The sequence below is a fragment of the Papaver somniferum genome, chromosome 10 (assembly GCF_003573695.1).
Source record: "Papaver somniferum cultivar HN1 chromosome 10, ASM357369v1, whole genome shotgun sequence".
Taxonomy (NCBI): domain Eukaryota; kingdom Viridiplantae; phylum Streptophyta; class Magnoliopsida; order Ranunculales; family Papaveraceae; genus Papaver; species Papaver somniferum.
In genome coordinates, this window is record NC_039367.1 from 88,377,024 (window position 1) to 88,449,112 (window position 72,089).

General features: G+C 36.3%; 2 protein-coding genes and 1 pseudogene across 4 annotated transcripts; 2 read left to right on the forward strand and 1 right to left on the reverse strand.

Moving 5' to 3' along the window:
- Positions 1-23,402: 23,402 nt before the first annotated feature.
- On the reverse strand, positions 23,403-28,151 carry LOC113319701 (rust resistance kinase Lr10-like). Of its 3 annotated transcripts, none has more exons than XR_003345759.1 (3): positions 27,235-28,151; positions 24,585-27,149; positions 23,403-24,088 (listed from the first exon to the last, which is right to left on the reverse strand). XR_003345759.1 is itself a non-coding variant. In XM_026567944.1 (2 exons), exons 1-2 carry the CDS (start codon positions 28,001-28,003, stop codon positions 26,011-26,013), a joined length of 1,908 nt encoding a protein of 635 aa, XP_026423729.1. In that variant the 5' UTR covers positions 28,004-28,151; the 3' UTR covers positions 23,403-26,010. The 3 variants fall into 3 exon arrangements, 1 of the variants encoding a protein (XP_026423729.1); XR_003345758.1 differs by having other exon boundaries at positions 24,313-27,149; XM_026567944.1 differs by having other exon boundaries at positions 23,403-27,149.
- Positions 28,152-29,478: 1,327 nt separating this feature from the next.
- On the forward strand, positions 29,479-33,452 carry LOC113319513 (annotated as a pseudogene).
- Positions 33,453-57,839: 24,387 nt separating this feature from the next.
- On the forward strand, positions 57,840-58,613 carry LOC113315889 (putative cullin-like protein 2). Its single transcript, XM_026564133.1, has one exon. The coding sequence runs from the start codon at positions 57,840-57,842 to the stop codon at positions 58,611-58,613; it is 774 nt and encodes a 257-aa protein (XP_026419918.1).
- The last annotated feature ends 13,476 nt before the right edge of the window (positions 58,614-72,089 follow it).

Sequence of the window (72,089 nt, forward strand, 5' to 3'; positions counted from 1 at the left end):
CACTCGGACTTGTTGAAATTGATTCTAGGCTTAAATATAAAAATACTAAAAATAAGAAATTATATACAAAATATGTCACGGGATGAAGAATTCACTGGGACTCATGATTTCACTTCTTTCATATTCAAGTAGTTCAAAAATTAATCCTAGATATTTATCGCTCAAACAAAAGAAATATCAACTCTAATATTTTGCCAAGGATAGATTTCGTAAAACATCAATTGTAAATTACAAGCATAGTGTATCTAAATCACCTAAGACTAAGCATACACTATCTAACAAGATGACAATTGATTAATAGAAATCATAAATCATTTAAAATCGGTGCAAAAAGTAAATAAAAGAATTAATCAAATTACCACACTGATGAAATCAAGCTTCCTCCGTCATCCCAATGTTGGGTTTAGCTCATTAGGTTGGAAACACGCTCGAAATATAATTTCATTGCTAAAGGTGTTTACAAATAATGAAAATGGGAGAAAATTATTAACGCAATGATTTTATTTTCTCTCCCCAACTCTCCCCCTCAAATGTGTTCTCTATCTCTCTATTTATACACACAAATACACATTACTCAAATATATTCTTCCATAACTCCAAAATCTTCTTCTTTTTAATTAAAAATATCTTCAGGAATTTTTCCTTCTCTTTATTCTCCATATTTCTTTACTAAACTCATATCTTCTTTAATTCGCAGAATAAAATCCAAGATAAAATCTTCCAAGGATATCTCTCTTGTTTAATACAAGATAACTTCCTTTTTCTTCAAATTCTTCCTGTTTATAAGGCAAGAAGATATCCTTATCTTAAAAATAATAAATCCTCTACCGGTGGAACCAAATTTCCCGCAAATATTCTTTTTGAATGTTGAAGATGAAGGGTGCCTCTTATCCTTCTGTTGGGGTGCCGATAGTAATTTGGGTGCTGAGAACAAATTTGGGATGCACATAACCGCGGGTTTCCCTTAGCTAAATCTGAGGTTCGCTTAGCAAATGTCCTCCGGGGGTGCCTTTAGCAGTTTTTCGAGCCGATTCATCCAAAAACGTTTATTTTTCATAAATACCTACAAACACACAAAACACCAAAATAAGTACAAAATCGAGTACCAACATAGAGAAAATTGAGGACAATTAGACACAAAAATGTGTCTATCAATTGATCTCTCGAATCAAAAGTACTCCCGTGCAGTACATTGTTTAGGGTTTAGACTCGTTTCTCACCTACACACACGAAATTACCGAAATTAGCAGAAACAGTTTTCACCCACAAACACGGGTATGTGTACCCTAAAGACAAATATAATTTCCAGAACATAATTCGGTTTACGTACCGGGTATGGATACCACAGCGGTTACAAAACCAATAGTTTTTCTCGGTATGCATACTAGGTACGCGTACCATACCAGGTTCATGAGTTCACAGAATTTTTGTGGTATGAATACCGGGTATACGTACCAATAACTTACTGTCGAACTATAGCTACGCTGGTACATGTACTGGATATATGTACTACGGCTCCGGACCTATAACAGTTTTTCCAGTTTGTGAAACTGGTATGCATATTGTCTTGTATCCAGATTTACCGTAGTTCTAAATTTTTCTCTAGGTCAATTCGAAACATTCCCAAATAACATCAATGACACACATCACTGTTTCAGGCTATTTTTGAATGATAATCTAGAATCATAATTTAGATTACGAACAATAAATTGTTCTTAACTGAAATTCATCAAGTATGAACAAATGTTCATTAAGCTTAGTAGTCATATATATTTCGAGGAATAATTACAAGATAAATGTAGTTGCAGGAAATCCTACACTACACCCCTCATATGATTTCATTATTACTCAACTCATTTTTAGATTCACATTCTTAATTTTATTGATCAATCTTTGAATGTTCTTACAAGAAAAGATAAAGGAATCAAGAATGACCTCTGCTCTAGACTTTCTCTCTCCTATTTACTTGTTTCTTACTCAAAAAAGATCTCTCTCCTTCATTTACAACTGAACGACTATTTATAGGGAAGTACATAGTGGATGACAGCTAATTTGTCCTTTATTTTCGAATATGTCTTGCGACATTCTCGCAACCTTACAAATGTTAATATCGCAAACTCTCTAATTTTCGCAGGACCATCACATCTTTCTCATGATTTTAGCTGACGTCGTTTATTATATCATTTCTGAAATTGTTCTGCAACGCTGTTGTGTTGTGTTGTTTATAATTTCGCTAAGATATCACTGTTGCGAGATTCTGATCCTACAATAAACTTGACTCGAAACTTTTGATATGCTTATGATAGTCTAATTAGTTATGCGACAACGTCTCATAGATAAAAAAATGAATATAACTTGAGAAATAGGTGGTTAAGTATTCACTTACCTTTTGTTGAAGAAGTTCTCCAAAATCTTCGGTTGATCTTCATCTTCAAACGGTAGAACGCAAATGATGAATGTCGTGATGTTCGTTTCTCAACTACACTTCTATCCTACTGCGAGACTTAACTATGAAATCAAGATACAGTTTGACAACAAGCTTGAGATAGCAACACTTGTAAGTTCGACCATGAAATGCTCTAACAATCTACCCCTTTGTCAATTTTAGTGAAGAACTATCAACATGTATGGATAAAAAATAAAGCTTCAAAAACTCCTTGAATTCATCATGTGCTTGATTTTCTTGGTTTCTTTATCTCCTTGAATTCTTCGTTAGTTGAAGCTGCAATGATTCTGTACGTGTTCAACTCAGCATCGTTGTTGATGAAGATCTGTATCCGTAGCAATAACAACTTTGAAAACAAATATTCTCAATCGTTGTTATACAATAACATAATATTATTATATTCTCCAAAGTTCAATTGTATCACAATTTTGAAGTAATACTACAGTAATAGTTTCTCCCCCTTAATCAATACTTACATCTTTTACAGAATAGGTGAAACCTATAGATACTGATTCACTCCCCCGTACATAATGATTCATAAACCATATGTATGTAGTGCAACTACTAATTAATTATCCCCCCTTTTTGCCAATAACAATTGGCTACGGTAATAAAATCATGGGATAATAATGATTTCAACCAAAACATACTTCCGGATTTAAAGAGAATTACATATCAACTTTATTTAGATGATATCACATAGTATGAAATACTTAGCGCTAATCTAGGAGATTTAAGATACGAGCATCCCCTGTAAATTCCGCAGCCACACACCCCACAAAGATATGGCAATTAAGCACCGGTTCATTTAAGAACTCTCCTCCATTTGATGTCATTCCCAAGATAACAACATGAGTGACCTTACTTTTGTAAAAAGAATGATTTTGTCGGACATTAACAAATCACTTGGATTTGTATCCTGAACATCGACTTAAATGAATCTCAACACCAGTTATGAACAAACGAATAATTTTAATCGGTATGACTCGACATAAGAAAATATTATGGAGTGTATAATGCAGCAATAACACAGATGTGCGATCACGAGTACATCGATACTACGAGAAAATTCTCAAAGAGTTTGTTCTATTTTTAGTTTACAAAAAACATAATAGATTTAACTTCTGAGCATATATGAGATATCGGTTCAATTTTAAAAACCTTAAGGAAACATATATCTCATAAGACTTTGTAATATATTAAACCAATAATGATTACGTACTGCAAGTTCATCTTCCAAAAACTCTAGAATTTAAATAATAAATCTAAAAACATGCAAGATGAAAAACGTCGTAAATAACTTGTGTAATCACAATATTTGCTATACCAAACCCTAGTTATCCTTCTTAAAAGCAATAATAAGTTATCACAAGAAGTTTCCTAGAAAATAAATTAAATTATAGCTCATATATTTCTTCATACCTTTCCAAAACTCCATCATAGAACGTATTACTGATGTCTTTATTCCTCTTGACTGTTGATAGCCCATGAGTTAGGACACCAACCTTTCGATTTATGATGCGAGCAAGTTGTCGAGCTTTTGTGCATTCAGAAATCAGCTTCTTCCGGTTCCTTATAAGGAATTCTTGCGTTTCAAGGATTTTGGTTTGACATCAATATGATGATTTATTTGCAATTGTAGATATGCACTCTCAACCTTTGAGTCATTCCGTGAATGACCAATCAGATCCTTGATGGACTCTGCAATCCAGGATTTTTGTTTTTATCTCTCAGCCATCCTTTTCAATAGAGAACCTTGAAATGCACTTCTATCTTCTTGAACATCTCATCATCAAGATCAATGGTTTCATGAGGTCTTATTGTGCTCTCTATTTTTAAAAAAGAATATGACTCAAATATTTGTTTGGTCGAAGTTTTCTTAAACAAATAGGAATCCTTTACTCTTTTATAAATAACTTTCTCTCTATCCCTACCAGAGTACGTGAACTGGTACGTAAAAATTAGTTCATGGACGGGGTTCGTGTACTAAGAAATTATAATTAGTATTTATCACAATAAATTTAGTTAAATAGTAGTTGATCTATTCAAGTGTCAATAATGTATTCTTAGCTCGATAAATAATGATTTCCGGACGGATACATCTTTAGAGCACACAAATTAATAAATTAACACTTACTTCCCATGGAAAATAACAAAATATTAATAATACATAAGGAGCCAATCTCAACTAATATATCATATGTTACTTTTGTAGAAAGATATTAAACTTAACTACATAATGTTCGAATTTCAGCTCCTTAACCTTTATGCTTTACCACTAAACATCATATAAGCTAACTACATGCTGAAATTAGACTTCAAACTAGTATTAGCATACTCAACAACTCACTGAAAACAACACCATATGTAGCAAGAACACTACACATAGTTCATGTCAAAACAAATTATTGTACAAGGAAATAGAACACACAAGACACTTAAAATTTCATGACTTATTATCAACTTTTATTTCCTCACATTACTTCTTGATGGAATGAAAACAGATTTGCTTTTAAGAAAAACTTGTGAGGCTAGAAGAGAGTCCTAGTCATGCTTGCCACATGTTACTCCAACCTTTATATCATGAGTTGGAGGACACCTCATGACTCATTGGACACCTCATATGACATGTCAAGCTAAAGGACATGTCATGCTTAGACTCAACCTTATTTAGCATTAACCTTAAGCTAGTCTTTAATGCATGATTAATACCATAAACATGTCATAATCCGGATTCAAACTAATCCGACTTAACATAGTATAAACAAGATTAGTTTAACCAAATGGAGATTTGTTGCGCAAACACAAAAAGTCTTACATCTCCCACATGTTAAGCAACAAAACCTTTTTAAACCTTTTATCAGAAACTTATTATGCTAGCCGCACTCCCGAGTCAGATAGTACGCTATCATTCGACTATAAAGACTCACCCCTTGTATTCAAAAGGTGCAAGCCATTTCTACAATCAGAAAACTAGACTACCAATTATTCTCAAGCAAAACATTTTATATTTCAAGACAGAAAAAACATTTTATTGGCTAAGCTTTACGCAAAAACCAAACTGAACTTGAAAACATCATTTGGGTTAACCTTATGCCAACTGAATTGCACTTGTAACTTTATTTCCTTAACTTAAAGCCATACAAGCAGCATTACTGTTGACGGTGGTTTTTAGCTTAGGGTTAAAATTGTAAAAACCTTGCATCTGATGTGACGTCACCCTTTAAGGAAACGGAGCCGTGAGTGTTAACCTCTCCACCGACATATTTATTGAGTCGTTCAATATATTCACATGAAATTTATACAGACTGGCGCATGTACCAACCATCCCAGATGTTCTGTAAATTTCGGCGCCTTGCCTATATTCACTTAATATAAGTTTCTTTGAATACTTTCTGTGCTATGTTCCCCGGATGAACCCTTAATGTTTATATGGCATGACAATTTGTGTTCACTCGCAGCAGAGTAGCACGAATTTCTAAATATCAAGGATAAGGTCTTTGCATAAGGTATTCAATCAGAAATAACTCTGTGTCAACACATAAGATTCAATCGATTACCCTGAATAATTTTCAAAAGTTAGGATTTTGCGCCTTGCGTAGTACATCCGACCTTGCTTGTCGTAATTTAAGCCTAGGAAAACTAGGTAATTAATCCTCCACATATTAGTAGGTGCAAAACCTTGCCCAGAATCAGAAAACAAGGAGCCACAAGACAACAAAGGGAGGCGTGTCCATTCTTTAGGCTAGCCGGCACCACTTACCATTGGCCACGCCCCCATCCTAAACTGGACCTACTTCCCTCGACCAATCAGGTCTCCTTAAAACCTCCACGCTCACACCAGTTGTGGCTGGGCCCATACCTGCCGGCCCCAGTTTCCATCGACCAATCAGGTCGCTCTAAAGCCGCCACACTCACGCTGGAAGTGTGGCCATACCATGTTTGGCCGGCCTCCCCTTTTTCGACCAATCAGGTTTCTCTAAACCTGCCACAACTTTAAAAGAGGTGTCAAGATGTCGTCATACCATGTTGGCTTCCCAAAACTGCGCCAACATGCTAACGGCATGCTAAACATGCCAAAAGCATGCCAATCGCACACGCCAAACATGCATGCCAAGTGCGCGTGCCAAACATGCCACTTACCGCGTCAACATGCTAACGGCATGCCAAACACGCCAACACGCCATAAATAGCGCCCTACATGCTAACCTACCTCCTGTTCGGGGACAACGCCATGATAAGCTCAAATTAGGGTTTTTCTAGTCAGAAGCACGACCCTAAACTAAACAAAACCCTAATTTTCGCAACACAAATTATGCCACTTCGGACACACAACATGCCACGAGCTGTGTGGGGCCCAGGAAGCCCTAGGAATGGCGTCATATCATAGCCACCCACGGCAATCCTTACTCATATGTCCGTTTCCACACTACGGCCTTGCCATAGTTCCTTTGGCATATATATGTCACCGTTTACAAAAAAAGTGTCGCCATGCCGCGGCCGCATGCCACACACACCAATTAGGGTTTCGACATGCCAAACCCTAATTTAGGCAAAGTTGTTATGCCAACCAAGCCAAGTAACGTTTTTCAGAGCGTTGGGATTGATGTGGCAACATGGCCAATGTTGTCACGCCACATTTTGGGTCTAACACCGATGTGCCAAAGCAGGTGCCACGGCTATGACACTGGCATGACGCTATGACAATGGTGCCACTTCGCTATACAACAAGATGCGGCCACAATCAATGGCCATCCTTCCTCATGAGATGCAATCTCATCCATCCAAGTTCGCCGCCGAACTGACAGACTTGTGGAAAGTTTCAGACGACTAGCTGCCTAAATCTAGTGGCCATGGCTACGCTAGACGCCACTTGCATTATAGTGCCACTGGCATACACGAGCCATGCCAGCCATGCCAAATTGCCAATGGCGTACACCAAAACACCACCGTGCCATTATCAGGAGCCAACGCAAGGTAGCCATAATCAACGGATACCCTCCTTCATGAGATGCGATCTCAGCCATCGAAGTTCACCACCGAACTGAAAAACCTGTGGCAAGTTTTAGGCGACCAGCCAAAACGATCCTAATAGCATTACATGTTATTTTGCTGCGGTAAGTCCCTTGAATTTGACTTGCCACAGGTAGCAAAGTGCTACATGTTTTCCACGAAAAACTCGAGACATCAAACATGTCACAAACTGGGGGATGCTCATCAGGGTATTGGTCTAGCGGTTTACAGCGTGCGGCGTGCAATGCGCTCGTTATAAGAAAGTGTCATGAAGCAGGACAATTAGTGGTGGTAAAAAGTAACGGTGTAAACGAGTTCACTTCCTTCATCATGGAAGCATAATGACTGACGGTTACACATTACTCTATTCTTCCACCACTCAATCATTTCCACTTCCTACGAGACCAGGGTACGTTTCAATATAACTTGCATAAATAGGCTTCACCTATTTTCACCAAAGAACATAAGTTTTTGGTCGGAAACAACACAATATCTAGAAATCACCTGGTAGCTTTCCATTCTGCTAGCCAGTTCTACTTTCAGATACGAGTCATAAGCAACCACACCTTTAGAATCAACTATTCTGGTCTCAACACTCTCTTCGTTTCCCTCCATAAGACCAACCCTTCTCCTTCACTTTGTGTCCGAAGCAAGCCTGGAACGGCCATTTCTTTGTTTAGTCCAGGATTGTACAGATTGGTCTCTCGAATCAAAAGTACTCCCGTGCAGTGCATTATTTAGGGTTTAGATTTGTTTCTCATTCACACACCCAAATTTATCAAAATCAGCAGAAACGGTTTTCACCCACAAAAAATTGGCGACCACGGTGGGAGGTTAATCTCTCGGTTGCAAATTCTACTCTCAATTCCATCATCATACCACTGAATGCAATGCTTTGAAGCGCATCGTCCAAGAAAAGACGGTTTCAGAAGAATTACGTCTAAGGACTGGAGATTCTCCGCCTTACCGCGGATCGACATAAAGATGTTCCACAGACAATAAAGAATGACGGGGACTTCTCGCGGCAAGGAGGGCGTCACATGAAGACTCGGATTTATTCTCTGAAGATTCAATTTTGGCGAAAGACCCTAAAGTAAGTTTTGTCAGACAATGTTTACACGATCTATTGTTTGGGTTTTCACATTTACAATGGAAGACTATAACCCAATCATCCCAAGATCTCATATCTTTCCTTTTCCCATGCAACATTCACGGTTTCACAATTTTCCCGAATGATTTTTCTACTTAATGTAGTTGCAGGAAATCCTACACTACACCCCTCACAAGATTTCATTAACATTCAGCTCATTTTAGATTAACAATCTTAATTTTATTGATGAATCTTTGAACAATCTTACAAGAAAACATAAAGGAATCAAGAATAACCACTGTTCTAGATTTTGTCTCTCCTATTTACTTGCTTCTCTCTCAGAAAATATCTCTCTCCTCCTTACAGCTGATCGTCTCTTTATATAGAGTTTTACATAGTGGATGACAGCTAATCTAACCTTTATTTTCGGATATGGCAGCGACATTCTCGCAACCTTACAAATGTTAATCTCGCAAACTCTCTAATTTTCGCAGGACCATCACATTTTTCTCATGATTTAGTTGACGTCGTTTATTATTTCATTTCTGAAGTTATTCTGCGATGCTGCTGTGTTGTGTTGTTAATAATTTCGCTGAGGCATTATTGCTGCGAGATTCTGATCCTACATCTTGCCTCTTCTCATATCTTCTCTGCAAAGTAGATAATGATATGAGAAATGCCGCAACTGTTCATCTCTTCATATTCTGCATTTATCACACGTATTCTTTCTTCCATCTATTTCTTGACACGTCTTCTGTAACAGCTGCTTTTCAACCGCTCACGTCTTTTCTCCTTAATGGTGTTTATTTCTTCGAGTAAAAAAAATCTTCTTTATATATTCTTCTTACTCTTCTTTCCATTTTATTTTTACTTTGTCCTCTCTTTTTATTCTCTCATCTCTGCAACTCTATTGTTCTTCCGTAAGTTCTGCTACTGTAATTCTTCCCTCTTCAACCTTCTTACTTTTTATCCATTCCCATACTTTATATTCAGATATGCCTCCAAGTGGTCACAAACATGAGAAAAACTTAAAAGACGTCCAAAAAGATCTTGCTGAGAAAGGTTTTACACTTTCTACCAATCCTGGTGAAAGTGCCAAGTCAATTCTTTCTATCAAACTTTTGTCTGATCAATATTGTGATGATTAATCAATCATAATTTCTCTAGGTCAAATTCTCGCAGGTCTCCCCATTCCTCTTTATGACCCAGATATTCCTCTATTCTATGAAATTCTCTCCCACTCGGGATTTTCGCGAGCTATCTTCCAATTGAGTGGGGATTGCATCCGTCTGATGCTAGAGTTCGCTAACCGTGGTGCTGGTAAAGGATCTCTTTACTCCAAAGAACTTAGGGATCCTAAATTCGCAGACTTGGAGATAATTGCTGAAAAATACACAGTGGCGAGTTTCTTTGAAAATTATGAATTGATCTCCATGAAGAAAGAGAATACTCGCTGGGGTATGACATCAATAATATGATTTATTTGTAATTGTAGATATGCACTATCAACCTTTGAGTCATTCCGTGAATAATCAATCAGATCCTTGATGGACTCTGTAATCCAGGAGTTTTGTTCTTATCTCTCAGCCATCCTTTTCAATAGAGAACCTTGAAATGCACTTTTATCTTCTTGAACATCTCATCATCAAGATAAATGGTTTCATGAGGTCTGATTGTGCTTTCTATTTTTTAAAAAAGAATATGACTCAACTATTTGTTTGGTCAAAGTTTTCTTAAACAAATAGGAATCCTTTACTCTTTTATAAATAACTTTCTCTTTATCCCTACCAGAGTACGTGAACTGGTACGTAAAAATTAGTTTGTGGACCAGGTTCGTGTACTAAGAAATTATAATTAGTATATATCACAATAAATTTACTTAAATAGTAGTTGATCTATTCAAGTGTCAATAATGTATTCTTAGCTCGATAAATAATGATTTCCGGACGGATACATCTTTAGAGCACACAATTTAATAAATTAACACTTGCTTCCCATGGAAAATAACAAAATATTAATAAGACATAAGGATCCAATCTCAACTAATATATCATATGTTACTTTTGTAGGAAGAAATTAAACTTAACTATATAATGTTGGAATTTCGGCTCCTTAACCTTTATGCTTTACCACTAAACATCATATAAGCTAACTACATGCTGAAATTAGACTTCAAACTAGTATTAGCATACTCAACAACTCACTGAAAACAACACCATATGTATCAAGAACACTACACATAGTTCATGTCAAAACAAATTATTGTACAAGGAAATAGAACACACAAGACACTTAAACTTTCATGACTTATTATCAACTTCTATTTCCTCACATTACTTCTTGATGGAATGAAAACAGATTTGCTTTTAAGGAAAACTTGTGAGGCTAGAATAGAGTCCTAGTCATGATTTCCACATGTCACTCCAACCTTTCCATCATGAGTTGGAGGACACCTCATGGCTACATTGGACACCTCATATGATATGTCAATCTAAAGGACATGCCATGCTTAAACTTAACCTTATTTAGCATTAACCTTAAGCTAGTCTTTAATGCATGATTAATACCATAAACATTCCTTAATGCGGATTAAGACTAATCCGACTTAACATAGTATAAACAAGATTAGTTTAACCAAATGGAGATTTGTTGCGGAAAACACAAAAAGTCTAACATATAAGACTGGAGCAATCCTCATCATTCATATCAAAAATTGATATGAGTGGAACCTTTGTAACTCTCAAGTTAGTTTCAAGGACTAATGTTGTACCGTTAGGTAGCAAAGTAAGACACAGTCTCACCAGGTGTATCACCAAGTGATGCACTGAGGTTTTTCATGTGACAATTTCTGCTATTTCTCTCCTTTGTTTTATTCCTTATAGAAGATTATGATGAGATTTCCTATTTGCTAGACCGGTTAATTACACTTGAAATTTTGAGGAATTCCTTGAGGTAAGTCTAGGACCTCTTGAAATCCTTTTTAAGGAATTAGAATCCAATATCCAATTCTTTGAGAAAGAACTTTTTGTCATATCCTCTTTATCAGTAGGAAGTATGATACTAGTAATGTTTTGTGACACTACAAAGTGAGGATATCTTAGCTTTTGCAGGTTCTGAGAGGATTTCTTGACATAAGTCTTCAGATTTTACACAGTGTAAAGATCGATTGAAGATGCAGACAAATTTTTCACTTCTTCAACTGCAAAAGTGAGAATTTTTTTATAGTAATATATTTTCTTCTTCTGAAGTACTTCAATGGAAGATGACCTTCCTTACCGCAGTGGGTACAACTTCGTAAATTAACACAAAACTTAGTTGGTTCATGATCTCTCTCGAAAGTACATACTGGATATTACGCAATAGTTTTGTCCAGTTTCCTTTCCTAAAATGGAATTCTCAATACTAGGTAATATCTCTGAAGGTTCAAGGAAAACATCAGGTTTTGAGGATTCCTTAATCATAAATGTGGAATTATCCTTTTTAAGTGATTCTGTTCCAGAGCTAAAAGAAGATCATAATCTGAAAACGCAGGGGTACCGAAATAAAACGCCACTTTTTTCTTAAGAAATTTGTATGTTCAAACTTAATACAACTCTGAGGGTTAAACTCAATCAAGGAATAATATCTAGAGTTCTCCCTCTCTCTCTCTCTCTTACGATTAGAACGTTTACATAAAAAAATCCGTGAACCTAATCACAAAGAGATAACTTGAACGGTACCAAAGACTAATGTCCAAGAATCAATCTAGTCGTATCCAACAAACTAGGTCATATATCTCTACTATGATTGATCAACGTACAACTTGTGATATTTCAATTATAAAGATAAACAATATAATGCCGAAAAGAAATAACACAGACACCAGAAATTTTGTTAACGAGGAAACCGCAAATGCAGAAAAACCCTGGAACCTATTCCAGATTGAACACCAAACTGTATTTGAAAAAGCGGGAGTCTAACAACACCACCCAATATTTTGCTTAGCAATCTGTATGGACTAACTCCGAAATACTTTGCTAGAGAGTCAACTAGACAGTCAGACTCAATCTAGATAAAAAGTATCTCAAAGAGTTATTATCTCAATCTCTCGATTTGATTTCTACTCAAGCTAAAATCAATAGCGAGTCTTTATCAAAGAGAGATAACTTGGACGGTACCAAAGACCAATGTCCAAGGATCAATCAATTACAATCAACAACCAAAAGTTGTATTAGAGAAGTTGATGATTACGAACACACAACCTGTATTATTTCTATTATATAAAATATAATGCGGAAAAGAAATAACACAGACACCAGAATTTTTGTTAACGAGGAAACCGCAAATGCATAAAATCCCCGGGACCTAGTCCAGATTGAATACACACTGTATTAAGACGCTACATACACTAGCCTACTCCAAGCTAACTTCAGACTGATCTATAGTTGAACCCCTACCAATATCACACTGATACAAGGTACAGTTGTACTCCTATGCCTCTGATCCCAACAGGACACTGCGTACTTGATTCCCTTTGCTGATCTCACCCACAACAAAGAGTTGCTGCAACCCAAAATCACAGACTTCATAATAAACGAATATGTCTCACACAGAAAAGTCTATCAAAAGGATAAATATGTCTCCCACAGATAAACCATAGGTTTTGTTCCGTCTTTAGATATAAAATCAAGGTAACAGGAACCAATTGATAATCCGGACTTATATTCCTGAAGAACCGCCTAGATTAATCAATCACCTCTTTACAATCCTTCCTGACTACACAAGCGGATTTTCGAGGAATCACAAACAGTGAGACAAAGATGTTTGTGACTTGTTTATCTTTCCTGTCGGAGAACTATCACGATCTCAATCCAATCAATCGATTGTACTCGTACGATAGAAGATGCAAGATCATATCTACAATTGCAAATAAATCATCTTATTGATGTAATTACACAAGACACAATTGAAACAAAGATGATTCGATTCGATTAGAATCGGCTCATGAACATTATAGCCACGGTTTTCATAAAATATTCCTTAATAATTAATGTTTCGTGTTCAGAGCACATCTTTAGATCATACCCTCTTAAGCTCACAAACAAGTTCGCGGACTTAAGTTAATCGGTTGAGTTTTCCAAACTCAGCAGAAATTCTCGGGTCGACAACTTCCGCTAGTTCGCGGACTTAGCACACAAACGAGTTTTGGAAATCCCAGCAGAAATTCTCGGTCGAGAACTTCCGTCAGTTCGCAGACTTGGCAAGCCAATTCCACAATCCTACCGATTTATCTTGATCAACAAAGTTCGAAAACTTTGGTTCAAGGAATACATGGTTATACAATCTAAACTCTCATTTCAATCATTGAAACATTCTCAGAGGGCGATATTTAGTCGTTAAGAACAACAAACCTTTCTCGTCAGAGCAATTTCCAAAGTGATTGAAACTTTCATGACTTTCGTCACTAGGTGAAGATAAACCTGATCACAGCTAAACGCTTTACCAACACAAGATTTCGAGTAAAAGATAAGCAATGAATACTCAGCTCGAAATATCAAGTGTATATGATCTAGTCTATATAGCATATGGATTTTGTCTCATAAGAAGTAGGAGAAGAATAAATAGACTTTCGAGTGATAGATAAGTTCAAGTCTTCACATACCTTTTTGTTGATGAAGTTCCACGGTTCCTTGGTGTAGATCTTCGTCGTTGTCGTTGAATCACCATGAAGTCCTTGATCTCAACTACACTTTTCCTATCCTAGTCCGATACTTACAAATATACTAGAAATCAAGACTTTATAGTTTTGATCACTAACATTGACAAACATGCTTGATATAGCAACGCATGCGAGGTTGACCGAGCTATGCTCTAACAGTATTAAGTCGCTACAGACACTATGCTACTACCAATTAACTTCGGACTAGATTGTAATTGAGGCCGAATTAAACCCTCACAACAATTCAATTATAGTCGTGCTCCTTACGCCTCTTGAATCTCAGCAGGACTCCGCGCAATTGATTCTCTTAGCTGACGTCCTTTACAGCCTAAAAGTTTCTTCAACTCAATTGAAGACTTTAAACCAATATTCCTCCCCCATATAAGCCTATATGTGTGATTTCCTTTTTGATCGTAGATCAAAGTGAGACCGGAAATCGATAGCAGTAGACAAACTCTAGCTGACCTCAAAATATGAACTTATGCTTCCCAAAAAGCAACCTAGATTATTATTCACCTCACAAGTATTAAACTTGTGGAATCAACAAGGTCAGAGACGAATAGAACTTTGATGACTGATCTATCTATCTTGATTGATGGAGAAATATCAACAATCGATCAAGATCAGGATACTCGATCTATCAAGATAAATAATAGTTGGACCTGGCTTCACGAATCCCTATGAAGTCTTTGTAGTCGCTAAACCCTAAAAAGTTTTTAGCAAGAGGACAACTATAGTTTGCAACTAGGACACACAAACAGTAGTGTGGGGATTCAAAGATCCTAGTTGTTTGAGGTTCCCCTTTTATAAACTTTTAAAGCATAGGTTGCTTTAGGTTTAAGTTAAGGCGGATTTGGAACCGAGCAATCAATATACAATGTTAGATGAATCTTTGAAATGTGATTGACATATCAAGATATACATTTTTTTTAGGATGAACCATAACCTAACCGAACCGTGTACAAAGACAACGTTCATAAATGGTTAGCCAAAACTAGCCGATTGAACTATAAGCTTAATCATTTTCATAAACACTTCAGACTTTAAGTTTGAATCACAATAATAAGTTATAATGTGATCAATCATGTCTATATATTGTTTTTAGAGATTTATTCAAATGTTAATTATCTCACAGAAATAATTTTATGTGCATCTGGAAATATTTAACAGGGCAAGTACGTGTACTTCAGCCTTGTTCGTCACTATATTTATCAAGGTACATATATTGGGTGTGTGTGTACCCTTGAGACAAGTATAAGTTCTGGAACATACAAAACTTTTTCGGTTTGCGTACCTGGTATGGATACCACACAGAAATTATTTTATGTGCATCTGAAAATATTTGACAAGGCAACTACTTGTACCAGGTATGTGTACTTCAGCCTTGTTTGTGAATATATTTGTCATGGTATGCTTACCGGGTATGAGTACGTACCCTTAAGACAAATATAAGTTCTAGAACATACAAAACTTTTTCGGTTTGCATACCGGGAATGGATACCAAACCGATTATAGAACCAACAGTTCTTTTTCGGTATGCATACTAGGTATGCGTACCATTCGAGGTTCACAATTTCACACACTTTTTGTGGCATGGATACCGAGTATGCGTACCAGTAAGTCACTTCCGAACTATAGCTACTCCGGTACGTGTACTGGGTACATGTACTACGACTTTATACCTATAACAGTTTTCCCTGTTTGTGAAACTGGTATGCATACTATCTTGTATCCAGATTTACAGTAGTTTTATATTTCTCTCTAGATCAATTCGAAACATTCCCAAATAACATCAATGACACATATCACTGTTCTAGGACATTTTTGAATGATAATCTTGAATCATAGTTTAGATTATGAATAATAAATTGTTCTTAACCGAAATTCATAAAGTATGAACAAATGTTCATTAAGCTTAGTCATATATATTTCGAGGACTAATTACAAGATAAACTTGACTCGAAATTCTTGATATGTTTAAGATAGTATAATTAGTTATGCGACAACGTCCCATAGTTAGAAAGATGAATAAAACTTGAAAAATAGGTTCTTCAGTCTTCACATACCTTTATTTTGAAGAAGTTCTCCAAAAGCTTCGGTTGGTCTTAGCCTTCAAACGGTAGAACGCAATTATGACTGACGTGATGTCCGTTTGTCAACTACACTTCAATCTTAATCCGAGACTTAACTAATTGTATACTAGAAATCAAGATATAGTTTTGATAACTAAATTTGACAACAAGCTTGAGATGACAACCCTTGTGAGTACGACCGAGCAAGCTCTAACAGTTATCGAGGAGCAATAGTCAAATAATCTTGATGACCACGTTGATAGGAAAACATTGAGGAACCACATTACTAGAAGGTTCCAAAGAAGTATCGGACAAGAAAAAAAATACTAAGAAAAATGATAACCAATTATTGTCACTTGAGGAGGTCGGTGATGGGATACCAAGGGATAAAAGTGAATTCCTAATTGGATGCGAAATTACATCGCTACCAAAATTTGGCATCACCGGGTATTGGTGAAGTTGTAATTTTGGTAATTTTATATTACACGTATTGACCAATGTATTTTTACTGTACAGGATTAAGAAAATGACGCTATTATAAACATCTCCACAATCTCTATAAAACAATGTCAAGTTGGTAGTTGGACGAGGAATGTTAGGAGGTTCAAGAAATGGTGCTCAACTCTGGATTATACAATGCAGTTAGAGGTGCTCCTCATGAGGTTGATAGATTTTCCATCTTTGAATTCTTGAAGAGGTTTTATTTCGAGGATGACACATTTCATCTCCCCATTGGCGAAATGACAATACTTCCAGACGATGTTGTTCATATTTTGGGTTCACAAAGAACTTGTCGAACTATGTTTTCTGTGTACACGTATTTAATATAGAATCTGCAAACCTTCATAATTTCAATAAACACGGTTCGGCCATCAATTAGAGTTGTTGACTACGAACAAATACCTTGAAAAAAAAACTCTAAGATCTGACATTTATCCTCTCGTACCAAATAGACTTGTAACACCCATAAAAATTCCGTCAGGCTTTAAGCCCGAATCTGACCTACTAAGGTGGGTCTGAAATTGTTTAGAGTCGTGGTGAGTGCCTAAAACCTTTTTTTTTACCAAGTAGTTATTCCTTAATAGCACCAAGGAACATAATTACTAAATACAATAAAGAATTCTAGAAAGGTTTAAGCATGCTCGACATTTGGCGGACAAGAGTAGCTAATTAATGGCGTTTTGGTTCTTTTCCACTTTAAAGCAAATATAAGTAGAGACCAACTTTATTTCCCATTTGTTTCCAACATTCATTTGTTTTTATCATAAGTTCTTCCATTGCTTTTCTAGACTATCTCGGGCAAGACAAAAATATTAGATTTCAAGCAAACTCATTCTCTAGTTTTGTCTAAGAATTTGGATTCCATTAAGGTGGAATTTTCTTCCATTTCCATTTATCCACAAACAATTTCAGTTGTGGTTGATTTGGTTGGGTTTGTTTTAACATTTAAGAAATCTTCACGTATTTTTCCAAGACGTGGTGGTTGATTTATGTCGCTAGCGTAAAGGTAGTTTTTTTTTTTCTTTTTCTTTCCTTGAATCTCTTGTTGTTTATTTATGCTAGTTGGACCTTAATTTTTCTGGTTTATTTGATTTTTGAATTCGTTAAATGGGTATTTCAAATGCTAGTAAATCCTAAAGCTTTGTTCATGAGCTATTTCCAATTGGTCCATGCTTTTTGCTGATTTTGTACACAAGACACACGCATGGTTTGAAACTCCATATTTACTCTTTGTTTAATCTTTGCGTAATGAATTGCATATAAATTCAAATGCTTAAGAATAATTTCTAAAGATTAAAAGGGTTTTAGTTCATTCAAGTTCTGATTTTCAACAAAAATCAAGTCTTCAATTGAGTTTCCAAAATAACTATTAAGTGTTTGTGAATAGAATCTTAAATTCCTGCAAAGGTACTGCTAAAATGTTTTATTGAATCTTTTCGACATATCAGCATAACTCATTTCTTTTTATTATCATTTTTATCTTGAAGAGGGATTTCTCAGCTTTCCAAATAGACCAAAATTATTGAATTTCATCACTCAATGATTTTTGTACGAAGTTATGATCGGAGCCTACCAAAACTATAATTTTTCTGTAACATGTTCCTGCCCTATTTGTTGAGGAAGTTTAGACATATCAATAGACCTCATTTCTTTGTGCTATAATTTTTCTGTTAAAGAGGAATTTCTTATCTTTCCAACAAGACCAAATTTGCTGATATCTAACACAAAATGACTTTTAAACAAATTTTCTATTAAAGACTTACAAAACTGAAATTTTCTGATCATGACGTTGTTGTACTATTTGTTGAGATTTTTCTGCATAACTATCTATCTGCTTATCCATGCTTATCACTTTTATGTTAAAATGCTCTCTCAGCTTTCCAACGAGACAAAACTTTCTTAATTCCGTCGTCTAATGAATTTCCTACCAGTTTTAGATTGAACATCGTCAAAACTGAACTTTACATGAATATTTCTCTTATATTTTATTTTCTATCATGTCATGATATTCCTGTTGTCTTAGATTCTTGTTAGACTTGCAGTCAGTGTCTTGCTCTCTCTTTTGCATACATGGTGGTTGATTACTTCTCATTTCTAGTATTTTTAATTCCTTCTATTGATCATGGATTATATATCTTATTTTTTTGTTAGTGATTCTCACTCTCATATGCTGAGTTCTTATGTGATTGCTGCAAATACTTGTTTAAGCTTTGGTTAGGGATTTATGAGGTTTTCATAACTTCCTTTGTGGATGTTTCCTTCTTGATGACTGATTTGATTCGGAAACTAGTAGGATCTACTGAAGGACCGTCAGGCTCATTGGGATACCCCACCACCTCGGTGGATACCTAGAAGATCGTTGCGGCAACAATGGCTGGTAACCAGAACTACCCTGGCGTTGGCACTGGCCTTGTAAAGAGTAAATTAATTTTATTTGAATTCAATTGAATGATAACTTACAAATATTTATGAACAAATAAATTTATTTATGAATTTCATATGGAAAGTTTGATGCCCTATTGTTGCTTTAAACTATTGGCATGTTATTTGTATGTATCTCTTGGCACTCAATTACCGTTATATCCCCTACTGGGTTGTGGCTCACCCTGTTTTGTTTTGTTTTCCCATAGAGATCAGAATTTGGAGCTAGCTTAATGTAGTAAGCTGATAAGATCTTACGAGGTGGAGCTATGGAAATAATATCAGTATATGTTGTTGTCCTTGTACATATATATCATGGCATATGAAATGGGGTTGTGTCTTGATTCAATTATGTCTTGAAGATTACTCTGTGTTTTATGGATATCTTTTTTGTATATATTTTTGAACTAAATTGCATCCTTATCCTTGTAATTTTCTATTTAGCTAGTTAAGTTTGAGAAAACCTATATTGGACACTAGTCTTGAAAATTCTTGTTTACCAGTAAATATATTTTGACACTTGTATAATCTTTGAAGTTTAAATTAATTTCTGCGTATATTTCTGTATATATAAACATACAACTTAATTAAATTTTGTTGGATGGAAGAATTTAGATTTCAAAAACTGGTGTATCATGTGGTTAAAAGAAAAAGACAATGGAGATATTTATGCTTACATTCTCTGGTTGATCTAGAAATATAGATGTAGAGTCAACTTTGATGGGATTAAACCCAATCCAATTGAACTGTTGAACAACATTAGAAAGGACATTAGTTACTTTATAAATCCTAGCTCTAGTAATCAGATTGATAAAAACTCTAAGCTTAAAACAGTTTGTGAATGCTCTCATCCTGGATGTAAATTTAGTAGTGCTAGGAACTTGGATAACTTCAAATATATCATGTTTGATGCTGCCTTTGATAAGATCTCTAACATTTTTTCTTATGCATTGGTGTTGACCGATCACAATGGTGTTCTTTATGATTTTGCAGGTGGAACAGGGATATGCACTGCTCAGATAAAGCAGAGGCCAGATCATGCAGGGAGGCAACAAGATGGGAAAACGACAATGGATTAGATAATATTATTTACTTAAATGACAATCTCAGCGTGATTAATGGCATGAAGAGAAAAAATTTTGTTGTCTTTTTTTTTTTTGCGTAAAAGAAGCGAAAATACCTCAGTCACTAGATTAATTAAACTGATACTCATAAATTTGAGCGTCATTAGCAGTTCCAAGATTAGTACAGTTCCTAACATATAGTTGATGAAGGATTGCTACTAATCCCTCATTTTCCCATGTGTTTTGTATAGCATGTCTGTTACAAAAAGTATCTATATTGGCTGCCTTGACAATATTGTATCTGGTAATTAACAAAAAAGATGTTACTTTGAAACTAATACAGGTACTTGGTTCAATTTCAAAGTTTTCACTAACATTATATCTATTTTGTCTAGCATTTGCATATCTTCCCATCAGAAGCTGAAGAGTTGGGCTTGAATCACTTAAGAAGATTATGTTATGTCCACTCCATTCGGTTTCCCATTGGAAAGCTGTATCTGCTCTCTTCTCCTCAAGTTGTTCTCTTATGGAGAAATCAACATGAGATCCCCTTGCTTCAATTGTTCTACCTGCATAGTCAATCAAAGTCAGTCCTATACCTGCCGTATTTAAATTGAAACTCATTGATAGTGCAATAAATATTCTCATACTCATACAAGTAATTTCCTTATCAGGTTCTCTTTCTACGATTCTTAGGTTTTCATCCTTCATTGGATTGTAATATAGAGACTGCATTTCACTATAGTCTGGACTGTTTGCATACATCATATTGTTGATGAATCTTACTATTGTTTTGGTTGTATTTCCTCCATTTTGTTGTTTCCAGCTGAAAGGTAGATTCACATCTAGATTTCCATACGTGACAAATGTAAAAGGTAGATTCACATCAAGAAATTTTGTTGTCAATTGGAGATGTAAAGCTTATCTGCTGAAAGCTTTGGACATCATCAATTATTTTGCTTCTTCCTCTTTTTTATATATCAAGAGAGATTGTAATTTCATAGCGGATAGAATAGCTAAACAGTTAAATAGACATGGTAATCAGTTTGTAGACTCTAAGTATTGGGATATAAATAGAATGAAAAACTACTTAAGGAATGTTTGTAATCTGAATGATGTAATGGTTCTTTCTTAGTGTTTTAATATAATTCCTTTTATTAAAAAAAAATGTTTTGAGTTTTTTTCTTTTTGACCTTGTTCCATCATAGTGACTTGATGAGAGCAGTTGGATCGGATCCCGACTCGATGGAAGCCCAAATTTCCAGTCTGCTACAAAAATAGCTTGCGTCTTGTTCTTAATTAATGGACCGAACACAAAAAAAATTCTTCTGCTGTTAGTCATATGCTCCAGCTTCTCTTTGTGTTCTTTGGTGAAAATAACATGATCAAACTTATTTTTATGACTCGTTTGATATTCTTATTTTATTTCGTAAATTTGGTAGTATGAACTTATTGAGGTACTAATAACATTTATAAGAAGTAACTTGACCATAATCTCATTTTACCATTGTTGATTTGAGAGCTCTAAAACTTACAAAATATTTTCAATTAAATAAGAAATGACGAAATTTGGTCTTCAAATCGGATTTGTTATTGTAGTGTAGATAGTTAGTGTAGTGCAAATGGTCAGGATAATGAGAGGTAAAATTGGAAATAAAAAATATACGGTTAAGGGACAAATTCGAGGATCAGGACAACATTCTTTTTTGTCGCATAGTGATTCTACACTATACCATTTTTCTTTTTGTAGTGCAAACCGTTTGTCAAATGTTGGGGTGTGCTACAGCTGCCCATAGCCCTCCTTGCACGGCAAAATATCTTTTTTTTAATATACATTTGAGTCTTGACTACGAGATATCCTAAAAGAGATGGGAGATAAAAACAATGCCGTTCCTATCGAGTAAAATGGGAGTTCAGTCGGACTCGAAGAAAGACTTACTCAAGAGATGAAGTCAAGATACTAGTTGTCTGCAGTCTGCACCGACATTATTGACGATACAAGGGTACTGGTGGGCAGACAGTGGGTCAAGTACAATTGTCCTCAGCTTGCTGTCATCTGGTGCGGACTTTAAAATTTGTACTATCGATCAAGACCCCTGTGCAGCGTCAGTCCAGACCGCGACATTAACGGAATCTGTTACCAGTGTTTACAACACGGATGACAAAAACATTCAGAAAAGGAGATAACCATAGAATTTCAGAAAAGCCAAAAACAATTTTAAAACTGACAAGCGATTTGTCACTGATGCGAAAACTCTGGTGCCAAATTGGGTCAATGCTTTTGGGAAGTGGGTGCATTTTAACTTCTCTTATACTGTAAGCAATTAGGAGTCTGTTTTTCTGTAGTTTGTTTCTCTTGTCTACCATTTGTAGATTTGCGTAAATTCTTCAATCTCTAATAAAATTCTCTCTTCTTATTAAAAAAAAAGAAAAAAGAAAAGAAAAGAAACACACACGAGTGTTCATGCGTATTTCGATTTCTTCTTTAGATTTAGTTATGGTAATTATATACTCTCTCCGTTACTTTTTAATAATGCCAATTTCTTTTTTGAGAAAATTAAGGAAATTAAGAGAACTAATTATTGAAAGTGGTCCTCTAGACACTTGTCAATAAAATAAGTAAAGTGAAATGGTCCCCATGACACTTGTCAACTAAAGAAATAAGTGAAATGGTCCACATAAAACTTGTCATCAAAAGAAGTTAAAAGAAAAGTGGTCCCAAAAAATTAAAGTAACATTTGACTTTCCCAATTAGGAAATTGACCTATTTTTTTGAAATATTTATTTATAAAAACTGGCCTATTAAAAAGTAACTGAGGGAGTAACAAAAAAACAGAATTAATACTGAAGTAACTTTTTAAATAATCAAATGAAAATGTTAGATTAATATCATTCAAATGAGTGTACATGTACACAGAACCAGTTTGACGCTATCTCAACGATCTCTCCTTCTAATATTTGACAAATTGGCTACTCAAATTATCTTAATTTATTTGTTTTACGATTATTAGAATTAAAAGAGACTACAATGTAGCATTTTCGGTGTTTCTAATTAGAAGTAAATTGTTCGGTGTTGATGCTTATTGATAACATAGTGTTAATGATGATGAAAAGAATCATTTGTTTCTCTGTGAAAATACAGACTATCACATTACAAAAGAAATGAAATACATGGGCAACATTTATAGTTGTTCGTACAAGTTAAGAACAGTCACACGTTACTTCACACGTGCAGACAACACACTAGACATGTGACTATTTATCCTGCGCCACTGGCACTCCTAACCTGCACTGCTTCATTGGCTTGTTACACTGCTTCACTAGCTTCAGGCGTTCTTCTGCTTTTATCCCCCCTCAAACTAATGGGTGTAAGTCTTAGTTTGGATCTGAGGTATTGAAACCTTGGACCATGAAGACCCTTTGTAAAAATATTTGCAACTTGATCAAGTGTATGAAAATAGAAAACATCCAAAGCTTTGGTATGCACTAGCTCCCTGATGAAGTGAAAATCTAACTGAACATGCTTCATTTTAGTATGCAGAACATGATTTCTGGCCAAAGAGATGGAAGTAATGTTATCACAGCCTATTTGATCTGGGAATACCAGGAACTGGAAAATGAAGATCATTCAACGCATAGCATATCCATATCATTTCAGTTGCACCGTTGGCAAGAGTTTTAAATTCTGCTTTAGTACTTGATCTGGCAATAGTAGATTCTTTCTTGGATGACCAAGAGATGATATTGGAGCCCAGAAAAATAGAGTAACCACCTGTAGATTTTCTGTCATCAAGAGAACCAGCCCAGTCAGCATCTGAAAATCCCAACAGAAAAGAACTACCACTTGTATACTTCAACTCATAATTCAAAGTGCCTTTAATATATCTCAGTGTTCTCTTAGCAGCCATTAGATGATCAGTTCTAGGATTCTGCATATACTGACAAACTAAATTGACTACAAAAGAGATATCTGGTCTTGTCCATATAAGATATTGTAAAGCACCTACCAAAGATCTATATCCTGTAGGATTGGGAAGAAGATCACCAAAAGCTTGAGTTAATTTTTCAGTAGCATAAATGGGAGTTTGACAGGGTTTGGCACCTTCCATATGATGTTTGTGCAACAGGTAAACTGCATACTTGGTTTGTGATAAGCACAAAAAATCTGTAGTTTTCAAAACTTCAAGTCCCAAGAAGTAGTGTAAGTTATCCAAATATTTAATGGGAAAGCTAGCTTGCAGTTGAGTAATAACATACTTCAGAAAAGTTAAAGAAGAACCTGTAAGTAGGATATCATCAAAATATACCAGAGCCACTGTGATTTTAGAGCCAGTTTTATGAACAAATAATGATGCATCAGATAAAGAGTTTGCAACTTCATTTAGTAGATTGTTATGCAACTCAATACTAGTTATTGGTGGATTCCTATGCTGCACAGAAGTAGCAAAAGGAATATGATCAGATTTGAGTGCTTTGAGAGTAATAACCACCAATTCTCTATCTGAGACAATCTCTCCAGATGCAGCTAACTAATCAGACAGGAGTTTAATTTCATTAATAAGAGCTGTGATTGATTTATCACATTGAGAAATATTGAGAAGTTTTGTGCATAACTGAATAAAGTGAGTTGAAGATTCTCTTGCAAATCTTTCTTCAATACTCTTCCACAGATGATAAGATGAAGTAGATCTTGAGAAATAAGCAATAACAGAATCAGAAGTGGTTGAGTTAATCCACATTCTGATTGTAGAGTCTTCTTCAATCTAGTCAGTATAGTTAGGATTTTCAATTCCATTAGCCTCATTACGTGGTGATGAGTACGGTGGTGGACATGGAAAGGAGCCATCTAAGAACTTCATTAATTTGTACCTTTGAATTACTGGATGCATCAAATTTCTCCAAGTAAATAATTATCTTCTTTAAGCTTCAAAGTAACAAAATTGTTGATTTGATTGAGAGAAACCTTAGAAAACGTAATTGTGTGGGATTTTCCATTGATGATGATGGTACAGATGTGAATTCCCGAATCATAAACTAGATATGAGATTCAAGAAAAGAGAGAAATAACCCAAAAATAAATAAATCAAGAAAGTAAAGAATTGATCACAAATCTTGATGATTGTGAAAGAAAGATAACAGCGGAAGAGATCAAGATCGACAGAATGAGATCTTGAAACTGAAAAACCTGAAGAATCACCAACAAACACCACGAGGAGGAATCAAATCTTCAAACTATGAAGATGAACAACAACAGATACTTGAGAAGTACTGTGAATATACAGGATCGAAAAATAGAAAAGGTTGATGAAGAAACCCTAATCTAACCTGCTTGATACCATGATAACATGGTGTTAATGGTGATGAAAAGAAACATTTGTTTCTCAGAGAACATACAGACTATCACATTACAGAAGAAATGAAATACATGGACAGCATTTATAGTTTTCCGTACAAGTTAAGAACAGCCACACGTTACTTCACATGTGCAGACAACACACTAGACATGTGACTATTTATCCTGCCCCACTGACATTCTTAACCTACAATGCTTCACTGGCTTGCTGCACTGCTTCACTAGCTTCAGATGTTCTTCTGCTTTTACTTATGACTCTGAGCTTGAAATTCATCTGTGCAGCACACTGATTCATACAAACGGACAAACATGCAAAAAATAAACATAAGGCCACGTTACATTATCCTTGCTCTTAATCTTCTAAGATTACGGTTAATTCAGTCTCATTACTATGATTAACACTTGAAGAACTTGAAATCGAGATGAAAGGGTTGGGTGCCATGAGCAAGTTTTCAGTATTCCCTCCTAACAAATGAAGGACTGCATTCATGGAAGGGCGATCAACAGGGTTCCACTGAATACACCAGAGTGCAACCATTGCTAATTTCTTTACTATCTCCAAACCTTCCGCTTCAGCAAGAATTCCTAAATCTTCTCCCAGATTCAAACGATTATAAACCCACTCTGGAAAGTATTCATCTTCACCACTACGTGTTCCAATCAAAATTTGGGTATTCTTCTTTCCTCCTACCATGTCAAGTAACAACATTCCAAAACTATACACGTCAGATTTGTACGATACGATACCAAAGTTTCTCGAGAAAACTTCAGGTGCAATGTAGCCCATTGTTCCTCTAGCGGCAGCCATCGATACACTGACAAAGGTGTCTTTGGTACATAACTTTGCAAGGCCAAAGTCGGATATCTTTGGAGTAAAGTTGTGGTCTAACAATATATTTTGAGGTTTGATATCGAAATGTAAAATACGCTTGTCACAACCTTGATGAAGATATTCCATACCACGAGCTATACCGATAGCGATTTCTTGAAGTTTCGGCCAACCAAGGTCTATCGATGTCTTATCTTTCCCAGCTGAAAATATAAATCTATCCAGGGAACTGTTCAGCATAAACTCGTAAACAAGAGCTCTCATGGATCCTTCAACGCAGTATCCCAAAAGGCGCACAACATTCAAATGATGAATTCTACCTATAGTGCCAACTTCATTGACAAATTCTTCTCCATTATTGCTTCCTTCTGAGTTGTCTAGAATTTTTACTGCTACTCGGATACCATTTGTAAGGTTCCCCTCAAACACGCTGCCATATCCTCCTTGGCCTAATTTGGTCTCAAATTTATTTGTGATTTTCTTTATTTCAGCATGACTATATCGAGTGGGCTTGAGAGCATTGTTTTCCAGGAACTGTTCGATTCTTAGATTTTCTTTTTCTTCCATATCAGCCTTCTTGAATACTTTGATAAATATGATCAGCACAGATAATGCGTAAACAAATATTCCTGATAAGCTCACAGCTATTGCTATCTGCTTTCCTGCAAAAATGATGTCCTAAGTTATTACTTGTTAATCTATTAATCTTACCAAAGTCAGAATTAAAGACCAAAAAGTATTCATTACCTTTGGATTTGTGGTGAGGTGGTGGTCCGGGTGGAATGCTAAAAGGCCCGAAACACCCAACGGAAAGGCTAGAGTTATGATTTTCGTATCTGCATTTCCCTCCATCAATTTCACAACGAGAGCATTTTGGTTCATCCCAGTGCATGAAAAGACTGTTTTCCTCGCTACTATCAAATGAAGGCAATCTAATCGAAACTGCCGAGATCCTACAATTGCCTTCTCGTGAAAACCCTGCAATAGACTCATTTGGATCGAGATAAAAGGTTTTGTATGAACCACTACTTAGACAACTTATGCTTCTAAAATCATATGCAAATGTTCGCCGATCTGGTCCATCTGTGTTATCCTTCGAACAGTTAAAGAAGGTATAGTTCCCCTGTAACTGTGTTTTGAAAGGAGTACCAGAGAGGTCGAAACCACTAAGCATAAGCCTCCGTGGTATGCAGCCGTTTTGATCATAAATTTCCATACTTTGGGACGCATAATTGATGTCCTTTACGAGAAACTTCCCTGAAACTGGTAGCTCGATTTCTGCTTTATTTTTGTTTGTGCAAGATAACTCGAACCCAGGATATCCACATTGATTTGATTGTTGACCCTTTAAGTGAAACGGAAACCGAATTTGTGGATTAGACAACCTTCCACATGAAGAACTTGGACAAGCATTTTTGCTTGCAGTTGCAATACTACTAGTTCTTATGATGTGCTGAAGGATGATGATACTGTGGATAATTGAATATACAAAGGCCTTCTCTCTTGTACGACTCATTTCAAAAACCCACTGGCGACACGGAAAAATAGAAAATTGCTTGGTGCCGATAGAGCTGAGACTAGTATTTTTGGATGGCCGTTGAAGTCACAACTGAAATAACACTGATAGGAGGAAGGGTGAGAACCACCGGAATTTGATGGTTCTTAAATTCTTCATTTTTTTTTTGTAATTTTTTCTCATAATAGCGTTTGCTCTAATAGTCAGTAGATGGGCTCCACTTCTGCTATCATTGGATTCTTTTCGTAGATTTTTGCAGGTTTGCTTGGAAGTTTACTTGTTCAGCCTTGAATCACTCAGAACCGGTTTGGACTCCATAAATGTTAGAAGTAATGTCTCTCACAGTTTCATATGTGCAAGATGTGTAACTTAGAAGATGAAAATGCAAATCATTTACTGGTCCTAGGGCTGTCAATGGAATACTGAATTTCGATAGCCGTTACCGATAATCCGAGTTCCTTTATAAGTAATTTTCCGACATAACGTTGATCGGAAATCTATAGCGGAATTTCATCGATAATTATTGTCTTAACGAAACGGAATCGGCTGAGGCACATACCGGTTGGTTAACTACCGATATCGTTAACGGTACTTATCGATAACTGTTTTTACGATAACGGTAACTATTGTCCAATGATGCAACAGTTTTTAGATTTCTTTGTGTTTTCTTTTTTTGCAAGAACTTGTAACTAATCAAATTTGGAACATTTATATGTGTTTATTTTGTGCTTAGCATGGATTTTGAACCAAAAGCTTATTATTTTGAACTGAATTTGAGTGTGGAAAACAGGTTATGTAGAATTCTATCAGATAACGGTATTTATAGGTAATGTTACCGGCATCCGACAACCTTAACGAAACGGTATCGATTAGGATTTTGAGAGTTCCGTCAAAATTATCGGTAATAAAATCCTGATAAATATTATCAGTAAAAATACCGGCTAAGCCAGTTATCGTTTCGATATGTTCTTGGCAACCCTAACTAGTCTGTTGTGCTTGTGCAGTAGAAGTGTGGTTCCACTTCATCAAGGCCTTTAAAGTTTCTTGGTATATGCAAGAACTTTGCAGCGTGCAAAATGTGCAAGCTCAAGGAAAAGACAACATAAGATTTGGAAATTTCTATCGTATGGGGTGGCGGACTTGGAAGGCTCAAGTGGGTCCGCAGACCCTTCTCGATTTCGTGTCTTAGTCTCTTAGAGTCATAGAGTGGTATTTAGTTGACGCCTCTCAAATTTGAATATTTTTCCTGCTTTGACCAGTCAAGCAATTTTCTGGGTCCGCCACAAACGTGTGCCATAATATGGTCATTGCGGAAAGAAAGAAACGCAGGAACACTTGAGGTCAAAGCTGGACCAGTTGTAAATGCTATCTATATATGGTAAGTCTTGTAAGATTAGGTGATGGTCATCTTCTATTTTTTTTGACTATATATTTTTAAAAAATTTGCAAGAAACAAGAAAAGAAAAAAAAAAACACTTGTATCTGTATCCATGCTGCGGTGCTAGGATGGAAAAGAATGGAAGGATCATAAATACAAGCGCAAGAAGGAAAACGTCTTCACTACCAATACCAATACCATCCCTAAGAATGATGAATAATTTTATCACCCCTTGTCTGCTATACTTGGTTATTCTCTTTCTTATTCCTTCAAGTAATAGTAGTTCTTTTTTTCCTAAAAATGATGAACCCAGTTATTCTTGTGGAGATTTACATGATATCCCATGCCCTTTCTTCTTAGAAGGCCGTCCTCAAAAATGCTGGGATCGTCCATCCAATTATGTACAACTTTCTTGCAAAAATAATAGAACTATTCTGAATATATCTTCTGCGACCTTTTACGTCATCGATATAGATTATGAAAAGCAAATGCTTCGGTTGATTGATACAGGTCTTGAAAAAGGTAATTGTTCTTCGATGCCTCGAACTTCATTAACAGAGACTGATTTTAGTTCTTATAAACCGGAGTCTTCATACGGTAGCTTTTATTTTCGAAATCCGCATGATAGAAGTTCCCTTTCTAATAAGGCGGTAGTATACATGAATTGTTCCACGAATACAAGTTCCTCTGCACGTTACCTGAAAGCTTCACCTTGTCTTCCGGCTTCGTTTGATAAGTCTCCATTTGTTATCGTGGATCCACTGGTTCTAGATTTTAAGGAATCATGTCATGACTTTCTTACGTCTTTCGTGTCTACTGATATAGATAAGTTCGGTTCTTATTTAGATGTTCATAACGAAATGATGAATGGCTTCCTGGTCTATTGGTACTACTCGGGAATGTACGAACCAGGCAAGTTTATCTCTCCTTGATTCGCTCATTTTGTGAGGTTTCATCGATCCGATTTACCCCAGGGTAGGCTGCATAAGAAGAGACTTTGTTTTACGTACTAACTTGAGATGAGAGTTTTCAGAATTTCAACCCCCTTATACGAACAGATTGACATTATTTACATATATACATCATTACATCTATGTTTATGGATTGAATGACTAATGTAAAACTCAACAATTTTACATTTTTTCATTATCTAAAATTCATTAATAGTGAGAAAACTAAACCCAATAAGTCAAGTTTTCATTTCTTTACTGCATGAACTAATTTTTATTTTACTTTTTAATTTTAGAACCCGATAAGTGAATTTTCATTTCTTTACTGCATGCACTAATTAATTATTTATTTATTTTTCTTTTATGCAGACACAAGTGGTATTTTTGGTACAATTAGATCATTCGTGAGGATGATTTATCGATGGTGCGATTTACCCCCAGGTTAGGCTGCATAAGAAGAGACTTCAATTTCCACTACGTAGTAACTTGAGATGAAAGATTTCAAAGTTTCAACAGACGATTGACAACATATCCCACTCCACCTGCAATTTGTATATCAATTTACTGCATGTACTAATTTTTTATTTTCGATTGCAGGTTTTCGGACTACTTTTAGTACAATTGGATCGTTCTTGCTAAGTAAGTTCATGTTTTTTTCCTTCACCCTTTCTTTTGAAAACAACCAGGTTTAGGTCTGCCAATAGAAATATTTTGTAAAAAGTCATATATTTAATCCTTCATGGTACTTTGGGTTGTGAAATATGTAGTTGACACAGATACAGTATACAGTCATACACTGGTTTTAATAGTGTGATTTGTGGGTCGGGATCAACCAACAAAACATTTTAACAAAAACGTTTGACAAATTTTTTTAACCATTAGATCTTAAATATCCGAGGGTTGATATTTTGGATGACATGGCTCATAAATTTCTTCCGTGTTTGGTCTTACAGAAAATTTAAGAACAGAAATTTCCCAGAGAACAAATTTTGGAACCCTAGTCTTTGATTTAATTTAGGCTTGAAAAAATCCTTTACCAAATCAAGGCTTGAAATAAATCTTCCATTTTATCCACTACTCATCTCACTGATTTATATACAATTGCTGATAAAAAAAAAGAAACTTATATAAAATCTCGTAGAAATCTGAGATTCTGATGTATAGCTAAGATTTAAATAATGGCAAGTTTGATTAGTTGATCAATTTCATAGGGAAGATCCAGCTAACTTGAAAATTAATACCCTCGAACAGCTTTTGAAATCTCATTGCTTAAATTTGAGTGGGAAATGTAACTTTGATATGTGTTAAGTTTTCATACGGTTTATAAGCTCCGAATGATGTTAGTTTTATAATATTGCTCACCATTAATTTTAATATGAATATCTAGATATCTAAGCTAGTTATTAGACAAAAAAGATTCATGAAACAATATCCAAAACATAGATAGGCACATATTTGCATATACATCTAATGCAAAAATTTCAATTACTATTCCAATTAAACTTTTCAGTTTCATTCAACTGAAATTTACCGTGATATCTCATCTTTTTCATGTTCTCAGTCAACTGTTAACTTTCAATTAATGTTAAGCCAAATGCATCCTAGAATTAATATGTATGCCACGTCATTAAAAATAATAATCGTCGGATGTGTAAAATCTTATGGTTAGCATGTTTTGTCAAACGTTTTTGTTAAAATGTTTTGTTGGTCTATCCCGACCCGTGATTTATTTACTGAAGTACACCCCTAATAGTTAGGGGAATGATACAATGACGGAGGATTCTCTCCCAAAAAACCCCGATATACTGACGCTGCCCCTGGGCCCACTGAGGAACAATTTCTTTTTATTATATCCTAATTTTATTTAACTGATTCTAATCCCAAGTTGGTTGTATCCTAATTTTTTAAAATAGGCATCTACTTGCTTGTGAGATATATACTTGTGCCGCCACTTGTAGCTGCCATTTTGATTTATGTGCTTAGAAAAAGAAACCGAGCCATGAATGCAAGTATTGAAGACTTTTTGGACATATATCGGGACCAAATGCCTATAAGGTACTCCTACAGCGATATCAAGAGAATGACCAGCAATTACAAAGAAAAAATAGGACAAGGAGGTTTTGGATCAGTATACAAAGGATCTCTTTCTGATGATCGGGATGTTGCAATTAAGATTCTTAGCTCAACAAAAGGAGATGGACAAGAATTTATCAATGAAGTAGCTACTATGGGAAGAATACATCATGTCAATGTGGTACAACTCATTGGATTTGTAGCTGAACGTTCGAAACAAGCTCTTGTGTATGAACTTATGCCTAACGGATCTCTCGAGAAATATTTATTTCTGCGAGAGGAAGGAAAACATATCAACCTCCTTAGTTGGGAGAGAACTTATAGAATCGCATTGGGAATAGCTCGTGGGATTGAATATTTACACCGTGGATGTGGTATGCGCATATTACATTTCGACATTAAACCTCATAACATTCTACTCGACGAGAGCTATAACCCTAAAATTTCAGACTTTGGATTAGCAAGGTCGTACATGATGGATGCTAGTATCATGTCACGGTAACACGGGGAATTAGAGGGACTATAGGATACATGGCTCCAGAATTATTCTATAGAAATATTGGAGGGGTCTCATACAAGTCAGATGTGTACAGTTTTGGGATGTTGTTAATGGAAATGGCAGGAAGAAGGAAAAATTTGAACCCACTCGCAGAGAACTCAAGTCAAATATATTTTCCTACGTGGATTTACAGTCAATTAAAGCAAGGTGAAGATATCCAAATGGAAGATACTACTCAAGAAGAAAATGAGATAGCAAAAAAAATAATCATAGTTGCGCTATGGTGCATACAGCTGAAGCCTATCGATCGCCCTTCCATGACTAAGGTTGTTGAAATGTTAGATGGAGAGTTAGGACTATTACGGATTCCACAAAAACCATTTTCCTTTGTTGATTGCGACTCGGATGAACATGTCATGTTAAATTCACTTGTATGAAACCGAAACAGCTGATATTGATTATATTTAAAAGTAGTTTGAAATCTATGTAAAATTATGTTTGCCGATCTGGTCCATCTGTGACATCCTTCGAACAGTTAAAGAAGGTAAAATTCCCATGTAAATGTGTCTTGAAAGGAGTACCAGAGAGATTGAAACCAGTAAGCATAAGTCTCCGTGGTGTGCAACCGTTTTGATCAATGATCATAAATTTCCATATTTTGGGACGTATAATTGTTGTCTTTTACGAGAAACTTCCCTGAAAATGGTAGCTCGATTTCTGTTTCATTGTTATTTGTGCAAAATAACTCGAGCCCAGGATATCCACAGTGATTTGATTGTTGACCCTTTAAGCGAAATGGAAATCGAATTTGTGGATTAAACAACCTCCCATACGACAAATTTAGACACGCATCTTTGCTTGCAGTTGCAATAGCAATAGTTGAGAAACAAGTAATGAATATTATTGAATAAGGTGAATATTACAAGAGAGATGAATATTACAAGAGAGATGATTAGCTTTAAATAGCCCAATTGTAGTGTCATTACAGGCACACAAACTATTCACACAAACACTACGCAGGATAGGTCAAGTCAATAGTTCTTGACTTGACATTTACAATATCTAATACACCCTTCAAACTGTAAGGGGCTGACAAGAACATGACAGTTTGAAAACACAAAGTAGGAAAAACATTATAACAAACTAAGTAACATCAGAAACTGAAATTGAAGAAGCTTTTGAACTTGATGAAGCAGAGCAAGAACTTGCAGAAGCCCGTTTGCTGGAATCTAATAATGATTGCAACAACCTTGAAAAAGTAGGTGAACAAAGCCCTTTTGTAAATAGATCAGCTAACTGGTCTTCACTTGAAATATGCTGCAACTTTAGAAAGCCACTTTCCACCAACTCCCTTACAGTATGGTACAGTATCTCTATATGCTTTGTCTTAGCATGGAAAACAGGATTAGATGCTAATGCCAAAGCAGTTGTATTGTCACACAAGAGTAAAGGTGGACTGGTAACAGAAACATGTAACTCAGATAGTAAATCCACAAGCCACCACTACACCATTTTTTCCGATTCGAAACGGTTATTGAGCGTTACGAATCGGGGTTGTAACTGTTCAAGACCGTTACGAAAAGGGGTGCTACAATTTTTTTGTAACGGCCCAGCAGCCGTTACGATTTTTTTTTGTAACGGCGCTTGTAACAGCGAAGAGCCGTTACTACGTGGCACTGTCGTAACATGATAGAGACGTTACGAATTTATTTAGTAACAGAACGTTGTAACAAGCTGAAGCCTTTACGAATTTTTTACAACAGTAAAAAAATTACTGCCGGTCAACCTTGACCTGGTCAAAATCAGTCAGCAATGACCAATTTTGACCAGGTCAAGGTTGACCGGCAGCTCATTCTCGGTCGGAATACGCCGGAATTCAAAATAACCACCTGCATACACCTTTCATTTCTCCTTCACAATCAACATTATTTTTTTCAATCAAATTCATGTTCATTCAATCAATTCTAATCACATTCAAATGGATTCATACAAAGGATTCATACAAAATAGAACTTAAATTATTCTAAGTATCAAATAGTAGGGGAATTCATACAAATTCCCATAAGTATCAGTTCATAGAAATTCCTATGTTCACAAATTTATATAACTTAGACTGTACATAGAAACTTATTGCAAATTTTCTATGTTCACAGCTAGAGCTGATAAACCAACTTGAAGCTGCAAATTTTAAGACTTCAAGTTCGAAATCCATGCATAAAGTTATAGATGAAAAGTATCTGCTAAGTTTAAACTTCCTAAGCATATATACCAACCTATGTTAAAAGCAGAAAAAACTTCAAAAAAAATATAAATTGGGGAGAAGAACAATGAGAAATACTTACTGTGGTTTTGTAATAAGAACAAACCCATGATTTAGTCATCAAGAGCTTCAACTGAAAATGCAACCACTGATCCAGGCCATCATTGCAATTGGTCTTGAAACAAACCAAAGTCCATAAGCTCTCTCGCACGCGCAACAAACAAAAGTCCCGTAAGAAACATGGAATCTAGAAATATACAAGTTAAGTACTTGCCCGGTATTCTAGCAGGTACACAAGTTGATGCCAATCCAGTTGTAGTTCACTTCCCACCATCATAATACCTCGCAAGTATAAATTAAAGGTCAGAAACCACGTCTCTTAAAATTTATAGTACAAATATAACCAAGTGAAGTACTTACCAGGGATTGATATTTCTCCGGCTGGCTACTGCTGCTTCAGCTGACCTTGCGAGAAATCCCCTGTGCATTCACATATAACAGAACAAAATCCACCCACACATATACAAATAAATGATGAACTGAAAGTGCATATCCATTCATAAGCCGGTTTGTGTTCACATAATTCAGGAAAAAGTTACATCGGACAAAAAAAGTTATTCTTATGCACAACTGCATAAGAGTATGCGTATGAGTCATCATACATACAAAAGTGTGAACTGCAAAAAAAAAGGAAAATAAGCCTAAATACTTGTTATGCAGCACTGCAGAAGTTGCTTCAAGTAAATCTATTCTTATGCACAACTGCATAAGAGTATGCGTATTAGTCAGCATACATACAAAAGTGTGAACTGGAAAAAAAAAGGGGAAAATAAGCCTAAAAACTTGTTATGCACCACTGCATAAGAGCATACATAAAAAAGTTTGAACTGCATAAAAAGACCAAAAAGAACCATATGAGTTGAGGCAGATACTACGCGATGCTCAAAAAGGTTGACACATCAAAAAGAAAGAGATGGTGTGTCGTAACTTGAGAGGCACATCTTTGGATGAAGCACATATCCTCCAATTCCAACGTCTCTGAAGGTAGCTGCATACTTGTTGGCACTCACAGTTATTGCATCTGGCTTGGAAATAGTTTCGATATACACCTTGGCAAGATGTAAGGGTACATGATCTCCGTGAATTATTTCTCCTAAACCACCAGTACAGATGTTACCAGTTACAACCACTTGACCCTCTAAGTTCAGTAATGAACAACGCGGCATGCCATGTACTCCTGATGCAGCTGGTGAACTCGTCGCCGCTTGTGGAGATGATAGAGGTGAAGCAGAAACACCCTGTGGAGATGATAGAAGTGAAGCAAAAACACCCTGTGGAGATGGAGCTTTTGAGGTGCTGGCCAAGTTTGAGCCAACTAATGCTGGCATTGCAGATTGGATATCTTGAACTATGTGGCATAATTTGCCAAGTCCTTCGATTAGAACCCCCACCTTTCCACCTAGTTCTTCCACCATTTGAGTAACACCACCCTCCTTCTGTTTCAACTCATTGACCTTGTGACGCGCAGGAGCAGAAAGTTGGACTTGTGTACGAGATACAAGACCAAGAGAACGAGCCCGTCCTCTAGTATCCTTTCCAAAATCCGCAGCAAGTGCACAAAGTTCCTCTACTGGAAGACCTGCATCCAGTTTTTCTTTGATCTCTTCTTGCGCCTTCTTCAGCTTATCCTGTTGTGCCAAGCATAACAATCGAGAAAATTATAATATGTTTAACTAAAAAAAATGAGAAGACTTGAAATAACTGAAAAGTGAACTGACTCACAGCATATGGCTGGGCGCTAGGTAAGATTGAGCCATTCTCTTGTGTATGAGCTTTAAGCCACACATCCTCAGGACTGATCTACATCAGGATTCTCGGCCTCCTACATTTACAGAGATCGAGACAAGTTGTGAATATATCAGAGTTTGAGGCATTATTGAAATACAACAGAGATGGGGAAAAATTGTGAATGTAGAAGAGATCGAGAAAACTTACGTACCAATTCAGCTCTGACCAAACAATGAGGTTTGCGACCGGAACAATGTATGTAGCCATATTGTTGTCTTTTCCGCTTATGGTCAATTCTACTTTGTGCTGCCTTTTCTTCTTTTTCATTCTCACAAAATTTTATCCAATCCTCTTCTCTTACAGTTGGTGGAACATGTAGAATCCTTTCTTCATGAGTAGGGTGCAAATCATAATGATCGGTACGTAACTCAGTTTTAAATCTCCTCCATGGACCATCCATGGACTTCTGAACAATATCCTTCGATGTTTCAGGGATATTAAATTCGTCCTGTAAAGTCAGATCTCATTAATGGCTTACTGAGGATACAACCACTATAAAAGAAGTTAAAGGAGTGAACAATAACTGAGGATACAACCCTAATTAAGGTAATTTTTGTACCTTAAGGGTATTCCAAACATCATCCTTATGCTTCTGAGGCACAAGCTTCCTGTTTTTGTATGAAACAGGCACATGTGTACGAACTAATGAGCCCTTCCGGTGACCAGCTGTCGTGCAGTTCCTGGAAACTGGTTGTCCATACTCATTGACGACTACTGCTGCCATATCCTGGAAAAAAAAACAAACATCATGAAAGAAAATATTGCACAAGAGAACAAGCGAACAAGCGAATATCTATAAAAAAAACGACTACTGCTGCCAGATCACAGAACAAGCGAATAAAACAAATAACACCTCTCAAATAATAAGCGATCAAATAAAACAAAACAAAAGCAAAACAAGAGCAAAACAAAGGAAGTCGTTCTTTTTATAGATATTGGTGAAGCGCAACACATTCCAAAGGTGGCATCAGTTTCATTTCAAATAGAACCAATTGAAAGAAACTTTTTGAAATTCTCATTGTCAGTGAGAACTGATTGATAAGCTGTAGGAACTTCAAATTTATCTACTGAACAAGTTAACCCCTGATGTGAGTGCAACACCACGGACCATCCCTCATCTGTAAGATCCTTCGAGTAGAACACTTGAGTCGCTTCAGATGCAAGGATAAACGGCTCATCGGACACTCTAACTTTGTTTTTCATCTTGGATAAGTTGACCTTTATAACCTTTGAAACTGCATCAACCTTACACGCATTCTTATCTCCAACACTAACCCAATCACAACAGAAAACAGTTTCTTCAAACTCCATGTAATTCAAGACGATAATCTCTTTAATAACTCCGTAATAAGTTATTTCTGCTTCCTCGGCGGACTTCGCTTTCAGTCTTGTAAAAACTTTCATTGATACGCCACTGTTTTGCGATATATTCTTAGCCTCACAACCTAGTGTGCTAAAAGTAAAGCCATTGACTTGGTATTTCCTGTAGGATCGTGCCTTGAAGAGGGGTCCATGCACGAGTCTCCAAAGTGTTGAATCAGTCTCTTTGGCTTCTATCAACTATAAAATTTCATGTTGGAGTTAGTATCACAACCAAAAACATAACAAGTTGGGATGAAAGATTTAAGATATCATGTTACCTCGTCGCGCAACCATACATGAAAACTCTTTGAGGTCTGCTGACCATTAGACGTGTTGCCGCTAACATAGAAATCATACTTCCTGCAACCACATAAAAATAATATCAAATAATGAAAACATCTTAATGCATCAATGAAACTGCTATCTCAAATAAAACCAAATACATAGACATTGATACTTCAAAGAACAAACAAATAGCATAACTCTAGCATACTACACAACAATTTAAAATTCACATTGAAGTAGGGGTGTAAATAATACCCGAAAATACTCGGCCTGCATGTACCCGCCCGAGTCCGCCCGTACCCGAAGTAGCCCAAAGCCTGTTATGGCCCGTCATGGGCCACCTGACCTGGCCTGGATTTGCAATTAATTATGATGCCCGGCCTGGTGCCCGACCTGAAAGCCTTCTATGTGCCTTTAATCATTTAATATCCTCTTAAAAGACTTAAAAGTTACCATTTTATAATTGTCAATTTTGTGTCAAAAAAAATATACAGTTGTTTTTACTTAGCCTTTTCAAAACATTAATGGTAATAAATTTTCTTATAGAAAGTTTATTGTACTCTAATTAATTATTTATTATAGGCTAAAATTAAAAGTTTGTCATTATAATTTAAATATAAAATAATACTTCCACTTACGGTATGCAATGTTAGAAAATGAAAGGATATTGTATTAAAAATAAATACATTTAATACCATTCATTTGAAAATTTAAACTTAAAAGAAAAAAAAATTCAAAATAGTGGCCTGTCCGGCCCGATCTGGCCTGCCCGTATAAAAAGCGGAATTTGAGCGGTCTTTGGGTAGCAAATTATCTACTTTTACCGGCCTGAATTTGTTTACGGGCTCACAAATATTAAGCCTGACCTGCCCGACCTGTCTTAGTTTTTGGGCCGGGCGGCCTGGCCTGCCTGAATTTACACCCATACATTGAAGCAGTAATGTTTACCTTCGCCAGTCATCTCTCTCAAAATACTTAGATAGGATCCAGCTGCGGCATTGTTCAAATTGTACTTGAGTTAAATTCATACTCTTTCCAGTACTTAGAGGCATCTCATCTGCAAACTCATAGTCATCATCTAAAAAAACCCGTCGAGTATGTTTATGAGTACCATCACCATCATCTGACATGCCATCCATAAAAAATAAGCTAGCTTCTCGCAACGAATACCCTCTCGCAATGCATCCCTCAATGTACCTTTTATTGCGCACCAACCCTTTAAAGCCTTTCATTAACCTACAAAGAATAGTAAAGTGTAGAAGCTGTCAAGGCCTTATCAAGCATGATTCTTATACTATGTTGTCAACTTCATAAAATTTCAGAAGAAAAAAACTTCAAATATAAACTTTCTTAATCAAAGTATCTTACACTCAGCACCTGACATTCCATATAACATTCTCAAATTCAATTTAATCTATAAAGCAAGGGTTTGTACCCTCCATATCAGCACTAGCATAACACACATAGTAAGATGTTAAAAGACACAACCTTTCAATAATGAGAACTAACAGTTCCACTCCTTTTTATGGTTACCATTGGATTTTTATACTACTGTGTTAGTCCAATCATGCATTTAACAACTGAGTTCCACTAAATAATTACAACACTAGCAATTTCTAATAAGGACATTACGGATTCGCAAATAGTATATTCACGAAATAAAGTCATCCTCTAGCATAAAATAAATTAATCATGACAGCACAATAAACAAAATTGCTAAACAGGGGAAATAGTCAAATGGGAAATTTACCTCTCAAAGGGGTACATCCACCTAAATATGACCGGACCGCAGATTAAAGTTTCATCTGCCAGAAGAATCATCTGGTGGATACTAATGACAAAGAAGGATGGAGGAAAGTATTTTTCTAGAACACACATCGCCTCCACCAAACTAGCTTTAGCTTGTAAAAGATGCTCTCTGTTAATAACCTTCGCACATAAGATATTGAAAAATAAACTAATCCGGAGAAGAGCAACTCGCAGATCTTTAGGAAATGAAGTTGCAGTATGAACAAGCAGTGGAAACAAAGACTGCATCGTAACATGGTAATCATGAGACTTTAAATTCTTCAACTCCGGTGGATTTATACCAACGTTGTTGCGAAGATTGGAACAGAAATTTGAAGGCACCCTTAAATTCTTCAAAACTGTACAGAAAGCAACTTTTTCATCCTTTGTTAAGGAAAAAGACCCATCTTCCATTGTTGTCTTGCCCGTGTTGTCATCCTCTTTCAACCATAACCGCTTTTTAATCCCAATAGCTTCCATATCTTTACGTGCATTAAGACCATCTTTTGACTTGCTATTTCCAAATACAGTATTAACAATGTGCTCAGTTATATTCTTCTCGGTATGCATCACATTTGTACAGTGACGAACTGTGTTCACTCCCCAATACGGCAAATCATAAAGAATAGACCTTCGAGAAAATAAAGAGTGATCGGAAATTTCTTCATCAGCATACCCTTCAGTCCCTGTTTTACGTTTCTTTGATGGTGGTTTTCCTTTACCCTGTTTGCTTTTCAAATTAGCTACCATCTCTTGAACTTGCAATCCTGTTAGTGTCCATGGAGATTTACCATGCTCAACTCCTCCACTGAAGTTTGTTTTATAATCTCTAAACTTGTGTTTCGTTGGCAGCCATCTTCGATGTCCCATATAACACAACTTCTTACTATATGGCAGCCACTCAGCATCTGTTTCTTCTCCATAACTTGGACAAGAAAAATACCCATGAGTTGCACATCCAGAAAGTCCCTAATGCTGGAAAATCATGAATTGCCCATAACAACCTAGCTCTCATCAGAAATTCAGAACCGATGAAGCTGTCGAAAGTCATAACACCATCATTCCATAAGTCTTTCAACTCTTCAATCAATGGTTGTAAGTAAACATCGATATCTTTACCTGGTGCTCTCGGGCCTGATATCAACAAACATAACATAGAAAACTCCCTCTTCATACACATCGAAGTAGGAAGATTATACGGACAGAGAATTACCGGCCAACAGCTATAATTGAGACCAAAGCATCCATTGGGGTTGAAGCCGTCAGTTGCTATACCAAGAGTAACAATCCGTGCTTCCTTAGCAAACTCTGGACAAAAACTATCCGCACAACGCCAAGCTGAAGAATCAACGGGATGACGCATTACATTGATATCATTCTGTGCTCTAAAATGCCAAAGCATCGCCTCTGCTATCCATGGTATACTATAAAATCTTTTCAGCCTTGCAATTCTTGGAAAGTGTATCAACGTCTTCTGCGTAACTTGAGTAATTCTCTCATCATTGAAAACTCTTATATACCGCGGTTATTGACATACAGGGCACTTCAGCAATGAACTCTTATCCTTCCAATAGAGTATACAATCATTCACGCAAGCATCGTAGGTTACATAATCCATCCCCAACTCTTGAATTATCTTCTTGACATCTGGAAACTTACTTGGCAGGGTGTTTTCTTCGGGAAGCAACTCTTTTATCAATTCTAACATTGCAGTCATACCATTATCTGAAATCGCATACTGAGTCTTTATGTTGTTCACCATTATCGCTACATACAACGCTGACTTTCCTTTAGGACACGAAGGATACAATGGTACTCTTGCTCGCTCGGCCGCTGATAACTTTTTCTTACAACACCCTTTGGTCCCAACATTCTCATCCACATCCACATTTGTTGTAACATTCTCATCCACATCCACACCTGCTGTAACATTCTCATCCACATCAACTCCTTCTGTGACATTCACATCCATATCCATAGCAGATGTAACATTCCCATCCACATCCACATCTACTGTAACATTCCCATCCATACCTGATGTAGTCTTATCCCTATGTCTTGACCGTTCTTCTACTGAACTTTCACCATGATGACGCCATGTTGTATACGTCAAACAAATACCATATTTGAGCAAATGCAATGATATCTCACTAAGTGATACTGAACCTTTACCATTCATACAATTTCGACAAGGACATGAAAATAAAACCCTCCCACCACCATTATTCTTGGAAAACTGTATAAATGACTTCACACCTTGTATGTATTCACCAGACTTACGGTCACACTTCATCCATTTCTTGTTCTCATCAGATGACATATTACCCTTCAAAATAGACTTTATAGGATCAAACCAAGTACTTAGTCCTAGTGGTGGGTTTGCCGAAGCCCTCATGAAAACGAAAGAAACATCCTCTCAACGAGGAGAGGATGAGCTACAAGTATTTCATAGAAAACATATTACAAAGAAAACAGAGTTCATACATATGGTATGCAAGTTTTGTAACATTGTCTCAATTAACTGACTCACATCATATTTTTTTTAAAGTAAAAAATTAATTCATACTAATTGAAACCCTAAAACTAAAATTAAAAAAATCAATTCATACTAATTGAAAACCTAAAAATAAAAGTAAAAAAAATCAATTCATACTAATTGAAATTAAGCAAATCAATTCTTATACCTTCAACTTTAGCTCTTTGGAGTTTTTCAAAGTTCTTCAGTCTTTCAAACCCTAACATGAAATCAGAATATCAGTTAGTATATATCCTTCAAATCCTAAAACTTGATTTAACAGATGATAAAACAAATACCTTCAAAGTTCTTAAGCTCCCCATAGATAAAACCCTGAAATAAGAGAAAGAAATCGTATCAGATTTATATCAGATAAAGATAAACCTAAAACGAAATCAGAAATAGAAATCACAATAGATTTATCAGATGGAAAAACCCTAAAATTAAAAACCCCAATGAAAAAAAAAAGACGATGATTGAATGAATAAAAAAAAACAAAAAAACTTACGATTGAAATAACAGATCGAGAAATTTGAATACTAACTGATTTGAAACTTACGATTGAAATAACAGATCGAAAAATGTCTTTGATAAATTTCTGGTATCTTCTGCGGAGGCAACGAGATGAGAAACGAAGAGAGAAAGAGAAAGTGAAAAAATGAAATGAGTGTACTCGATGAAACCCTTATCTCTTCACGAGCTTATCTCTTCAGGGGAGGAATAATACGCTAGCTTAGTGAACTTGGGTGGAAAAAGGGGGCACACGGATGAATGGCACACGCGCAATAATATCTGTTACCGGCTCTAGTGTCACCAAGCGTGTGACTGACACACGTAAAAAATTAGCATGTTACTATTCGTAACAGTTTCCCCCTATTACGAATCTGGAAAAAATTTCATAACGGCTCCTCCCTATTACGTCTAGGTTGTAACGGCCATTTGTAACATAAAAGTTTGTAACGGCTACTGGGCCGTTACAAAATTTAGTTGCAACTCGGGGAAAATGGTGTAGTGCACTTTAGTTCAGTTGAAGCAACAGACAAACACTTATATTCTGCCTCATCAGAAGACTTAGAAACAATAGGATATTTCTTAGAAGAACAAGAAATCAAATTAGAACCCAAAAATACTGCATAACCTGAAGTGGATCTCCTTGTATCTGGACATCCTGCTCAATCTGAATCAGTATATGAAGTTAAGGTTGTCAGACTGCTCTTCTTCAAAGTAATACCAACACCAAGTGTGCCTTTCAAATACCTCAAAATTCTCTTTACTAGCTGAAGATGAACATCTGTAGGTTTAGGCATAAACTGGGACACATGATTCACAGAAAAACAGATGTCTGGTCTAGTAACTGTTAAGTACTGCAAACTTCCTACAACAGTTCTATACTCACTAATATTGTCTAAGACTGCCATCATGTAAAGGAACCCTTGGACCTTTGACTACTGGTGTGTCACATGGCTTGCAATCCAACATATTAGTTTTAGACAATAACTCCAACGTATACTTTTTCTGAGTTAAAACAAGAGAATCATTATTTCTAATAGCTTCAATTCCAAGAAAATAACCCAGACTGCCAAGTTCCTTCATTGCAAATTCTTGTTTAAGAGAAGTTATCAAAGTATCAATCATCATAACACAACTCCCAGTCAATAAAATATCATCCACATAGAGCAACAAAACAAGCATTCCATACTGAGAATGAAGAACAAACATAGAATTATCTGAAACAGATTTCTTGAAACCATAATCAACCAAAAAAGTACTACATCTATGAAACCAAGCTCTTGGAGCTTGTTTCAACCCATATAAACTCTTTTTCAGATGGCAAACAAAATCTGAGGGATAATCAGGAATTATGAACCCTTGTGGCTGCGACATATATACATCTTCATCTAAGAAGACATGTAAGAAGGCATTACTCACATCCAACTGCCTGATTTGCCAATTATAAGTAATAGCCATACACAGATAACTCTCACTGTTGTGCACTTTACAACTGGACTAAAAGTTTCATTAAAGCCAATACAATCCTGGTGATTGTAGCCTTTTGCTACTAATCTAGACTTAAATCTATCAATAGACCCATCTGGTTTCCTTTTAATCTTATAAACCCACTTGGACCCTAAAATATTCATATGTGATTCTGTAGCTACATACTACCATGTATTCAAGGCTATATATTCTTCTTTCATAGAGACAAACCATTTAGGATTCTGCATTGCTTGCTTAAAGGTCTTTGGCTCAGTTTCTGTGGTTAATAAATTTGTATATGCAGAAGGAAGAGGATGTTTTATAGACACATGAGCAACATGATCTGGAAAGTGTTTTGGTTTTGAAATCCCTGTTTGTGCTCTTGTAACCATTGAATGAGAAGGAGATGGAGCAGAAATATCAGTAGACAAGGATGAAGAGTTATCAGGTGACAAAGAATTTATAGCAGCTGGCACAGATGATGATGAAATAGGACAAGAAAAGTAAAACTGAGTTTCATCAAAAACAACATTCCTAAAAATATGTAGCTTTTTAGTTACAGGGTTATAACATCTATAACCCTTATGAAGAGAACTGTAACCCAAAAAGACACATTTTGCAGACTTGGGTGAAAGTTTATCAACTCTAGTATGAGTTAAAAGAGGATAACAAATTGAACCAAAATTTTGAGAAAAGAATAATTAGGTACATAACCAAACAAGACCTCAAAAGGAGATTTGTAATTCAGAATTCTACTAGGTGTTATATTAATCAAGTAAGTGGCAGTTAAGAAAGCATCATACCACATTTCTTTAGGACAAAAAGAATTAAATAAGAGTGTATTGCCTATCTCAGTAATGTGCCTATGCTTTCTTTCAGCTAGGCCATTCTGCTCTTGGGTTTTTGGAAAAGAGATTCTAGTAAGAATGCCACATTTATCTAGAAAAACCTTAAAAGGCCCTTTAACAAGCTCAGCAGCACCATCAACTTGAAAAGAAAGAATTTTTGTGGAAAACTGATTTTCAGTATGACTTTTAAAATGAGTAAAAAATTGTATAGCATCAGATTTCAGTTCCATTGGATAAATCCAATGAAACCTACTATAATCATCTATGAATAGAATATAGTACTTATACCCATTTAGAGAAGGAACAGTAGGCCCCCATATATCACAGTGGATAAGTGACAGTGGTTGAGTTGCATGAGAGTTAGACAACTGAAAAGGTAATTTCTTGCTTTTAGCAAGTTGACAAAGATGACACAGCGATGTAGAATGAGGAGTTGTTAAAACAATTTGTTTGAAGGAATGAAGTTTTTGAATGATATGACTAGAGGGGTGACCTATTCTATCATGCCACGCTTGAGAGGGAGCAGACACAGTTGTTGACAAAACAAAATATTTATAAGTATTCATAACATATTATTTCTCGCAAGAAAGATAATGAGAGGCAAGTATGAAAATCAGTAAACAAGAGGCATTATCTTTCTCGCCAGCAAAATACTAAAAGAGAAAATTAATTCCAAAGTTGGTTGAAGAATATTATTCGCAAGAAATAATAAAGATGAAACAATTAAAGAAGATAGAACTAGATAAGAAGCTCATGCTTCAGTATTAATTCCAGTAGAAGGAGATAATGGACGCTCTTCGCCAATGTTCTCATTATCGCCAACCTCTTCTTCATTTCGATTCTGATCTTCACCAACAATAATTCCTTTGAGAGGGACTTCTTTTTCGCCTCCACCTTGATTATCGCCAGCAATTACTTCTTTATAAGAGATTTCTTTTTCTTTTTCATTTTGATTAGCACCAACAGTTGCTTCCTTAGAAGGGATCTCTTCTCTATCTTCCGAAAGACTATTCTCTCCACCACTTTCATAATCATAATCACTGTCAGCAGGACGAGGAATTTCATCATCATCTACTTCCAAAGGTTCGATTGATATAGGAGGAAGAGATTTGGACAATAAAATATCATTTACAAGGACTTCAGCTCGAAGATGAACTTGACGAAGAAGTGCTCTCTGATGATTCCTATCTTGAATATCCTTAAAGTAAGCAAGATAATCAAGTCTTCTTTCTGCTCGGTCGTGAGAACCAGTAAGGACAGAGACGAGTAGTGCATTTTCTTTGCGAATTTTGGCATATTTAGCCTCCAAAACAGAAATGGAGGAATGAAGATTTTTCTCAGACTCTGCGAAAAGTAGAATACAAAATTTCAGTAAGATGAAGAACAAAGAAAAGATAGTTAAGGCAGTCAAACTATTATGACTACCTTCCTTTTGCGAAATAAGATGTTGAATCAAGGTCAGGCAACTATTCTCCCAACGGTCCATCGCATCATCAAATTTATCTCAACTAAACCTCTAAGTCGAGACTGAAGATTTTTCTCTTTAGAAATAAGAAAGGCATTTTTCTTCGCGAGAGAAGAATAAGATTCTTCTAATTTGGAATATTGTTCTTTAAGTTGATTCGCCCTTACACTTAAAGCTATTCTACCTTGAATGAGTGTATCTCTTTCAACGATAGATGACTCTGGTACTTCTTTAAGTTCATTTCTCAAAGAGCGAAGAGATTGTTCTGGGTCATCACATACTTTCTGAAGGATGCTAAGTTGTTTCGAAGATATCGCCATCTTATTTAAACAAATTCGCTTCTCTTGAGATAGAGTTTTATTCTCATCTGATAAAGATTCCATCCCTAGATTAGCTTTAGTTAAATAATAAGAGAGGCGAGATATTTCATTACTTAATAAATCTTGCCTCCGAACTAATTGGGTATTTTCATTGGTAAGATTATTTATATGATCAACAGAGTATGAATAGATGTTATCTAATTGGTTATATTGATCCATCAAAATCTCTTTATCAACACGGGATTCTTCAACAGCAGATTCAAATTGATATCTCTACATTATTCGTTTCTGGTTTAAGGCTTAACATTCGAAAGAGGGATTTCAAGGATAATTAAATATGGAAAGGATAAAATCATTAGAAAGGCAAATTGAAGACACAAATAAGGAAATCATACCTCTCGGTTCATCATTCTTCTTGAGAAGATTGTCGCGATCCAGCGAAACATTCTGGAGCTTTTGATTTTCGAGACGAAGAACATTACAATCTTTTTCCAAAGCTGTTTGCGAAGCAGCTCTGTCAGAGCCAAAATACTTACTTAGAATTTCGCAAATACCAGACTTGACAGGATCAATGGGAGACTTCTTGCCATCATCCAGGACCTCAGACAAAACTTTGAAAGCGATATCTATTCCTTCCACGGTTTCTTTTGAAAAAGGAAGAGGCTCAGTTAGAGAACTGGCAATGATAGAAGGTTGAGAAACATTATCAGTAGGAGGAGAAGAAGTTTCATTCACAGAGGGATTAATAAGGGGGGTTTCAATCATTGAAAGGTCAGTTGAATAAATGCAATTTGAGGCAGCCTTTTCGCGAATTGGAGATAATGGTTTAACTTGCGAAGATGTCGCAGGATATTTAGAAGAGATAAGTAAGTGGAATGGAACAGAGGTTTCAACGATTTTAAGGTGGAGAGGTTTTTTGGCATACTTATCACCCTGCGAATTACAATCCATATAAGAAACAAAGGAAACAATATTTTTATTAGAAAAAGAATAATGTTTCTTACTACCTTCTGATTCGCAGACTTTCTTTTGCTTACAACAATCTTATGCTGCGATCTGGGAATATTAGGGTTCTGAACCGTAAATTTGGTGTTAGAGACATTTTTGCTGAAATAACAACAGTATGGGAATCACATAAGCAACATCATCAAATAAAGCAGTAAGCAAGATCAATTTCAGCAAAACCCAAAAGAAAAAAAAAACTAACCTCGATGAATCCATGGAAAGAACCAACAGAAAGATTAATTCGTAAAAATTAAAAAGGAAGAAAGTTACGAACATTGCAGATCTACAGAGGAACAATATGGAGATGAAGAAGAAATTAAAAAGATTAAAAGAAGAAAAAGTTGCAATGGCAGAATTTATGGAAGAACAATAGAGTTGCAGAGATGAGAGAGTAAAAAGAGAAGAGAAAGTAAAAAGAAAATAGAAAGAAGAGTAAGAAGAATATATAAAGAAGATTTTTTTTACTTGAAGAAATAAACACCATTAATGTGAAAAGACGTGAGCGTTACAGAAGACGTGTCAATAAATAGATGGAAGAAAGGATACATGTGATAAATGCAGAATATGAAGAGATGGACAGCTGCGGGATTTCTCACATCATTCTCTACTTCGCAGAGAAGATATGAGAAGAGGCAATATGTAGGATCAGAATCTCGCAGCAATAATGCCTTAGCGAAATTAATAACAACACAACACAGCAGTGTCGCAGAACAACTTCAGAAACGAAATAATAAAAGACGTCAACTAAATCATGAGAAAAATGTGATGGTCCTGCGAAAATTAGAGAGTTTGCGAGATTAACATTTGTAAGGTTGCGAGAATGTCGCAAGTCATATCCGAAAATAAAGGACAGATTAGCTGTCATCCACTATATAATTCCCTATAAATAGACGCTCATTTGTAAAGAAAAAGAGAGAGATCTTTTCTAAGTGAGAAGCAAGTAAATAGGAGAGAGAAAATCTAGAGCAGTGGTTATTCTTGATTCCTTTATATTTTCTTGTAAGATTGTTCAAAGATTCATCAATAAAATTAAGATTGTTAATCTGAAATGAGTTGAATGTTAGTGAAATCTTGTGAGGGGTGTAGTGTAAGATTTCCTGCAACTACATAATGAAAGTTGAAGATTGTTGTTGAGATTGTTCAAATCAAGAAAGTGATTAAACAAATCAGTGAACCAGTTAAAAGAAAAATGATTAGAGTCAATGAAGATGACAAAAGATTGGAGTGTAATATGATAACAAAAACAATGGTTAATGAATTCCATGAAAACATCAAAGGAAGGATACATAAACGAGATTTTGAAGGAAGGAAGGTTATGGCGGTAGAAAAGACATCACCCTTGAAAGATTGGGAAAAGCAAAAAATCACATTCATGGCGACAGAAATACCAAAAGAAAATTTGAACCACACATCTCCATTGGTTGTTACAGTACCTATTACGCGAAAAAAGAAGGGGACAACAACAAAATCCACGGAAGAATGGACATTGAACATAACTTTAGTCGATACAGGAAGTTCAGTGGATATAATATTTTATCATGCGTTTAGGGGAATGGGATTTAAAGATAAAGAAATGTCCAGTTGAAAATATCTTTTTCATGGATTTGGAAAATCCACAACAAAACCTAAAGGAGAAATAGTGGTACGAAATCCACTAGGAGATATCGAAACACACGTGACACTATGCGTGGTGGATATGGAATCGCCATATAATATGTTGCCAGGAAGACCATGGATACATGCGATAAAAGCTGTAGTATCAACGTTGCATCAATGTATTAAATTCCCCACACCAAATGGAATAGGTGAAATCAGAGGAGATGTTGATAATGCGAAATTATGTCATCAAATTGAAGTAAAGCATTATGAAGGACGAGCAAAAAAGAAACAATTTCGCAGAAAGTTGGCAAAAAAGAAATAAATGTTAACCTTTTGCAAGAATATAAAGACATTTTCGCAGGGAGCATGGATGAGATACCGGGAATAGATTCATCAATTGCATGTCACAAGCTGGATATTAACAAGAATGTGAGACCATTTAAACAAAGAATAAGAAAAATCGCAATACCCTACCATTCCCAAATAGAAGAAGAACTACAGAAAATGCTTGATGCAGGAATTATAAGAGAATCTAAATACCCAGAGTGGATAGAGAACATGGTCATTGTTCCAAAGAAAAACAAAGGAATAACGATTTGCATAGATTTCACTGATTTAAATAAAGCCTGCGCTAAAGATAGCTTTTCGTTACCAAATATTCCTCAAATGGTGGAATCAGCAGCGGGAAATGATAGGGTATCGTCTTTAGATGGGTACAAAGGATATAACCAGATCCCTCTCGCTGAAGAAGATCAAGAGCATACTGCTTTTTTCGCCCCTAGAGGTTTATATTTTTACACGAAAATGCCATTTGGTTTGTGAAATGCGGGAGCAACATACCAAAGAATGGTAGAGAAGGTGTTCGCGAAATGGATACACAAAACATTAGAAGTATATGTGGACGACATGTTAGTAAAGAGTAAAGAAGCCAAAGACTATGTACAGTACCTGAGGGAGATTTCTGAACAAATGCGGCAGTATGACAGTAAACTGAATCCTGAGAAGTGTACCATTGGAGTTGCATCGGGAAAATTTTTAGGCTACATTGTATCAAAGGAAGGAATACAGGTTGATCCATAAAAAGTGCAAGCAGTTCGTGACATGCCAACACCAGCAACAATAAAAGATGTACAGAAGTTGAATGGACTTTTAGCTTCGCTAGGGAGATTCATTTCGCGATCATCAGACAAATGCAAGTATTTTTTCGATATACTCAAGAAGGGTGCGAAATTCAAATGGACTGATGAATGTGAAAAAGCTTTTCCAGGGATCAAAGAAAATCTTATGAATACATTTATTTTACAAAAAGAAGAATCAGGAGAAGAATTATTAATCTATATTGCGACGACGTCGCATGCATTAAGTGTCGTGTTATTGCGAATAGACGCAGGAGTGGAGAAACCCATCTATTACATTAGCAAAACTTTTAATACTCCCGAGAAGAATTACTCAAAGATTGAGAAGCTAATCTTAGCATTAGTTTATGCATCATTTAAGCTCCGCATATATTTTCAAGCACACAAAATAAAGGTATTAACAAAAGTACCAATTGAATCAGTGATGAAGAATTCAAAAATATCAGGAAGAGTGGAGAGATGGAATGCACAAGTAGGCCACTTTGATATTAAATATGAAATTTTGTCTTCACCAAAATCACAAGTTGTTGCAGATTTCTTGGCATAATTTCCTTTAGAAGAAGATGAAGCGGTAGAAGGAATAATGGATATATAAGAAGAACACGGAGATCCAAAAGATTTATTAACATAACCAAATAGATGGGAGATATTGGTAGATGGATCATCAAATGGAGAAGGAAATGGAGTTGGAATTGTTTTAATTTCGCCAGAAGGAGCGAAGATGGCTTTTTCATTCAGATTGGAATTCGCATCCACTAATAACGAAACGGAATATGAAGCTGTGATACATGCCTCAAAGTTCGCAATAGAAATGAAACTAGAAAATGCCAGGATTACTAGTGATTCGCAGCTAGTTATTCGCCAAATAAAGGGAGAGTACACTACAAATGAACCATCCTTGAAGAAATACAAGAAGCTCGTTGAAGAATTGTCCGTGAAAATCCCAAAAATAAAATGGAGGAACATTTCAAGGAAGGATAACAGACTCGCAGACGCTTTTGCTTTCATATCAAGCATGATGACAGATCCAACTGCGAGATGCATAAAAATACAGACACTTCTGTCACCATCAATCAATAAATAAGAAGAAGAAGTGAACGTGATGATAATAGACGGTGGAGAAGAAGAACAAACGAAGAATATCGCAGATTGGAGAACAAAACTTTATGCATATTTGGCGAAAGGAGAAACACCAAGAAATAGATTGGAAACACACAAGTTAAAAAGCCGAGCAACAAATTATGAATTAAGAGATGGGCTGTTATACCGAAAATCCTTTAATGGACCATCACTCAGATGTTTGACACGAGAAGAAGGAGAAAAGGTGCTAAAAATGTTACATAGTGGGGATGCTGACAATCATAGCGGGGGAAGATCTTTGGCACATAGAGCAAAAATGCAAGGCTATTACTGGCCATACATGCACGAAGATGCAAAACAAATATCAAGACGTTGCGAAGATTGTCAGCGGCATGGAAAGAAAATACACGCACCTGGAGCACCATTGTCATCTTCAACCAGTGTCTGGCCTTTTGGTAAGTGGGGCTTAGATATAGTGGGGCCATTTTTACCAGGACCTAGACAAAGAAAATACTTAATAGTCGCAACAGATTATTTCACAAAATGGACAGAAGTGTAGGCAGTACAGCATATTCGCGACAAAGATATCTTTACATTCATATTCGAAAATATCATTTGCAGATTCGGAATTCCTGCGCAGTTGGTATCTGATAATGGGAAACAGTTTGAAGGATAGAACATAGAAATGTTACTTAATGCATTCAAGATAAAATGTGGAAAGTCTACTCCTTTGTATCCACAAGCTAATGGGCAGGCAGAGGCAACAAACAAAATAATTGCAGATATATTAAAGAAGAAATTAGAAGGACATCATAGAGCATGGTGAGAAAAAGTACATAATTCAGTATGGGCTTATAATACAACTATAAGAAAAGCTACTGGAATGTCACCTTTTTGTTTAACATACGGAGTTGAAGCGGTGTTACCAACAGAAGTTGTTATTCCGACAACAAAGAGAGAAGCTTGGGAAAAAAATCTTAGTACGGGTTTGATCTTAACCAAACTTGATGAATTAGAAGAAAAAAGAGAAAGAGCTTTACAACGTATGGAGAATTATCAGCGAAGATTAGCCCGAGAATATAATAAACTTGTTAAAATACGCGAATTCCAACCAGGAGATTTAGTTCTGCGAGAGACACCAATATATCAGCGAGAAAATGGTGGAAAGTTAGCGAAAAAATGGGATGGACCTTACATCATTAAGGAGATAGTTGGAACGGGAGCTTATAAATTAATGGATCCAGAAGGTAGAGATGTTGGTCATAGACTTGACAGACCATGTAACAGATTTTACTTGAAAAGATATTATCCGTAAGAAGCTTTGAGAAGTTATAGATTCTGAAAGAATAGTTGCGAGATTATTCATATCAAAACAAGATCATGATATGCTAAACTTTCGCAGAGATAATCATAGAACAATGACATAAAAGAAATGGGAGAACCTTTATGGTGTACACCCTAGTTCGCGAATAAAATTTCGTAAGAGGAAAATGTAAGACCTAAAGTACGTCATATAAGGGGGTACATGTTGGATGGATCAAGGAAAGGCTACACCGCCACCGGAACCTGAGTCATGGAGATTTGGGATCAATAAAGCCCATCCGGGAGAGGCACCTTGGATTCTCAGCTTAAGCATATGACTTAGGTTGGGCGACTAAGGTAATAAGGACTCTCACAAGGAGTGTAGAATCTGATCAAGGCGCCGAGGTACATGGTTGAGTCAAGAGTGCCAGGGGCGTCTGGAGCGTACCTTGCCATTCTTGACAAGTCTTGGCTTATACTGCACTCGGCCCGAAGAAAATCCCACTTAGGGTGCAGTCTCGTAACCATAAACCCTATAGGTAAAAGGGATAAGAGGCTGCGAAAACAACTGGTTGTTGTTAAGACTGGATAGGAGGAGCTAACCTTGTATGTTAGAAGTACACCTCCTTGAAGGGGCAACCAAAAATAAACGACGTCAACTAAATCATGAGAAAAATGTGATGGTCCTGCGAAAATTAGAGGGTTTGCGAGAGTAACATTTGTAAGGTTGCGAGAATGTCGCAAGTCATATCCGAAAATAAAAGACAGATTAGCTGTCATCCACTATATAATTCCCTATAAATAGTCGCTCAGTTTTAAAGGAAAAGAGAGAGATCTTTTCTGAGTGAGAAGCAAGTAAATAGGAGAGAGAAAATCTAGAGCAATGGTTATTCTTGATTCCTTTATCTTTTCTTGTAAGATTGTTCAAAGGTTCATCAATAAAATTAAGATTATTAATCTAAAATGAGTTGAATGTTAGTGAAATCTTGTGAGGGGCGTAGTGTAAGATTTCCTGCAACTACAACCATTCAACACAGACATAACAGATCAGAATTGCTGACCCTTTCTCCTATTGCAGCTAGATTATCAGCAATAGTCTTGACATTGTGAAGATACACAAGAATAGTCATATTGCCCTTCTTGAGATTATGAAGCTGATTATTTAACAAATTTTTCCTTGCCATAAATTGACTCTGAAAATTCACTTCAAGAAAGGACCAAATTTCTCTAGCAGTTAGTAAGCCCAAAACATCACCAGAAATCGAATCAGTAAAAGTAGTCTTCATACAACTAGTAACAAAACAATCCATCTTCCTCCAACGAGTCCATTGAGAATTCAGTGACAAAACACCATTAACTTCAATTTGTTTTACTGGTTCTTGCACATCACCATTAATAAGACCAAACAAATCCGTCGAAATTAACACTGACTCCATTTGATCTTTCCAGAGTAAAAAATTATTTGGACCCAATTTAGTAGATACAAAATTGGAGATATTAGTAAAGGGAAAAAACGAATTCAGAAGAATTACCCAAATCTTGAGCAGCGGAACTCATTTTCTTTCTTCTTGTATAAACGATTGTTGAAGATGGCATTAACAAAGAATACCCTCAAATTTGAGAAGATATAGATCTTCAATCTTGAAAAGAAAATTTGATTTGAATCAGATAAAGATTGTTGTAAAAGAATATTGAATCAAAAAATTGTTGTAAAAGATGTTGAGATTCAAAAATTTGCATGTAAAATTTTTTAGGTTTTGATTATATGAAAAATCTGTCTCAGGATCGGTTTATCTGATACCATGAGATACAGGTAATGAATATTATTTAATAAGGTGAATATTACAAGAGAGATGATTAGCTTTAAATAGCCCAATCATTATAGTTGTAGTGTCGTTACAGGCACACAAACTATTCACACAAACACTACACAGGATAGGTCAAGCCAACACTTCTTGACTTGACATTTACAATATCTAATAATAATTCTCATTATGTGTTTAAGGATGATGATAAATTGAATTGCATATACAAATTGCTTCACTCTTGTAGTACTCATCTCAAAAGTTTTGCTTGACACCACTACTAATTAACGAGCAAATATGTAATCATTCTTAGAGACTTGAACTAGTATATGGATGGCCGTTACCGTTGCATCCGAAAGTAACACTACTAGGATGTATGTGCAATTATTTTCTGATTAATATGTTAAGTCTTTCCTCTTGTCAGGCCCTTGCAGCCTTACTGTAACAGAGAATAAAAGTTTGACGTTATCGAACATAAATAAATCTGGCGTCTTTAGGGGCGATTTCGGAAAAATTAGGGCGACTAATAGGACAAAAAAGATTAGAAAATGCTTATATGCCCCTTCATAATCGGTAATTTAGTATTGTTTTTATCAACCAATTATGACAGTGTTTTTTTTTTTTTGCTTTGTTTTTAAATAATTAAATTTGGGGCTACTACCATAATCGGTAGATAAATAATATCACGAGACTACCGATTAAAATCGGTAGATAATAAACGTCAGGAAACTACTGATTGTGAAAATAGAGAAATTCAAAATTCCATTGGTCTTTGAAAATTTTGAATTTGGGGCTACTACCACAATCGATAGATAACGAACATCACGAGACTATCGATTGTACAATCAATAGATAATAAACATCACGAAACACCATTGGCTTTTGAAAAATTTGAGCAAATTAAGAAATTCAAAATTCAATTGGTTTTTGAAAAATTTGAACTTGAGGCTACTACCACAATCGGTAGATAAATAACATCACGAGACGACCGATTGAATAATCGGTAGATAATAAACATCACGAAACAACCGATTGAGCAAATAGAGAAATTCAAAATTCCATTGGTTTTGAAAATTTTAAATTTGAGGCTACTACCACAATCAGTAGGTAACGAACATCGCGAGACTACCGATTGTACAACTTGTGCTAGTTATGGAAGCAACTTGTGCTAATTGCGTCCACTTCTGAAAGCAACTTGTGCTACTTACTTCCACTCTTCAGAAGGTAGGGATATTTTAAAAAATTAAATAAGGGTATATTTTAAGGGGCGAATTTTGAGGGGTATTTAAATGATGTTCCTTTAGTTTAGTTGTATTTTGTCTTTCGAAAGACAAAAATTAGTATATTTAAACTCAAAAAGAGATAAATACAGAGTATATACAAAAATTTGATTTTATTTCTTTTTGATAAGAAAAAAATAAGAAACTTAACTAGATACATTAAGAAAATCCACTGACCTCCTGTTTGAGAGTTAGACTCCTCATCAACTAGGCTAACCTCCTGACCGTTGAAATTCGATCCTTTGATCGATTTATTAATACGTAACTGGATGATGACGCCATATCTTTGATTGCCTACTAGTTTCAATGGGAAAGCAAAACTTCAATCACGCTATCTTCTATAAGTTGACAGTTTTTGCTGATGTTTCAGACCGGTGGACAATACGAATCATTCAAACAATTTTGGGTAATCCAACCGAGTTAATCACTTTGAATATAGTAGAAAATACACGCAACCTTTTGCTAATCACTTAATTGAAGCACAAAATTGGTTAAAAAGATCAAAATCAACCATTCCTGGGTGAAATGGACAGTTAGATTTTGATACTGTTTAAATGGACAAAAATGTAAAAATAGGCAGGACGTAATCAGTTTCATTGTGCCCATTTTCAAATATTTTTTCTTATTTTTAATTTACACAGGATGTATCCAGTTTCATCCTTGATATTTTTTAAATTTAAGATAGGATGAAATCAGTTTCATCCTTATTATTATTTTTTTTGACCATTTCACCCAAATTATTTTTTACTCGTCCATTTGAACCGTGATATTTGGACAAATGATCCATTTTCCGCAATCGAAGCTAGCTAGGGTATTCTTATTTATGTCACCCAAGTGGTTGGAATTTGTAAGCATCGACTATAATAATCTTTGTTAGAGGGAGAGCTGACAATCATATTTTATTCGCCAACTTGAGGCCGGGCTTAGTGTTAGAAAATGACTTCTTTCTTTCCCTAGAAAGAGAAATTCACTGTATCCTGTTTCTCTCGCTCACTTTCTTTTTCATTTGGCTTTCACTTTATCAGCGTAATCGGGTTTGGAATTGAGACAACAAGGGTGCCATGGAAAGGGATATTGAGTTGGAAGAAGGATGCGAAATCGTGCAGAGAGGAATTACAAAGGTGATAAATATTATCGAAGGCGTCCCTGATGAATCACCGATGGACGCGGAGTATTGGATGAATCTCTACACAACAGTTTACACTATGGGGCCACCTAGTCGTCGTGATTATTCTAAAGAGCTTTACGAAAGATACGAAGGCGTTTTTAACGATTACTTGCGATCAAAAGTTTTACCAGCTATTCAAGAAAAGGATGATGATATATCTATCTTGCAAGAATTTGTTAAGAGATGGGCTAATCATAAGGTTATGGTAACTAAGCTTGGCCGATTTTTCCATACTCTTGACCGTTTTTACATTCGTCGGAGCTCTCTTCCATCGTTAAAAGAAGTTGGGTTTGGTTGCTTTCTTGAAATCGCGTATGGGAAGATGAAAGTGAAAGTTAGAGATGTTGTTATTGCTTTAATTAATCAAGAACGCCAAGGAAATGAAATTAATGGGAGTTTGGTCAAGGATGTCTTAGAAATTTTTGTTAAAATTGGGAATGAGAATTATTCGGATTATTATGTTGATGATTTCGAAATTGCTTTTTTAACTGACACGGCCGGGTATTATACTCGGAAAGGTTTTATTGGGATTAGTGTAGCAGAATGTTTGAAAATGGAGAAGGAAATGGTTTCTTGCTATTTGCCCTCCGGTACAGTGGGGAAGTTGTTGAAAATTGTTCAAGGTCTTGGGAAGGAGATGACGCTCAGTGACGACAAATTAACCTGATGACCTGAAAGATTGAAGCGTGACTCATTGACCCACTTTGTTTCAAGATGTTACTTCTGAAGACCAAAGTTGTTAAGTCAACGTTGTTCTTTGATTAAACATGCCAGTCTTTTGTCTATTTCTGTTAATGGCTGTGCTAGACCCACCATGAAAAATTTTCCGTTATATCACCGACAGATAGAAGCCCCCTGGGACTCGGTGGAGAAAAGGGGGTTGTTTTTTTGTTTTTTGTTTTCTGTGGGGCCCTTTTTTCTTTTCTTTGTGTCTTGGGGTGATTCCACCGTGAAAAATAGATCTAGCATTTTCGTTCTGTTTGGTTGGAATAAAGTGATTATCTTTTTTCTTTTTCTTACACAAAAGGTTAAAGTTTTATTGAATAAAATAAGAAACGCCTAGACGATATAATTTGGGACACTAAAAAGTCTATCCGAGTCAAGATGACAATCAGCACCATAAAGCAAATAAGAAAACTAAATCCACTAGTACAGAAATGGCCTTTAGCCACGCCAAATATAAATTTGCTTGTCACGCCTTTTTGGTTTTGGCGTGTTTATAGGGTATACTTCTACCCTATAGACACGCCATGTTCAATGGGCGTGTTCATATAAGTGCTTTCAGCCACGCCATGGCTAGTAGTGTGTCAAAATTTCAACTGTTTAGTCACGTTAACTTCAAATTTTTGATTGGGCGTGTTTATAGATCAGTCTATGGCCACATTAGGTATTGGGTGTGTTTATAGACCAGTCTATGGCCACATTAGGTAGTTGTGGCGTGTCCAAAAGGTTAGTCACGCCATTTAAGGTGTGGTTTTAAAGTTGGTTCATTAGACACGCCAATATATGCGTGTCCATAGTGTACAATTGATTGACACGCCAAATTCAAAGTGTGGCCAAAAAGTTCTTCTTTGAACACGCCAGTATATGCGTGTCCATAGTGTACGATTTAAAGACACACCAGTATATGCGTGTCCATAGTGTAGGCCATATATACACGCCAAACTGAAAGTGTGGTCAAAAAGTTCTTCTTTGGACACGCTAGTATATGTGTGTCCATAGTGTGGGTTCTATAGACACGTCGGTTTTATAGCGTGGCTAAAAAGTTCGTTTTGAAAAAATTAATAAAAGCTTTCGCCCGTATTCGAACGCATGACCTCGAAGAAGTTAGATAACGTACCAATCCACCAAGCTGCCCATCATTAGATGTTTATGATTAGTGTTTTGAAAATACTAGACTGGTTGAACTACTCAACATTTAAATAAACACACCAAACTGAACGTGTGGCCAAAAAGTTCTTCTTTGGACACGCTAGTATATGTGTGTCCATACTGTGCGTTCTATAGACACGCCGGTTTTATAGTGTGGTTAAAAAGTTCGTTTTGAAAAAATTAATAAAAAACTTTCGCCCATATTCGAATGCATGACCTCGAAGAAGTTAGATAGCGTACCAATCCACCAAACTACCCATCTTTAGATGTTTATGATTAGTGTTTTCAAAATACTACACTGGTTGAACTACTCAACATTTAAATAAACACGCCAAATTGAAAGTGTTGCCAAAAAGTACACTCAACACCCTCAAGACTAATTCCCTAGCTTTCTCTGGAATATATTCTGACTTCCATGTTCTGCAAGTTATTGGGTTCTCCAAAACTATTTCTTCAAATCTTCTAAACACCTATAATCAAAATTTCTTTGGTAATCCGTTGAATTGGAATGTTATAAATAACTTGGGAGTCTGCAATTTGGTTTCTAAAAGATCCTACTCCTGGACTATGTGTGCTGTCAAAATTGCCTCTCAGCTACCACACTGGATTTCTGGTAAGATTTTTCATTGCTCTCTCAAGCATTCCTGTACTAATATGTTATTCTACCAGTTGGAGTAGTTCATATGAATGCCCAGATAAAACTATTAACCCCATAAAACAATTTAAAACCTTCATCATAACCCCCTTTCAAATTCCCCCTGCTATTTACTATAATCACCATATCAAGCTCAAAACCAAAATTAAACACAACAGCCACTCAACCAAGCATAATACAATAACCCCAGAACCACATACACATTCAATTGAACATCATTGTCTTTAAAACCAACACTATCAAATCCAAAATCAGCACCACTAGCATTAACTGTTTATCCATGAGAAACATATGCAATATTCACCCAAAAAAAAATTACAGGAATACTTACTTTACCATCTGGAAGGGGATGGTTGAATACTGGTCAAGCTCCTGGTGCAACCCCAGAGGTCCCCACACCACTTCCAACAACCTTCTTGTTAGCTCCACTCCCTTCTGGTGCATCCCTCCTCCTTGGCACATAATAGTTTCCCCTAGGAGGAGGCATAAGCACTACTACATCCTCAGGAATCTCATTAGAATCAGTTATCTCCCCTGGTTCGAAGATTGAAATATCATAAGCATCCTCTGCTAACTGTTGCATCACTGGTGCCAGCATGAAGATAATGGGGAAGACTACCACATCATTGGAGAGACCAAGAGTGTCATTCTCCCGAATCTTAGCTTTGCATGCAACTGGAACTGGTGCAGAATAGAAACCATGTCTAGCACCACCACAAACCACCTGCTCCTCCCCTACAAGCACCACACCTTCATTAATCACAAACTGTCCTTTGTCAAGATGAACGACATACACCACCCACCCTTCATCAGCCCCTTGGAGTTGAGGAAGTTGAGGTTACAACGCATAAGCACTTGCACTATCATGCATAACAACCCTATCCTCTTTGACTTCTCCAACACCTCCAGTACCAACTTGCATGTTTGGCTTTGGTTCCTCACTGCTGCTACTGCTTATCTCTACTACCTGTCAAATTGGAGAAATGGGGGAATCCCAATCAATAACACCATCACAATTACTAATAAAGCCAATTACAACTATGAAATTCACTTTCAACACCTTGAACCCAACAATTCTTCCATGATTATCAAAAATCAATACCTGGTTTTCTTGCATATTCATCTTAGCCTTCTTTTCCTCTGGTCTACCCATGGATTCCTGATTTGTAGACATGGTTGGGCGATCATTCAGATTTAGATATGCATTATAACCTCGCTTAGACATAACTTCAATAATTGGAACACTGAAGGGATTTTGCGGAGATGGAATGTGAAAGTTACAAAGTTACAGAATTGGAAATCAAAATTGATTTCTTCCAAACAGGCCATATGGACGAGAAGACCAACAGTTAACACATCTCACCCATCCTTTTTCAATCCTCGAGATCAATTAGTTGAGATATCGTGGAGGTACATGCCTACTAAGTGCTTGCAAAGACCTATTGAACGCCACCCCAACTTATTGGTCGTTAAGAGGCGGCGGCAAACACTTGGCAGCTATTTGGCAAGCGGACTCTCTAAGCGGGCTAGTCGTGACCCGAAGTCGAAACCCAGTACCGAACCACAGTTGCGCTCAACTATTTTCGTCAGAGACGGGCTTGAAGTGGCAAGCGGGCTACCCGTCTCTGACCTGACATTTTCCTTTTTTGGACACGCTATTATATGAAGGACTGCTCTAGCAGGAAGAGCATTTTTAGCAGGTTGCAATGAAGCCTCCCAACTGGTGCCGCCATCTCCTAGTGTGCAACATAAAGAGTTAATTAGACCCCAAAGATAAACATCAAAGTTTGGTGACCCACCAGATACTCCCTTAATGGCAGTTCCAAAGAGGGTAAAAGTCTTAATGGGAATTAGGTATTGAAAATAGGTCTTGATAGGGTAATGATGGTTATTAGAGTGAAGCGTACACGGATGGCTTTGAATGGGCGTAGTTAACAAAGTGACATGACGGCTAACTAAGCGCCATAAATGGAATTGAATTGGCATAATGGGGTATTTGAGGGGTTAATTAGCAGAGAGATCACCATTTTCAGAGAGATGTTTAACAGAAGAGGAAAGGTTTAGGTTTAGCAAACTAAATTGAGAGTATGGTTGATCCTGCCCAGAATCAACCAATTCCATCGGAAATCTTCCAAATGCACCAGCAGTAACACCTGAATTTGCACAAGCCAAGTCAATTCTCCCTTCTTTGAGCATAGAGGAATTGCAGCAGTTAAGAGAAGATGCACAGTCAGAAATTGATGATCAGATTCAAGAGAAAACTCGTCAGAGAGAGGCAGAAGAGGTTGTTCAGGAGCGGAAGAAAATGAGATTTGAGGCTCTCTACAATGCATGGCTACCCAAGTTCTTATAATAGAAAGAACGGAAGGATGAGTAAAAGTCTGAGAAGCAGGCCAAGACCCCAAAGTTTGGCAGTTCAACAGAAAGTGATTCCGAGGCCTCGGAAGGGTATGAGTATGAAGTGGAGGAAGTGGATACCAGTGACCTAGATTCGGATGTTGCGGAGGACAAGCAAAGGATGAATTATTTTCATGATGAGAAGGCGATTTGAATATGAACTTGCCAATACCAAGATTTTTGCTCGCACCATGAGTGAGGGTGAACCTGTTGCAGTGAAGGTGAGTCGTACAATCGCTGATCTCGATGATGAGTCAAGTGGGGAAGAAAGGGAAGAAGGGGATGAGGATAGTGATGATGAATCATCATCCAGTGGGACTTCTCCTGCACCATCTGATAGCGAGGACTATGGTGAAGAGGGTATGGATACTGATGAGGATGAACGGTGGTAAGCTCATCAGAGTTACCAGGAAAGGATAGATTTTCAGGCATTGCATAAATCCTGAAAACGATCAACAAGTTTTTTGCAAAACAACTTTTCTGGTAATTTTCCTTCCTTCTACTCTTCCTGATGTTGGTGCGAAAGATGGTAAGTTTCTTTGTATTTTGAAAGTTGATGCAGACGGTTTTGGATTTCCTTTTATTTTGATTTTGTGGGCAAGTAGTAAGATACATGGAATTTTCTTGTGTTTGGATTGTAAAGTTGAAAGGGGTAGTCGTTGTTTCAAGTTTGTAGTAATGGTTTGTAATGAAAGGGGTTTGGGTTATGGCATTTTGGTGAAGGTATTTTGAGAATATGTAATGGTAGTTGTAATGGTAGTTTAAAGCTTTGATCTTTTGAGGGTTTGATAGTTGTGTGAACTTGTGGTGCTGATGCGAAAATTGAAAAAACTTGATATAATGCTCAATGATTTGATAAATGTTAAAGGAATGTTTGTAGTATTGGACTTGTTTTTGTTATTGCCTTCTTGTTTTTGTAAATGTACAAAAAAGCAATATTCTTGGTGAATGATTCTAAAATTCCAATGATTGTTAAGTAGAGATGGGTAGGAATGACTGAATTAATGAATCAATAGGGTATATAAAATGATGTTTAAGATGGTGGGTATTACTCCAGTTTATAAAATGTTGTTGGAGTAAGACTAATTCAAAGACTATTTTAAGCTCAATTCTAAAAAAAAAATCTATGTGAAAGCCTAGTAGTATTACTACTAATCCTAGCATGACAGAATATTAATTCAATAATCAGTATAGCCAAATCCAAACTCATCCAACATTGCTAAAACCCATCTGCATACAAAACCCCACCATGATTTAAGAATCAATTTTTTTTCAACAATCCATACATTCATTCTCTAGTTAACAGAAAAATCCAAACAACTACATTCTATCACCTGGCTTGTCGCTTAGTCCTTGGAAATGGTTGCTCAGATGCAGTCGTTTGAGAAGCAGGGACTGCTGTTGGTGCTGGTGCTGGTGGTTTCCTTGCAGTTCTACCCTTAATGTCGTCCCGATAGTAATCATCCCTGGATGTCCTTTATAGGTCAAGTTTATCTACCTTTGGCAATTTAGACTCATTCCTACAAATAACTGTCGTACTGAATTCCTCGTCGACTTCATCACCAGCATATTTCCAGATTTGGGTAGGTGCACCTAACACAATAGACTTTCTTTTATTTTCCTGGTCTGGCACATAAAATACCTGCTTATCTTATGAGGCTACAACGAAAGGATCATCCTGGAGTCCCAACTTATCAAGCTCAACCAAAATGTAGCCAAGTTTGTCTTTTGAGACCCCTGCTTTGGTAACCCATTTACACCTGAAAAGTGTCACTTTCAGCGAATGATATGTCAGCACCCATATCTCTTGTAAAACACCATAATAATCCTCCAGATTAAGGGTAATCCCCGCTTGTCTAATGTGCGTGTCAGTTGCCTCTACGTAAACCCCGCTATTCTGGTTAACGGAACCATCATGAGATTTTGTGCGAAACAGGTATCCATTGATGTGATATTCTTCGTATGTCTCTACTTGTGCATTCGGTGGGATTGATATCCACCTTAAGTCCTGATTGAAGTTTTCCCTAGAGTCTGCCCACTCACTGTCAACCTGAAACACATTATAAGGATTAGCCTCCGTCTCAACGCAAACTCTTACCAATTTTTGTAACCATTTGGCGAACTCTTCACGATGTTTTTGATCTAGCTGTCTATCACTGCTACCAAGATATTTATCCTTCAAAAAATTCTGGTGTCGGCTGGACAGTGCAATGATTAATGTTATTATCTTTACAGAAATTCGGACACAGAATCAAAAACTAAATAAAAAATGAGGTTATCTGGTTAGATCTAGTTATACTTACTCAAAGTAAGGAGCAACTTCAGGCGAATTCCGCAATACATAGAAATGTGCTTTATCAAACAGATCCTTATCAACACGAGGAAACTTAGGATTTGACATTGGTTTTCCCCTGAAAGAATAAGAATCTTCGCCAGTGTCAGATGTGTTGAATTTGTCTGGTGGAATTCCGACTGTATCATTCATGCTTTGTTGGTGCTCACTGATAACCTCAATTGTCTCTTCCGCAAGGTTCCCTTCAGCAATGCTTCCTCCAGGTCTGTTTCTGTTTCGCACATGCCCTTTTATGACCTTCATGCACCATTCAAACGGATACATCCATCGAAAGAATACAGGACCAAAATTTTGCACTTCCCTGGTAATATGCACAATTAAATGAACCATGATGTCGAAAAAGGATCAAGGAAAGTATTTCTCGAGCAAGCACAACGTCACAACAAGATCCGACTGCAATTTTTCTAGCTCTGCCACCTTGATTTCTTTGCTAGATATTGCCCTGAAAAAGAAACAAAACCTGATAATAGCATATCTTGTTGGTTGCGGTTGTAGGATCAGAATCTCGCAGCAATAATGCCTCAGCGAAATTATTAACAACACAACACGACAGTGTCGCAGAAAAACTTCAGAAACGACATAGTAAACGACATCAGCCAAATCATGAGAAAAGTGTGACGGTCCAGCGAAAATAAGGAAGTTTTTTGAGATTGATATTTATAAGGTTGTGATAATGTCGCAAGTCATATCCGAAAATAAAAGACAGATTAGCTGTCATCCACTATGTAATTCCCTATAAATAGTCGTTCAGTTGTAAAGGAAAGAGAGATCTTTTTAGAGAGAGGAATAAAAAACAATTAGGAGAGAGAAAATCAAGAGTGGTTGTTGTTCTTAATCCCTTTATCTTTTCTTCTAAGATTGTTCAAAGATTCATCAATAAAATTAAGATTGTTAATCCAAAAATGAGTTGAATGTTAATGAAATCTTGTGAAGGGTGTAGTGTAGGATTTCCTGCAACTACATAATGGCGCTAGAAACAGGGACTGAATGTTGAAAGTTGAATATTGTTGTTGAGATTGTTCAAATCAAGAAAGTTATTAAACAAATCAATGAACCAGTTAAAAGAAAAATGATTAGAGTCAATGAAGATGACAAAAGATTGGAGTGTAATATGATAAGAAAAACAATGGTTAATGAATTCCATGAAAACATCAAAGGAAGGATACATAAACGAGATTTTGAAGGAAGGAAGGTTATGGCGGTAGAAAAAACATCACCTTTGAAAGATTGGGAAAAGAAAAAAATCACATTCATGGCAGCAGAAATACCAAAAGAAAATTTGAGCCACACATCTCCATTGGTTATTACAGTACCTATTACACGAAAAGAGAAGGGGACAACAACAAAATCCAGGAAGAATGGATATTGAACAAAACTTTAGTCGATACATGAAGTTCAGTGGATATAATATTCTATCATGCGTTCAAAGGAATGGGATTCAAAGATGAAGAAATGTCTTGTTCAACATATCTTGTTCATGGCTTTGGAAAATCCACAACAAAACCTAAAGGAAAAATAGTGGTGTGAATTCCACTAGGAGAGATCGAAACACAAGTGACACTATGCGTAGTGGATATGGAATCACCATATAACATGTTGTTGGGGAGGCCATGGATACACGCAATTAAAGTTGTAGCATCAACGTTGCATCAATGCGTCAGGTTCCACATGTGATAGACACATTTTTGTGTCTAAATATGATCATAATACTATATATTGTTGGCACTCGATTTCGTATTTATTTACAGTGTTTTTTGTGTTTGTAGGTATTTTTGGGGAATAAACATTTTTGGAAGAATTAGATTAAAAGTGTTAAAGGATCCTCATTTCAGATAAGAGCACCAATCTTGTTAAAGGCACCCAGCAAATAGATAGAGGCACCCTCTCTTTTTTCATTTTGAAACAAATTCATGGAATTTATGGGATATTTTAAAGATTCGAGGCAAAGATATCTTCTTGCCTATTATACATAAAGTTTCCATATCTTGAAGGTAAAAGAGATAATATATTTATGAGTTGGTTTTTATTGAAAAGGAGAAAGAAAATCTGGGGTTTTATTTAAAAATTAAAAAAAGATAATATCCCTAGGATTTTATTCTAGCAAATAAAGAAGATTTGTGATAACGGAGAAAGAAATTATTCATGAGATATCTTTCATTAAAGAGAAGATCTGATGGAGTTATGGAAGAAGATTTTGAAAAGATGTTTGAGTAATGGGTTATTTTGTATAAATAGGGTGCTAGTAGGACCAAACAGATGGATCGAGAGAGGGGAGTTTCGGGAGAGCAAAATCATTGTTTTATTCTTCTCATTACATTTCATCATCTTGTAAACACTTTTTGAGCCATGAATAAATATTTTAATTGTGTTTTCGACGTGATGAGCTAAACCCCAACACTGGGACGACGGAGGAAGACGAGTTTCATGCATGGGTAAAATAATTTAATTCTTTTTAAGACTTTTGCATTAATTTTAATTGAAATATGATTTGAATTAATTTGTTGTCATTTAATTTGATGAGGTATGCTTAGCTTAAATGTTTTGATACATCATGCTTAGGATTTACAACTAATCTTTTGAGAATCTACCTTGGCAAAACCAGAGTCCATGTTAATTTTATTGATTGATCTTTAATTGTTGAGAAAAAATAAATTGAACCCTATGTTATGAATTCGACGAAATCCTAGTCCCAGTAACACTCTTCATCCTGTGACAATATTTTGTGTAAATTTTTTATTTTCTTTTAGTTTATTAATTCTTAAAATCAATTCATCAAATCCGAGTGAACGACAACTCTATTTACCACTATATAAAATTCGATCAATTTTTGGCGCCGCCGACGCGGACTTGTCTTTAGGCTAGAGTTTTTAGATTTTTTTTTCTTTTTTAGGTTTTTATTTGTTTTATTTTATTTGTTCTTCTTTATGTTTTTGGGTTTTTGTCTTTTCCTTACAGAATTTGGAATTGGAGCGAAAGAATATTTTGCCAAAGCTTTTGGTGAATACTTAAAGACTTGGAGTAAAAGGCAAAGCGAAAGGAGCGAAAGAAGAAGATTTTTTTTATTTAATAAAAAAAAAGAGAGAGAAAAAAAGACACATTTTTATTTTTTTTAGATATTATTATTTTTTTAGACTTTTCTTTTTCTTTTGCACTTTATTTTTTTTGGACTTTGGACTTGTACTTTGGACATTCTTTTATTTTTAAACCCTACGGAAGGGTAGTATTAAATATTAAACTGTTTGCAGAGAAGGACGGCGATTGCGATATCGCCTCGGCCCCTCGGGTTCGTACATGACATAGGAGTCGTGGCCCGAGTCGACTTCAGCGGTTCATCCCCCGTCTGGAACGGGAGGTAAGTTTGTCGAAATACTCGCGAATCCCCTGTAAGTGAGTTAATGTCTTCCTTCGAGTGAATATATGTCGAGGAACTGAATACGGCTGATTTAATTTCCTAGTAAAGGGCAAGGACTGGCCATACAAGATAAGGGTTCGGATTTCATCACCGTTCTCTTCTTGCCCGCATTAGGAAAACGATACCAAACGCGAACCTAAGCTTAAAATACTGACTAAAACGAGACCTACAGGGTAACGAGCTTAATAGGAAAGTCGTTCGAAAAATATTGGTTACTCTTTTAAGCATACTTCGAAGTTCATGATGGTTTCTGTGAGTTGAATGCGTGACTGCGCCGCCTTGTAATACGGTGAGGCCTTGGGTATCAAAGGTCCATGCAGCTTCCCTCGCCTCTATTCAACTTACTTTTACTAGGATTGATTCCAGAGGGGTTTGCTTAAATTGTAACGAATTCCCTTTCGAAGGATTAGAAGCTGGTCTAGAAACAATCTAAGTGGAGCCATCATGCTTTTTATTTGCTAGAAATCAGTAGGTTTGTTGTGGTGAAGTCAGCCTTGTTTGTGTTTGCATAGAAATTCCCTTCCTTTTTAGGACTTTTATTTTTCTTTTGTTTTTCTAGTGTATGCCCGAGGTTATTAGAGAGTGGGATTGGAAAAGAAACACTCCAGGTCGTTTGATTAGTGATAAACCTAGTAGTTCTTCTTGTGAAGGAAGGGAGCTCGAAGACTATTCTTTTGAGAACCCCGTTTTGGAAACTTCAGTTTTGAGAATCTGTCTCTCTGTGAAGAAAGTACCCCTAGTACTTCAGTTGTGCCAGCGATGACAACTTTGAAAGATTACATGTTCCCAACTAGGACCAACCGAGCTTCATGTGTTAAATTGCCAACAAAAACAGCTAATTTCGAGATAAAACCTAGTATTCTTCAGATGATCCCTATATTCTTAGGAAAAGATGATGAGAACCCTTATTTTCATATTAGGGACTTCGAGGAAATTTCTGGGACAGTTAGAATAAAAGACCTTACTGATGAAGTTTTGAAACTTAAGATGTTCCCCTTTTCCTTGAGAGATAAAGCCAATACCTGGCTGAACAACCTACCATCTGAATCCATTGAAACATGGCAGGAACTTATTGCTGCTTCCTATACGAAATTCTACCCTAAGCATAAAACTGCAGTTGTTAGGCAGAAAATTAGTGCTAGTGTGCAACAAGAGGGAGAGTCTCTCTATAGGTTTTTGGAGAGATTCAATGATATCCTATCCCAGTGTCCTCACCATGGATTTGATAAGATGAAACTTGTAGAGATTATTTATAATGGTTTAGACTATTATACCAAAGTCATGGTCGAGTCTATGTGCGCTGGTGAGTTCACTAATAAAAATGATGATGATGCTTTTACCTTCTTAGGAGTTATTGCTGAAAAATACCAACAGTAGGAGTCTTGTGTTGAACCCCCTAAAAGACTCTTGGTCAATAGAAGTAGCACCAATGTGGTAGATACAAGCTTCGGGTCAGATGCTAAGTTTGCTGTTTTGTCTAGAATATTAGAAGCTTTGGAATTGAATCAGCCTAAACATAGGTCTCTTCTTGAAACTGATGATAGGATTAGAGCCTCTCAAGTCTCTAGTTGTGGAGTAGAACCCAATAACTCATTTTGGGAAGGTCATGTTAGTGAAGAGAAAGCCCATGCTGTCTATAACAATGCTAGGTTCGAGAACCGTCAGAAGTTTGACCCATACTCAGAGACCTACAACCCTGGTTGGATAAACCATCCTAATTTTTCTTGGTCCAAGGGACAGAATCAAGGTCAGCCTAGTAATTCTCAGCCTCCCCCAGGTTTTGGTTATACTCAGAACCCTTCAGGTCAAACCCAGTTTCAGAACACTTCTGAGAAAAAGATCTCTACCTTATAAGAAGCTCTTACTATGTTAGTAAAGAACCATGATATGTTATCAGCTAACCACCTTAACTTTCAACAAGAAACCAGGCAGAACCATAAGGATAATTCCCAGACTCTTGCTAAATTAGAACTTCAAGTTGGCCAAATAGATAAGTATTTAAGTGAGAGAGAAGAAGGTAAGTTTCCTAGTCAAACTCAAGACAATCCTAGGGGGTCCATCAAATATCTTTAGTTGTTGAGGAATCATCAAACCAAGTGAACTCGATAAAAACCCTTAGGAGCGGTAAAACAGTAGACAATAAGGTAGCCATGCCTAGTGAACATATTGTAGTTCCACCTTCTACTTCCCAAGAGGAACCCGTAACTGAGGAAACTGAAACAATCCCTAAGGAGTCCCAAAAAATTCCTGATAGGACTACCTTTGTGCCTAGAGCCCCATATCCTCAGTTGTTAACCCCAACAAAGAAGGAGTCAACTTCAACGAGATAATGGAAATATTTAAGCAGGTGAACAACAATATTCCTTTGTTAGAAGAAATTAGGCAGATGCCTGCTTATGCCAAGTTCCTTAAAGATCTTTGTACAAGAAATCGAAAGCTTAATGTTCATAAGAAAGCCTTTTTAGATGGTCAAGTAAGTTCAATTCTTCTAAACCAAACACCCCCAAAGTATAAGGAACCTGGATACCCTACCATATCTTCTGCAATTGGTAACCACACTGTCAATAAGGCATTACTTGACTTAGGAGCTAGTGTTAACTTACTCTCGTATCATGTATACACCCAGCTAGGTCTTGGTAAGTTGAAACCGGCTAAAATGACACTACAATTAGCTGATAGGTCTGTCAAAGTCCCTCGTGTTGTCATAGAGGATGTTATGATTGAGGTTGATAAATTTATTTATCCAGTGGATTTTGTTGTTTTAGACACCCAGCCAGTTCAGGACCCAAGTGCTCAAATCCCGGTGATTTTAGGTCGCCCATTTATAGCCACATCTAACGCTGTCATCAACTGTAGGACCGGACTTATGAACATATCCTTTGGTAATATGACTACTGAACTAAATGTCTTTAATGTTACTAGACAACCTTCTGAGAATGATGAATTAGAAGAAGTGAATATGATTAGCACTTTAGTTCAGGATAATTGGCATGATACTCTATTGGGAGATTCTTTAGATGAATTTGAGGAAACCATTCTCTTAGACCAGATGTGTGATCAATCTTTAGAAGAAGCCCTTGAGTATTTTAAAGACTCTATGGACCATGAAATTCAGGCAATAGTGTTGGGTCTTTCTGAAAGTAATGATAACCATAAGATTGGGGGTGGAGAATTGGAAGAACTTGAGTATTTTAAGGACTCTGAAGATCCGGAAATTCAAGCAATAGTTAGAGGTTTGTGTGTGAGTAGTGAAAACCCTAAGTTTTGGGGTAGTGATGGTTCTTATGATTGTCACATATCCCTAATTAGAGTCCCTAACTTGGAACTCAAGTTTTGTGCATCTGAGATATCACTTGAGTCTATTCAGACTCCGCAACCCGATCCACCTGATACTGTCCAGGAGGTAATTCAGGTATTAGAGACCCGTTTTTCGGATGAATCTATTTATCAAGAT

Coding starts and splice junctions, on each gene's coding strand:
- LOC113319701 (XM_026567944.1), bottom strand. CDS start 28,003: ATGAGTCGTACAAGAGAGAAGGCCTTTGTATATTCAATTATCCACAGT. Junction 27,150..27,234: donor ACCTCACCACAAATCCAAAG/GTAATGAATACT, acceptor TCATTTTTGCAG/GAAAGCAGATAGCAATAGCT.
- LOC113315889 (XM_026564133.1), top strand. CDS start 57,840: ATGGAAAGGGATATTGAGTTGGAAGAAGGATGCGAAATCGTGCAGAGA.